We start from the raw sequence: 72,089 nt of genomic DNA on the forward strand, positions 1-72,089 counted from the left end.
TTGGATGTACCGTGCACTATTCAGTGTCCCCTCGACGATCACCAGTGGTGTACGGCCAGTGTAGGAGATCGCTCCCCACACCATGATGCCGGGTGTTGGCCCTGTGTGCCTCGGTCGTATGCAGTCCTGATTGTGGCGCTCACCTGCACGGCGCCAAACACGCATACGACCATCATTGGCACCAAGGCGGAAGCGACTCTCATCGCTGAAGACGACATGTCTCCATTCGTCCCTCCATTCACGCCTGTCGCGACACCACTGGATGCGGGCTGCACGATGTTGGGGCGTGAGCGGAAGACGGCCTAACGGTGTGCGGGACCGTAGCCCAGCTTCATGGAGACGGTTGCGAATGGTCCTCGCCGATACCCCAGGAGCAACAGTGTCCCTAATTTGCTGGGAAGTGGCGGTGCGGTCCCCTACGGCACTGCGTAGGATCCTACGGTCTTGGCGTGCATCCGTGCGTCGCTGCGGTCCGGTCCCAGGTCGACGGGCACGTGCACCTTCCGCCGACCACTGGCGACAACATCGATGTACTGTGGAGACCTTACGCCCCACGTGTTGAGCAATTCGGCGGTACGTCCAGCCGGCCTCCCGCATGCCCACTATACGCCCTCGCTCAAAGTCCGTCAACTGCACATACGGTTCACGTCCACGCTGTCGCGGCATGCTACCAGTGTTAAAGACTGCGATGGAGCTCCGTATGCCACGGCAAACTGGCTGACACTGACGGCGGCGGTGCACAAATGCTGCGCAGCTAGCGCCATTCGACGGCCAACACCGCGGTTCCTGGTGTGTCCGCTGTGCCGTGCGTGTGATCATTGCTTGTACAGCCCTCTCGCAGTGTCCGGAGCAAGTATGGTGGGTCTGACACACCGGTGTCAATGTGTTCTTTTTTCCATTTCCAGGAGTGTACATATATATGGTTCAACCATCCTGACAATCAAGAATCTCAACAATTTTTGCCAGGTATCAGTATTGATACTGGCAAGATACTGGTACTGGGAATTCGAAGATATATTAAAATCTCTACAGTAGACCTTCAGACTAGTCAGGATATATAAAGAAAGCGAGCACGGGACTTCAGTTTACGCACGTAGAGAGAGAAGATTTAATAAAACATTTTCATTTACTTACTGAAACATGACTACAGCTCACATTTTTTTGTTTGCATGTAGTAATATTCGTCTATTATGGTTTTGACGGATGATAAATGCAATGTATGTCAAAATGGTAAGACGATATTTTCGTGTTATATAATTACAGCATGATAAGTTTCAGATTTTTTTACTTGCACTGTGAAATCTTGCTTCTTGCCAAATTTAATGATAGTGGGTCAACGGGAAGTACCCGATAGACTTTGATGAGTGGGTTTGTGAGTAGCAAAATATGTGATATAAATGACTGAATCTTTGGATTGCATTGACTTAGGAACTTAAATTTTTTACACCGCCAAGGAACCATAGACGTTGGTGTGTAACATGTATTTGAATTTAATACATCAACTTGACAGACAGAATGACAAACAGGCGGATTAGAAAACGACAAAACATATTCGTCGTGTTATACTATCACAAATTAATAATATTTGGATTTTTTCCTTTGATTATACTGCGAAACCTTACCTTTTACCAAATTTCCCGATTCTAGGTCAGCAGAAGTACCCGATAGGTTATGATGAGTGAGTTTTCAAGTATCAAAATATTTAACATATATGGCCGTATTTTTGGCTGCATTGTCTTAGTAGCTTAATATTTTTACACCACCAGGGGACTATAGACCTTATTATGTGACATAATGTGAACTTGATACGTCCATCCGCTCCTAAGAAAACTGGTTTCTTAACAGTCTGACAGACAGACAGTCAGACAGATAGAGATTAAAGCGATTCTGTAAAGGTTCCGTTTTCACAGATTCAGGCACGAAACCGTAAAAACAATAAAACAACAAGAATAAGATTGTTAGTCATGTTTTACTTTCCTAACATGATAGACAGGAGTACAATTTTCACATTTTCAAGCGTTGGTGACTCTAAATCACTACTTAAGTTACTTTTATCACACTTATCGCCCACTGAAATGATATAGAAATGTAACTTCTACACAATGAGTTCGTTGCTAGAAAAGAACGTAGTCTAAGATCTTGCTTATTAAAAGTTTAGCCAGCAGCCGTAACTGACAAGTGTTTTTAATGTATAAACTGTAATAATAGTAATATTTATAATTTGGACCTAAAAAGTCGTTTCGTTCTGAAGACGAACTTTTAATGACAAGACAGCGGTGTATTCATCAAGGAAATTCTTCCCATCGGTCTAAATTTGTGGGCGGGAGTGAACAAAAAATGACACCGCTTAAATACTCTTTTTAAACCGAATCATGTTTTCTCATTTTTCTGCCCATATGTATAAATGTGTTGCCTTCTGCTCCGTGTTTTTGTGTCATTAAAAAACACCCAGTATTCATAAAAAATAGTAATTCATCCTATCTAAACAGTTTCTTACTTTTCACAGCCATCAGTGGAATGAACTTCAATATTTTCACAGTTCCGTATTGTTGCGCGAAATATTCTCCGTATTTTCATAAATACACCGCTGACTTTAAAGAACGAAAATTACTTTATTGCGCTAGGTACAAGGTAAAAAAAATGCTACATGAGGGGAAGCATTTCCTGTGGGTTTTCACTGGAGTTATCACTGCTCTAAATCTTCTCCGATCAGCTGTTTAACGGCACTGTCCCAACCTACAGTGAAAACCTCTAGCCCCAAAAGTTGAAAAAGAAACGTCGCGTGGTTCATTTCCAACACTTATACAAGAATTTTATGCATTTTCGCTACAATTTCCGACGCCTTTGTGTGGCAGTACTGGAACATGTTCTGTCAGTAGCCACGTGTCCAGCGATAAATCTGGACATCTACCAACCTACAACATTTATTTTTAAAATATCGTTCTAAAAAAATGGCTCTGAGCACTATGGGACTTAACATCTATGGTCATCAGTCCCCTAGAACTTAGAACTAATTAAACCTAACTAACCTAAGGACAGCACACAACACCCAGCCATCACGAGGCAGAGAAAATCCCTGACCCCGCCGGGAATCGAACCCGGGAACCCGGGCGTGGGAAGCGAGAACGCTACCGCACGACCACGAGATGCGGGCAATATCGTTCTATATGTTTAACTTTGTAGCTTATGGAAACATGTTACTAGCCACACATTGCAGTCCTAAATCAGCATTGTATATATTTATGAATATGTTGTAACACAAGATGCAAATAAAACGTCAAACAGCCAGTGTTTGTTTGGTGTCTCGCTAGCAGTCAGTTCCAAGTCATCGTCATTGTGTTTTGACTAGACTCCGTTCGTCATGTGTCTAACACTGAAGTCAACATTCCGTAACGTGTTCCTTCCCGTTTGTCGTTACACCATCGGATTCTTCTTTCGAAGAATGTAGACCACGCCCTGTCGACTGCAGTTAATCACACTAAAGACTAATATACTTGGATAAACAGCTGTACAGCTAAAGGCCAAATAAGTTTAACGAAAAGGAAAAGAGTACAGTTACGTACAGTTACAACTGGGTACGTTTGTGCTATAGGTTCGCGCAATATTGGCTGATTTAAGCTACAACTGCGCTGCCTTCCCCCCAGTAGCAGGAGAGAATTAGGCCATACACCTCAATCAGTGAGCCACTTCTTGCAGCCGGTCTTACGGGAACCGATTTTCAGGAAAAGTTCTAGACATATGATGTGTCTCTCTCACGACCGTTGCCAGAGGTCTCAAAAACAGGTATGATATATATGTTTATTGCACACGAAGCATTAGTTTTGTTCACACACGTGATGCGTCCTTTTGCTGAAAGAACTCAAGAGCGAGACATATTGAATGTACATTTGGAATAATGAATAATAAGGACTGATTTTTCAGTGATCTCTCAGTGTCTCCCTCGAACTTTCGGAAGACATAAGATGTTGTCGTTGTGCTTCATACACTACTGGCCATTAAAATTGCTACACCGAGAAGATTACGTGCTAGAGACGCGAAATTTAACCGACAGGATTAACTTTTCAGAGCATTCACACAAGGTTGGCGCAGCACCCACAACGTGCTGACATGAGGAAAGTTTCCAACCGATTTCTCATACACAAACAGCAGTTGACCGGCGTTGCCTGGTGAAACTCTGTTGTGATGCCTCATTTAAGGAGGAGAAATGCGTACCATCACGTTTCCGACATTGATAAAGGTCGGATATTAGCCTATCGTGACTGCGATTTATCGTATCGCGACATTGCTGCTCGCGTTGGTCGAGATCCAATGACTGTTAGCAGAATATGGAATCGGTGGGTTCAGTAGGGTAATACGGAACGCCGTGCTGGATCCCAACGGCCTCGTATCACTAGCAGTCGAGATGACAGGCATCTTATTCGCATGGCTGTAACGGATCCTGCAGCGACGTCTCGATCCCTGAGTCAACAGATGGGGACGTTTGCAAGACAACAACCATCTGTACGAACAGCTCGGCAACGCATGTACTATCAGCTCGGAGACCATGGCTGCGGTTACCCTTGATGCTGCGCCACAGACAGGAGCGCCTGCGATGGTGTACTCAACTACTAACCTGGGCGCACGAATGGCAAAACGTCATTTTTTCCGATGAATCCAGATTCCGTTTACAACATCATGATGGTCGCATCCGTGTTTGGCGAAATCACGGTGAACGCACATTGGAAGCGTGTATTCGTCATCGTCATACTGGCGTCATCACCCGGTGTGATGGTATGGGGTGCCATTGGTTACACGTCTCTGTCACCTCTTGTTCGCATTGACGGTACTTTGAACAGTGAACGTTACATTTCAGATGTATTACGACCCGTGGCTCTACCCTTCATTCAATCCCTGCGAAACCATGCATTTGAGCAGGATAATGCACGACCGCATATTGCAGGTCCTGTACGGGCCTTTCTGGATATAGAAAATGTTCGACTGTTGCCCTGGCCAGCACATTCTCCAGATCTCTCACCAATTGAAAACGTCTTGTCAATGGTGGCCGAGCAACTGGCTCGTCACAATACGCCAGTCACTACTCTTGATGAACTGTGGTATCGTGTTGAAGCTGCATGGGCAGCTGTACCTGTACACGCCATCCAAGCTCTGTATGACTCAATGCCCGCCGGCCGAAGTGGCCGAGCGGTTATAGGCGCTACAGTCTGGAACCGCGCGACCGCTACGGTCGCAGGTTCGAATCCTGCCTCGGGCATGGATGTGTGTGATGTCCTTAGATTAGTTATGTTTAAGTAGTTCTAAGATCTAGGGGACTTAGGACCTCAGCAGTTGAGTCCCACAGTGCTCAGAGCCATTTGAACCATTTTTGAACTCAATGCCCAGGCGTATCAAGGCCGTTATTACGGCCAGAGGTGATTGTTCTGGGTATTGATTTCTCAGGATCTATGCACCCAAATTGCGTGAAAATGTAATCACGTGTCAGTTCTAGCATAATATAATTGTTTAATGAATACCCGTTTATCATCTGCATTTCTTCTTGGTGTAGCAATTTTAATGGCCAGTAGTGTAATTGTGTCCGCACTTGAGCAGAAATAAAATTTTACGATACTTGGCAGTGCAATGGTCTTCTGACTCGGTTACAAACTGCAAAGCGACTGTAGCATAAACTATTCGCGGTAATTTAGCAGACTACTTCACCGGCATTACAGGACAACGCACTTGGCGGTATCGTGGAAATGAAACCTGAAAAATTGCACATATCGAGGGAGAAAATGTTTAATTTGTTTTCTCTTACGTTGGAAAGAAACGCAACTTAATTTATGAGTCATATGCGATTGTTCGGCAAATATCTCCCTAAAGATTATCTAGAATTTTTAGAAGTACTAACAGACATATGTCTGCAGTACCGGTGCACGCTTCAGTCCGCGGACCACAGTACTGCAACATCCCGCTAGAGGACCCGAAACAAAATGGTGCAGCCAACTGATATAAGTGTGGAGTTTTTAGACTACCTTATGCTACCCTAGACTATCTTAATGAAGCATAGACTACTGTAGTTTTCATAGTAGGTTTGGTCAGTTAAGATCGTATCTACATGACCTCTCAGTTAGCCGTGTTGCAGACGTATCAGGCGTTATCTTATTTCTATCGATTTGTTTGTGTATGCACTCAGTAAGTTACTAACTTCCCCTAAAACCTGGAAGGGAAGAACCCTCTAGAAGCCGAATTAGGATACGTAAAGAGCCCAATGCCAGAGGAACATTTTCGTTCTACATAGTTATCCTCCTGCCCGTTACTTAAAAATAAACACTATATGTAATAAAAGTCAAGTTTTCAATTTTTAAATCAGGTTTTATTAGAAACTTGTCGATTTTTAACGCGAAAAAGAGGGATGGTATGATGCCAATTGTTTAAAAAATACTGGTTTATCACATGGCGCCAGGAAACACAATTTCCGCAATGAAAATATAAAGTTAAAAAAAGAAAATCAGAAGGCAAAAATGCATTAGACATCGCTTCAACAAGCTTATACAAAACACTTTTCTGTTATTATAAACAGCGTTTTCATTTATCAACAATGACAGGAAACTGTTACGATTGATCATGATGAAGAACGTGCTACTGAGTACAAAATAACAAAAATTATATAGACCTTTTTATGTTTGTGCGTGTAAACGGTACTTGCATCAAACGTGATTGCTTTTGTTACATAAAAACACAGAAGTTAGGCGACCAACCAATTCATACAATGAAGGCTTTCATGGCCGGATGTTTCAGCTTCCAAGAATTCTTCCGGGTTTTATGGCCGTGGTCCATGGAACTCTTCTATCCCTGACGTTTCGTTCAAAGCTACGTTGGACAGCTTCGGAGGTGCTCCTGGTTGTGCTGAGTCTTGCCGACAGTCGGCAAGACTCAGCGCAACCAGGAGCACCTCCGAAGATGTCCAACGTAGCTTTGAACGAAACGCCAGGGATAGAAGAGTTCCATGGACCACGGCCATACAACCCGGAAGAATTTTCGGCAGCTGATCAACCAATTTTCCTTACTTATAAAGTGCATTTTATATTTTGTAAGGTTATAAAATACTATTTGTACTAACAATGAACGATTTGCGGTTCTAATTATGTCCAAAACAAAGAAACCAAAAAAAACGAGAGAAGTCGTCGGTTTCGAGTTTCTGTCAGACTACCAAATCGTAGTTTCGGTACAGTGTAACTCTAACCACGTGCCGTTCTACATCAATGTGGCGCGGGCATTTCAATGTATACCAGGGCTACCAACATTTACCAGCAAACAAGAAAAATAATTACCTAACTTTATTTTTTCTGGAAGTGGCCGTGCGGCTAAAGGCGGTGCAGTCTGGAACCGCAAGACCGCTACGGTCGCAGGTTCGAATCCTGCCTCGGGCATGGATGTTTGTGATGTCCTTAGGTTAGTTAGGTTTAACTAGTTCTAAGTTCTAGGGGACTAATGACCTCAGCAGTTGAGTCCCATAGTGCTCAGAGCAATTTGAACCATTTATTTTTTCTGTATGGCAATTAAAACTTCATGACCGCCTGTCATAGCCATATATTTTGAAGGCGCACTATTAATTCTTCACGTCTACGTCTCCCCTTCATCTTCCGCATCTTTCATGCCGCCCCAGATACAAGAAATCTACAGCCGCAGCGCAGCTATTTACATGAGAGAGCCGTTCCTCATCCGTTACAGCTCCCCTGTATCGCCGCCGTAAAACACATCGCTCGCTGTTCCGGGTCGGCCACTTCATTTATTCGGCGCTCCTCGCCCCCTGGAGACACAAGTCCGGAAGCTACGCCGGACTGTTATCGCGTGGGCGTCGCCCTGATTCCGTAGAACGGCTTCTGCTCTGCTGATAGCGTCCGAAGAAGAGTTTCCGCCGTCGCATTCCTCGCTCCCAGTTCGCCATATCTGCCGGCTGTTTTTGTTAGCCAGCCGCGATCGTTCTTTTCTTATCGCGACGAGCACGGCAGAGTTCTAAACTCGAGGGGAGACAATCGTGGCCTGCAATAAACTCACGGGCGGAGACGCAACAGGAAGACAAAAAACAGGAGCGGAAGCCATTCCGTGGACTGATTTTGAGAAAAGAGGCGGTACCACAAGTAAGTTAGTTGTTAGTATCCTCTTCATATGTGGGGTTCTTCTCTACTGTAAATACGAGGAACAGTCATAGAACTGAAACCGTTGTAACGTGCTACTTGCGTTTGGTTGACTTGGGCGGAGGGATCGGGCCTTAAGGGACTGAACATCATTGGCAACGGTTATGCATATAAACATTTATTAATACCATCATAATTTTCTTATTACCTCACAGCTGAAGAAATTAAGAAAGCTGGAGGAAGTGGCCACGGTCGAACGTATTACAATATCGATACATAACACTCTAATAAGATCCTGCATATGTTCCTGAATGGAAATGATCAACAAAAGGTGTTACTAATCATGTACATGTGCACATTTCGTTAAGCCAGTAACAATGTTATGTCACGTCACTTACAATAGTTTATGTGTATTTACATGACAGTGCGATGTCAGGTGTGTTACGTGTCTTCCTTATCGTTGTTGACATGCTCTTGTAAGGCGCTTGCATCGGTTACTTATGAAGCATTATCTATCAATGTACCCACACCTTAAAAACTATATGAAGAAAAGTTAATTGTGTATTTATTTGCTTACGCACGCCATTAATGCTTTTATACATCCTACAAGGCCTCTGTTGAATATATACCACCCCCATAAACCATGGACCTTGCCATCGGTGGGGAGGCTTGCGTGCCTCAGAGATACAGATAGACATACCGTAGGTGCAACCACAACGGAGGGGTATCTGTTGAGCGGCCAGACAAACGTGTGGTTCCTGAAGAGGCGCAGCAGCCTTTTCAGTAGTTGCAGGGGCAACAATCTGGATGATTGACTGATCTGGCATTGTAACACTAACCAAAACGGCCTTGCTGTTGTGGTACTGCAGAACGGCTGAAAGTAAGGGGAAACTATGGCCGTAATTTTTCCCGAGGGCATGCACCTTTACTGTATGGTTTAATGATGATGGCCTCCTCTTGGGTAAAATATTCCGGAGGTAAAATAGTCCCCCATTCGGATCTCCGGGCGGGGACTACTCAGGAGGACGTCGTTATCATGAGAAAGAAAACGGGCGTTCTGCGGATCGGAGCGTGGAATGTCAGATCCCTTAATCGAGCAGGTAGGTTAGAAAATTTAAAAAGGGAAATGGATAGGTTAAAGTTAGATATAGTACGAATTAGTGAAGTTCGCTGGCAGGAGGAACAAGACTTTTGGTTAGGCGAATACAGGGTTCTAAATACAAAATCAAAAAGGGGTAATGCAGGAGTCGGTTTAATAATGAATAAAAAAATAGGAGTGCGGGTAAGCTACTACAAACAGCATAGTGAACGCATAATTGTGGCCACGATAGACACGAAGCCCACGCCTACTACAGTAGTACAAGTTCATATGCCAACTAGCTCTGCAGATGACGAACAAATTGAAAAAATGTATGATGAAATAAAAGAAATTATTCAGATAGTGAAGGGAGATGAAAATTTAATAGTCATGGGTTACTGGAATTCGGTAGTAGAAAAAGGGAGGGAAGCAAACATAGTAGGTCAATATGGATTGGGGCTAAGAAATGAAAGAGGAAGCCGCCTGGTAGAATTTTGCACAGAGCACAACTTAATCATAGCTAACACTTGGTTCAAGAATCATAAAAGAAGGATGTATACATGGAAGAATCCTGAGGATATTGACAGGTTTCAGATAGATTATATAATGGTAAAACAGAGATTTAGCAACCAGGTTTTAAATTGTAAGACATTTCCAGGGGCAGATGTGGACTCTGACCACAATCTATTGGTTATGAACTGTAGATTAAAATTGAAGAAACTGCAAAAAGGTGGGAATCTAAGGAGATGAGACCTGGATAAACTGACTAAACCAGAGGTTGTACAGAGTTTCAGGGAGAGCATAAGGGAACAATTGAGAGGAATGGGGGAAAGAAATACAGTAGAAAAAGAATGGGTAGCTTTAAGAGATGAACTAGTGAAGGCAGCAGAGGATCAAATAGGTAAAAACACAAGGGCTAGTAGAAATCCTTGGGTAACAGAAGAAATATTGAATTTAATTGCTGAAAGGAGAAAATATAAAAATGCAGTAAATGAAGCAGGCAAAAAGGAATACAAACGTCTCAAAAATGAGATCGACAGGAAGTGCAAAATGGCTAAGCAGGGATGGCTAGAGGACAAATGTAAGGATGTAGAGGCTTATCTCACTAGGGGTAAGATAGATACTGCCTACACGAAAATTAAAGAGACCTTTGGAGAAAAGAGAACCACTTGTATGAATATCAAGAGCTCAGATGGAAACCCAGTTCTAAGCAAAGAAGGGAAAGCAGAAAGGTGGAAGGAGTATATAGAGGGCCTATACGAGGGTGATGTACTTGAGAACAATATTATGGAAATGGAAGAGGATGTAGATGAAGAAATGGGAGATACGATACTGCGTGAAGAGTTTGACAGAGCACTGAAAGACCTGAGTCGAAACAAGGCCCTGGGAGTAGACAACATTCCATTAGAACTACTGACAGCCTTGGGAGAGCCAGTCCTGATAAAACTCTACCATCTGGCGAGCAAGTAGTATGAGACAGGCGAAATACTCCCAGACTTCAAGAAGAATATAATAATTCCAATCCCAAAGAAATCAGGTGCTGACAGATGTGAAAATTACCGAACAATCAGTTTAATAAGTCACGGATGCAAAAAACTTTACAGACGAATGGAAAAACTGGTAGAAGCCGACCTCGGGGAAGATCAGTTTGGATTCCGTAGAAATGTTGGAACACGTGAGGCAATACTGACCCTACGACTTATCTTAGAAGCTAGTGTAAGGAAAGGCAAACCTACGTTTCTAGCATTTGGAGACTTAGAAAAAGCTTTTGACAATGTTGACTGGAATACTCTCTTTCAAATTCTGAAGGTGGCAGGGGTAAAATACAGGGAGCGAAAGGCTATTTACAATTTGTACAGAAACCAGATGGCAGTTATAAGAGTCGATGGACACGAAAGGGAAGCAGTGGTTGGGAAGGGAGTGAGACAGAGTTGTAGCCTCTCCCCGATGTTATTCGATCTGTATATTGAGCAAGCATTGAAGGAAAGAAAAGTACAATTAGGAGTAGGTATTAAAATCTATGGAGAAGAAATAAAAACTTTGAGGTTCGCCGATAACATTGTAATTCTGTCAGAGACAGCAAAGGACTTCAAGAGCGGTTGAACAGAATGGATAGTGTCTTGAAAGGAGGATATAAGATGAACATCAACAGAAGCAAAACGAGGATAATGGAATGTAGTCGAATTATGTCGGGTGATGCTGAGGGAATCAGATTAGGAAATGAGACACTTAAAAGTAGTAAAGGAGTTTTGCTGTTTGGGGAGCAAAATAACTGATGATGGTCGAAGTAGAGAGGATATAAAATGTAGACTACCAATGGCAAGGAAAGCGTTTCTGAAGAAGAGAAATTTGTTAACATCGAGTATAGATTTAAGTGTCAGGAAGTCGTTTCTGAAAGTATTTATATTGAGTATAGCCATGTATGAAAGTGAAATATGGACGATAACTAGTTTGGACAAGAAGAGAATAGAAGCTTTCGAAATGAGGTGCTACAGAAGAATGCTGAAGATTAGATGGGTAGATCATATAACGAATGAGGAGGTATTGTATAGGACTGGGGAAAAGAGAAGTTCGTGGCACAACTTGACTAGAAGAAGGGATCGGTTGGTAGGACATGTTCTGAGGCATCAAGGGATCACCAATTTAGTATTGTAGGGTAGCGTGGAGGGTAAAAATCGTAGACGGAGACCAAGAGATGAATACACTAAGCAGATTCAGAAGGATGTAGGTTGCAGTAGGTACTGGGAGATGAAGAAGTTTGCACAGGATAGAGTAGCATGGAGAGCTGCATCAAACCAGTCTCTGGATTGAAGACCACAACAACAACAACAACAACAACAAACAACCAGTTCAGGTGACAAATTCCTCAGTACGCATTGCTTGTCTTCACTTACACACACAGAACGTTTTTAGCCCATTCACATGGAGGATCCATATATTTTCATACAACGTTCCCACCTCCTTGCACCTGTATGCTCTATACTCCTTTCTTTCCTTTCTCTCTTCCGCTATTGGTTCCTGGTTAACTCCATGTTGCCTCAGGCTCTTTTCATTGCTCCCTGTGGACAAACACCGGTAGACACCCATAGGAGAATGAAGAATGAGTATGGGGCAGTATGTCTATCGAAACTACCATTGAGGAATGGCGCGTCAAGTTCTGTGCCAGTCATGATAATGCATCTCCTCATATCAAAAATATCGTAACGGAGAAATTACGCCTACTCAGGGAGGACGCACTCAAGCACCCCTTTCCTCCCCCCGTAGTCCTGATCTCACCCTATCCGACTATCATGCCTTCAGTCCCTTAAAAAATGCCTAGAAAGATCGACGATTCTGTCGAACGACGATGGGCAGGCAGTTGCAGACTTCATCCAGCAGGACGTTGTTTTTTACCGGACGATTATATTGAACCTGGTACGTCGGTGTCATGATTGCCTCAAATATCACCGCGATTTTGCATTATTGGCATAACGATTCTGGGCTGTACAGCTTTCGAACAGAAACTCTTTGATCGCTCCCCTTACATGGTGATTAAGGTGGCCCTACCAATAGACTTTATGCAACCTGCAGCACCTTCAAATGCTATGAATAAGATTTTCATATTCTCTTCCTCACCATATACGAACTGTTAGTGCTACAGAAAAATCGAACAGGACCTTTTTGAAGGAAATTTAATGTAGTTACATTTTATACAAGAATACATTTTCGACAGCGGCCATAGTTTTCTTATTATTCAAGAAAATCGTTTAAAAGTGACCTTCAAATTTCAAATGATTTTAACATTCAGAATTTGTATTAGACTGTATTACACCCTGAAAATATTTTTTACCTACAACCGGAGCGTTTGTATATCTGAGGCTCCTTGAGACAACTGTTTGTGACCACTGCAGTTCCAAATGACCCACAGCTAACACCCGACACTGTGGGAAAGAGGCGTCATCAGTACTTTACTGACTTGTAGTTTCTACAGCAGGGTTTCTTCATTATTAATACATCTCGTGCTTTGATGTTACAACGATGAATAAACGAATTCCATACGCTAAAATAAGATTCCATCTAACATTTCAGGGTTCGATCCCCGCCACTGCCTAAATTTTGATAAATAATCAGCATTGGAGGCCGAAGACTTCCGGCATATGAAGTCAGCCTCATTCTGCCAACGGCCTTGTCAAAGAGGACGGAGGAGCGGATAGAGGTTCAGGGCACTCTGTTGTCCTAGGGGTGGGAAATTGCCCCTAAAGGCGGAAGAATCAGCAATGATCAACGACATGAGGATGCAGAAGGCAATGGAAACCACTGCATTAAAGACACGTAACGTGTATCCACAGGACATGTGGCCTGTATTTGAAGAACTGTCATGATGATCTCTCCATTGGCAAAAGATTCCTGAATAGTCCCCCATTCGGATCTCCGGGAGGGGACTGCCAAGGGGGAGGTTACCATGAGAAAAAGATTGAATAATCAACGAAAGGATAACGTTCTACGAGTCGGGGCATGGAATGTCAGAAGCTTGAACGTGGTAGGGAAACTAGAAAATCTGAAAAGGGAAATACAAAGGCTCAATCTAGATATAGTAGGGGTCAGTGAAGTGAAGTGGAAGGAAGACAAGGATTTCTGGTCAGATGAGTATCGGGTAATATCAACAGCAGCAGAAAATGGTATAACAGGTGTAGGATTCGTTATGAATAGGAAGGTAGGGCTGAGGGTGTGTTACTGTGAACAGTTCAGTGACCGGGTTGTTCTAATCAGAATCGACAGCAGACCAACACCGACACAGATAGTTCAGGTATACATGCCGACGTCGCAAGCTGAAGATGAACAGATAGAGAAAGTGTATGAGGATATTGAAAGGGTAATGCAGTATGCAAAGGGGGACGAGAATCTAATAGTCATGGGCGACTGGAATGCAGTTGTAGGGGAAGGAGTAGAAGAAAAGGTTACAGGAAAATATGGGCTTGGGACAAGGAATGAAAGAGGAGAAAGACTAATTGAGTTCTGTAACAAGTTTCAGCTAGTAATAGCGAATACCCTGTTCAAGAATCACAAGAGGAGGAGGTATACTTGGAAAAGGCCGGGAGATACGGGAAGATTTCAATTAGATTACATCATGGTAAGACAGAGATTCCGAAATCAGATACTGGATTGCAAGGCGTACCCAGGAGCAGATATAGACTCAGATCACAATATAGTAGTGATGAAGAGTAGGCTGAAGTTGAAGACATTAGTCAGGAAGAATCAATACGCAAAGAAGTGGGATACGGAAGTACTATGGAATGACGAGATACGTTTGAAGTTCTCTAACGCTATAGATACAGCAATAAGGAATAGCGCAGTAGGCAGTACAGTTGAAGAGGAATGGACATCTCTAAAAAGGGCCATCACAGAAGTTGGGAAGGAAAGCATAGGCACAAAGAAGGTAGCTGTGAAGAAACCATGGGTAACAGAAGAAATACTTCAGTTGATTGATGAATGGAGGAAATACAAACATGTTCCGGGAAAATCAGGAATACAGAAATACAAGTCGCTGAGGAATGAAATAAATAGGAAGTGCAGGGAAGCTAAGACGAAATGGCTGCAGGAAAAATGTGAAGACATCGAAAAGGATATGATTGTCGGAAGGACAGACTCAGCATACAGGAAAGTCAAAACAAGCTTTGGTGACATTAAAAGCAACGGTGGTAACATTAAGAGTGCAACGGGAATTCCACTGTTAAATGCAGAGGAGAGAGCAGATAGGTGGAAAGAATACAAAGAATACATTGAAAGCCTCTATGAGGCTGAAGATTTGTCTGATGTGAAAGAAGAAGAAACAGGAGTCGATTTAGAAGAGATAGGGGATCCAGTATTAGAATCGGAATTTAAAAGAGCTTTGGAGGACTTACGGTCAAATAAGGCAGAAGGGATAGATAACATTCCATCAGAATTTCTAAAATCATTGGGGGAAGTGGCAACAAAACGACTATTCACGTTGGTGTGTAGAATATATGAGTCTGGCGATATACCATCTGACTTTCGGAAAAGCATCATCCACACAATTCCGAAGACGGCAAGAGCTGTCAAGTGCGAGAATTATCGCACAATCAGCTTAACAGCTCATGCATCGAAGCTGCTTACAAGAATAATATACAGAAGAATGGAAAAGAAAATTGAGAATGCGCTAGGTGACGATCAGTTTGGCTTTGGGAAAAGTAAAGGGACGAGAGAGGCAATTCTGACGTTACGGCTAATAATGGAAGCAAGGCTAAAGAAAAATCAAGACACTTTCATAGGATTTGTCGACCTGGAAAAAGCGTTCGACAATATAAAATGGTGCAAGCTGTTCGAGATTCGGAAAAATGTAGGGGTAAGTTATAGGGAGAGACGGGTCATGTACAATATGTACAACAACCAAGAGGGAATAATAAGAGTGGACGATCAAGAACGAAGTGTTCGTATTAAGAAGGGTGTAAGACAAGGCTGTAGCCTTTCGCCCCTACTCTTCAATCTGTACATCGACGAAGCAATGATGGAAATAAAAGAAAGGTTCAAGAGCGGAATTAAAATACAAGGTGAAAGGATATCAATGATACGATTCGCTGATGACATTGCTATCCTGAGTGAAAGTGAAGAAGAATTAAATGATCTGCTGAGCGGAATGAACAGTCTAATGAGTACACAGTATGGTTGGAGAGTAAATCGGAGAAAGACGAAGGTAATGAGAAGTAGTAGAAATGAGAACAGCGAGAAACTTAACATCAGGATTGATGGTCACGAAGTCAATGAAGTTAAGGAATTCTGCTACCTAGGCAGTAAAATAACCAATGACGGACGGAGCAAGGAGGACATCAAAAGCAGACTCGCTATGGCAAAAAAGGCATTTCTGGCCAAGGGAAGTCTACTAATATCAAATACCGGCCTTAATTTGAGGAAGACATTTCTGAGGATGTACGTCTGGAGTACAGCATTGTATGGTAGTGAAACATGGACTGTGGGAAAACCGGAACAGAAGAGAATCGAAGCATTTGAGATGTGGTGCTATAGACGAATGTTGAAAATTAGGTGGACTGATAAGGTAAGGAATGAGGACGTTCTACGCAGAATCGGAGAGGAAAGGAATATGTGGAAAACACTGATAAGGAGAAGGGACAGGATGGTAGGACATCTGCTAAGACATGAGAGAATGACTTCCATGGTACTAGAGGGAGCTGTAGAGGTCAAAAACTGTAGAGGAAGACAGAGATTGGAATACGTCAAGCAAATAATTGAGGGCGTAGGTTGCAAGTGCTACTCTGAGATGAAGAGGTTAGCACAGGAAAGGAATTCATGGCGTGCCGCATCAAACCAGTCAGTAGACTGATGACCAAAAAAAAAGGATCAACAACATTAAGGCCTTTTGTGGTCTCCTTATAATTACTGGATGGTTCTGCCACAGATCTTCAGTCGATGACCTGCCCTGTTTCCGTCTACCTCAGCCAGTCGTCCATTTCTTACATCCGCATTGTTGACGGGACAATTATTATTAACTAACCTCAAGAAACTAAATATATCCACAGAAGAAATAACAAACAGAGAAAAATACAGAGAAAAAAATCAGGAAACAGAAATTCGAGGAAACACCAAAAGAAAAGAAACCAGGAAGGAAGTGGACAGAAGACAGGAAGAAGAAACACAGTGAATATATGAGAGGTTTTTGGGAAGAGAAAAGAAAGAGACAAAAAAAGTGCCATGAAAATTGATTCAGTTTTAACGCTTTCCTAAATGGGGAATTAACTGTAATAATTATAATAACAATAATAATAATAATAATAATAAACATTCCTTCTTGCCTTTTTATCTAGAGATTTTGGGCATCAAAGTAATATCTTCTGACTATGATGAATAAATATAATCACGTATAAAGAAAGTAATTTTTGTGTGACATCAAAAGCTGCTACCTAAGCAAATCTTCATTTGCTACCATTTTCGATGGAACTGATCATGATCAAGAGATATAAAATAGTTAACGATAACAGAGCATTTATACATCCACTTCAGCCTTGACAACAGAAAGTTAGAATGGCTATTTGTAATTTTAGTTTTATTATTGACGCCACAGTATGGGCGATGTCACTAGGTTTCTGTACCAATTTTACGTTGGCTGATGATCAACTTGGTCGAAACTCGTAGCAAATAAAGAACTGTTTAAGTACCAGCTACTGATACTAAATAAAGATTACTTTTTTTAAAAACACTATCTGAACAAAAGTATGTGGACATCATTTAGTGGGCAATAATATGGGATTTGTCCACTCTTCGCCTTTATGAGGGCTTGAACTCTGCAGGAGAAAATTTCAATTAGGTGCTAACCCATTCTTTCCCAAAAGCCGAAAACAGAGAAGGTAGGGACGTGGTACCCTGGAACCTGGAGCGAAGCCTACGTTCTAACTCGTATCAAATGTTTCAGTGAGTTCGTGTCGGGACTCTGGGCAGACCAGTCCATTTCAGCAATGATATTGTCCAGAACCTATTCCGCATGGATGCTGCTTTATGCCAGGGTGCATTATCTTGCCGATACAAAGAAATCATCGTATACGGCATGTTTCTCTACTGTACGCAGTACACAATACTGAAAAATGTGTTCTTACCTAAAGACCACTTGCTCCGACCTTCACTGTTGACACTATACACGATGGTGGGTAACGCTCTCCCAGCAGTCGCCAAATCCAAAGCCTCCCATGGGATTCCCACATGGTATAGTACGATTCATCACTCCAAATTACTCGCTTCCAGCCATCCACTGGCCAGTACCGTCGCTCTTTACATCACTGCAAGCCTCACTTTGTAGTGTCTAAAGAACCACACTGAAGTGTCAAAGAAACTGGTATAAGCATGGGTACTCAAATACAAAGATACACTCCTGGAAATGGAAAAAAGAACACATTGACACCGGTGTGTCAGACCGACCATACTTGCTCCGGACACTGCGAGAGGGCTGTACAAGCAATGATCACATGCACGGCACAGCGGACACACCAGGAACCGCGGTGTTGGCCGTCGAATGGCGCTAGCTGCGCAGCATTTGTGCACCGCCGCCGTCAGTGTCAGCCAGTTTGCCGTGGCATACGGAGCTCCATCGCAGTCTTTAACACTGGTAGCATGCCGCGACAGCGTGGACGTGAACCGTATGTGCAGTTGACGGACTTTGAGCGAGGGCGTATAGTGGGCATGCGGGAGGCCGGGTGGACGTACCGCCGAATTGCTCAACACGTGGGGCGTGAGGTCTCCACAGTACATCGATGTTGTCGCCAGTGGTCGGCGGAAGGTGCACGTGCCCGTCGACCTGGGACCGGACCGCAGTGACGCACGGATGCACGCCAAGACCGTAGGATCCTACGCAGTGCCGTAGGGGACCGCACCGCCACTTCCCAGCAAATTAGGGACACTGTTGCTCCTGGAGTATCGGCGAGGACCATTCGCAACCGTCTCCATGAAGCTGGGCTACGGTCCCGCACACCGTTAGGCCGTCTTCCGCTCACGCCCCAACATCGTGCAGCCCGCCTGCAGTGGTGTCGCGACAGGCGTGAATGGAGGGACGAATGGAGACGTGTCGTCTTCAGCGATGAGAGTCGCTTCTGCCTTGGTGCCAATGATGGTCGTATGCGTGTTTGGCGCCGTGCAGGTGAGCGCCACAATCAGGACTGCATACGACCGAGGCACACAGGGCCAACACCCGGCATCATGGTGTGGGGAGCGATCTCCTACACTGGCCGTACACCACTGGTGATCGTCGAGGGGACACTGAATAGTGCACGGTACATCCAAACCGTCATCGAACCCATCGTTCTACCATTCCTAGACCGGCAAGGGAACTTGCTGTTCCAACAGGACAATGCACGTCCGCATGTATCCCGTGCCACCCAACGTGCTCTAGAAGGTGTAAGTCAACTACCCTGGCCAGCAAGATCTCCGGATCTGTCCCCCATTGAGCATGTTTGGGACTGGATGAAGCGTCGTCTCACGCGGTCTGCACGTCCAGCACGAACGCTGGTCCAACTGAGGCGCCAGGTGGAAATGGCATGGCAAGCCGTTCCACAGGACTACATTCAGCATCTCTACGATCGTCTCCATGGGAGAATAGCAGCCTGCATTGCTGCGAAAGGTGGATATACACTGTACTAGTGCCGACATTGTGCTTGCTCTGTTGCCTGTGTCTATGTGCCTGTGGTTCTGTCAGTGTGATCATGTGATGTATCTGACCCCAGGAATGTGTCAATAAAGTTTCCCCTTCCTGGGACAATGAATTCACGGTGTTCTTATTTCAATTTCCAGGAGTGTATATAAACAGGCAGAATACGGCGCTGCTGCTGACAATTCCTATACAAGAGAAAAAGGGCCTGGTGCAGTTGTTAGATCGGTTTCTGCTGCTAAAATGGCGGGTTATCAAGATTTAAGTGAGTTTGAACGTTGTGTTATAGCCGGCGCACGAGCGATGGGACACACCATCTCCTAGGTAGCGATGAAGTGGAGATTTTCCCGTACGACCATTTCATGTGTGTATCGTGAATATCAGGAATCCGGTAAAACATCAAATCTCCGACATCGCTGCGGCCGGAAATAGATTCGACAAGAACGGGACCGACAACGACTGAAGAGAATCATTCAACGTGACAGAAGTGCAACTGTTCCGCAAATTGCTGTAGATTTCAGTATCGGGCCATCAACAAGTGTCAGCGAGAAAACCATTCAACGAAACATCGCGTACCCTTGATGACTGCACGACACAAAGCTTTACGCCTTGCCTGGGCCTGTCAATGTAGACATTGGACTGTTGATGACTGGAAACATGTTGCCTGGAAGGACGAGTCTCGTTTTAAATCGTATAGAGCGAATGGGCGTGTACAGGTATGGAGACAAACGCACGAATCTATGGAACCTGCATGTCACCAAGGGACTGTTCAAGCTTGTGGGGGCTCTGTAATGGTATGGAGCGTGTGCAGCTGATGTGGGACCCCTGAAACGTCTAGATACGACTGTAAAAGGTGACACGTACATACGTATCCCGTGTGATCACCTGCATCCATTCATGTCCATTGTGCATTCCAGCAGGACAATGTGACACCCCACATGTCCAGAATTGCTACAATGTGGCTCCAGGGGCCCCCTTTGTCCCGCAGTTTACTAGTGCTCTGCAAGTATTCTTTGCAGGCATTAAGATCGTGGTGGCAGACCGGTCACACTACCCAGTGGGCAGCGACACCGCCGGTGGGACTGCAGATCTCAACTGTCCTCAGGGATCTCTCTCTCCTTGACCATCATCGTAATCTGTGGTCTTCGTTTAGAGAAAATTGTGGGAATGATCTGGTTCCATGCATTATCCAACTGGTACCCGCTATCACGGATCATTACATTATCCGTTTTGAGTATTTCTCCGCATTTGAATCTGATGAAACGTGATAGCTGGTACCAGTCGGATAATACATGAAAGCCCATCACTTCCACCATTTGATCCAGACGAGAGCCACAGGTTACACCAATGGTCAGTGCGAGTGGCATCCCTGAAAACAGCTGAGTTCTGCAATTCCACCGGCGATGGCACTGCCCACTGAGTAGCGTGGTCAGTTTACCACAGTTCTAACGCTTGGTTGGCCGCTGTGGCCAAGCGGTTCTAGGCGCTTCAGTCCAGAACCGCGCTGCTGCTACGGCCGCAGGTTCGAATCCTGCCTCGGGCATGGATGTATGTGATGTCCTTAGGTTGGTTAGGTTTAAGTAGTTCTAAGTCTAGGGGACTCATGACCTCAGATGCTAAGTCCCATAGTGCTTAGAGCCATTTGAACCAATTTAACGCTTGCATGGAATACACACAGTTCACTAATAAACTTCGAAACAGAGGGGGCATTCTTCATCAGTTTAATGGCCCACCTGAAGATGACTGGCAGGTGTCTGATAGAAATGACGTGTAGTAAAGGACAATCAGCTATGTGTTCAGACTTCTTTTCATATATCATGTGTCTCTACTGCTACCTAGGAAACATACCCCAGGAGAATTTTGCTCTCTGAACAGCTGATCGCAAATGTTTCTTCACAGTCACTCACTCACTGTAACGTGATGTTATCGCGGTGTTTGTGTTTCAGTGGTTAATACTTCTACTCGCCAACGTTAATGTTTCATTCCATTAATGTTTCATTCCATTCCATTCCATGATACCCCATATTTTCATATAAATTTCCTACCATTCTGCCTTTCAGGACTGTACGCATGCTGTAGGACGTTTTAATTGTTGTAACAAGTTAGGCGCCCAAACCAAAGAAGTAATTAAACTTCTTAAGCATGAACAACTGAACGGAAAAAACAGTGCCTTGAAAGGAGGAGAATATAAGACGAACATCAATAAAAGCAAAACGAGAATAATGAAATATAGTCGAAATAAATCAGGTGATGCTTAGGGAATCATGTTAGAGAACGCGACAAATGATTTAGTAGGTGAGTCTTGCAATTTGGGAAACAAAATAACTGATGATGGCCGAAGTGAGAGGATTAGAAGAGTGCTGAATATTAGATGGGTCTTTCACACAAATAGGTGCCAAATAGTCCTAAGGAGAAAAGATATTTGTGGCACAACTTGACTACAAGAAGGGTTCGGTTGACAGGACACATTCTGAGACGTCGAGGAATCAGCGGTTTAGCACTCGAGGGAAATATGGCTTGTAAAAATCGTATAGGGAAACTAACGGATGAATACAGTAAGCAGATTCAGAAAGATGTTGCTTGCAGTAGTTATTCGGAGATGAAGAGGCTCTCACTGGATAGAGTAGCATGGAGAACTGCATCAGACCATTCTTCAGACTGAAGGCCACAACAATAACAAACATGAACGAACGCAGCAGGAACGAATTCTTCTATAAACTGAAATCCCAGTGTGCAGTTCCACAAATTAGAACATTCTCGTATGTTACGAAAGTGCTCCAACCACCATGTGATACCTCTATGAGAAATTTCAGACATAATAATATCGAAGTGATAAGAAATGGGCCTCTAACTAAAGTGGAATAGGACTGGTGAAGAAATTGACCAAGGGCTTGTCAAAGACAGCAGTCCCGTTCCACAAAAATGTGAACCTAGTCTCCTAGGGACTGCACCACATGATCTGGTATGAGATTATCACTGACAGAGTGGTTCGCCCAGTTCCTGTGAAGAAGTCTGGCACTTCGTACTGGTCATTGGTTCACAGTTCTCACTTGTTTGCCGGCCATACGCTGATGAGGTTAGAAACTTTCACTACTAGCATTAGAACCAGAAACCTCATCCCACAGTCACTGTGTTGAATGCAATAGTGACTATGATTTTGTTACTTCAGTCCCCCGAGGCAAATGTCCCATAGTGCATTCCTTGCTCATGATATCTGAAACATGATCTCACGCGTGTCAACAGAAGAGAAGGTACAATCTGTTTTTCTTAACTGAAGTATTTATTTAATTATCCAGCCCCAAACCACTTGCGAGATACAGTAAGTATTTGAAGATACATTTACTGCAAACATTTTTGTCGTTTTCCCTTTTATCTTTATTACATGCAATAACATCTACATATAATAAAATACAAAATACTATACTACAGAAAATGTGTAAAAAACTGACACATAATCAATGCACTTGCTGCAGGGGCTGCTAAAACTCAGTGTAATAAAATATGCCAGTGTAGACCATAACGTGCTGCTTCGTTCCCATTTCTCCCCTCGTTTACCATAAAATCTTTTCGGGTCTTTCAGACGCAGCTGATGTGAAGCGTTCAGTTAGAAGCATTATTTTTGTGTACACACAATAAATAATAGGAATAGGAATGAATCTTACAAATCCGGTGAAAGGTGTGGAATCATGCAAGTTTCTCCATCTGAAAAAACACTTGGTACCCAATTATCCCTCGCGCCAGCACGGTAATGGCAGCAGGCCGCTGGATCTAGATGGCTATGGCGATGACGACGGTGATCGTGGCGGCTGCGGCAAATGTCGGCAGGTCGCGAACCTCGGCGCGGTTGCAGGCATCGTTGACACACTCGCAGGTGAGCTGGTAGCCTGTGTGTGGGAACCGGGACAGGAAGCACGCCTCCTTCTCGGGGTGCCGCAGGTAGCCGCACTCCCGCACGTACGCCTCGTCAGTATTCTTCGTGAAATACACTGCACAGTGTTACACCGCACTCTTTACCAACTGCTGCAGTACGATTGTCTAGGATAGTCTGTTCCAGAGCTGGCCCACCCAGTGCGAACGTCACCTAGCGTCACTCACTAGGAACGGTTCCCAGACGTACTTATACATAAACGGCCTTAGTGAAACTACGCAGGTATGTATAGGGAGCAAAATAATGCAATACCTACTTTTTCGGCCCGCGGGAATGGCCGAGGGATTCTAGGCGCTACAGTCTGGAACCGCGCGACCGCTACGGTCGAAGGTTCGAATCCTGCCTCGGGCATGGATGTGTGTGATGTCCTTAGGTTAGTTAGGTTTAAGTAGTTCTAAGTTCTAGGGGATTGATGACCTCCCATAGTGGTCAGAGCCATTTGAAACATTTGAACCTACTTTTTCAGTTTTGCCCAATTTCATTTTTAAGGGGTAAAATAGACCCCATAAGGTAATTTGGCATTTTAGGTATAGAACGAATATCTTCTAAATCATAATATTTAAAAATTATGTTTCACGTAAAGATTGGAACGTAGTTAACGTTCTTGAAAACTGTGCAATAAACTTTTCTAATAATACAAAATTTTGCAAAATATCCCATAACAGTTAATTAACTCTGAAAAATGAAAACTTTTGTTACAATGTAAACTGAAGGAGCTTTCACGCCACATACATCCATGTGTAATAAAGCTGGTTGTTGAAATACCATGTTTGGAAAATAAAGTGTACATGGTGTGCTGTCGAACAATTTTCGACATTTCCAATCAAAATATCTAAACGTTCAATATTATTCTGTTTATATTACTTAGTTTTGTTTTATGTCTAAACTGGTATTTTACGTTTTACATTAACTTTCTTCTGTTTACTGCTTCACATATGCTTATTTTGTTTATAAGGAGGTAGATGAAGTTGAAATGGGAGATATGATACTGCGTGAAGAGTTTGACAGAGCACTGAAAGACCTAAGTCCAAACAAAGCCCCGGGAGTAGACAACATTCCATTAGAACTACTGACAGCCTTGGGAGAGCCAGTCCTGACAAAACTCTACCATCTGGTGAGCAAGATGTATGAGATAGGCGAAATACCCTCAGACTTCAAGAAGAATATAATAATTCCACTCCCAAAGAAATCGGGTGTTGAAAGATGTGAAAATTACCGAACTGTCAGTTTAATAAGTCACAGATGTAAAATACTAACGCGAATTCTTTACAGACGAATGGAAGAACTGGTAGAAGCCGATCTCGAGGAAGATCAGTTTGGATTCCGTAGAAATGTTGGAACACGTGAGGCAATACTGACCCTACGACTTATCTTAGAAGAAAGATTATGGAAAGGCAAACCTACGTTTCTAGCATTTGTAGACTTAGAGAAAGCTTTTGACAATGTTGACTGGAATACTCTCTTTCAAATTCTGAAGGTGGCAGGGGTAAAATACAGGGAGCGAAAGGCTATTTATAATTTGTACAGAAACCAGACGGCAGTTATAAGAGTCGAGGGACATGAAAGGGAAGCAGTGGTTGGGAAGGGACTGAGACAGGGTTGTAGTGTCTCCCCGATGCTATTCAATCTGTATATTGAGCAAGCAGTAAAGGAAACAAAAGAAAAATTCGGAGTAGGTATTAAAATCCATGGAGAAGAAATAAAAGCTTTGAGGTTTGCCGATGACATTGTAATTCTGTCAGAGACAGCAAAGGACTTGGAAGAGCAGTTGAACGGAATGGAAAGTGTCTTAAAAGGAGGGTATAAGGTGGACATCAACAAAAGTAAAACGAGGATAATGGAATGTAGTCGAATTAAGTCAGGTGATGCTGAGGGAATCAGATTAGGAAATGAGACACTTAAAGTATTTGGGGAGCAAAATAACATGATGGAAGAAGTAGACAAGGAAAACGTTACTGGAGAAGAGAAATTTGTCAACATCTAGTATAGATTTAAGTGTCAGGAAGTCGTTTCTGAAAGTATTTGTATGGAGTGTAGCCATGTATGGAAGTGAAACATGGACGATAAATACTTTGGACAAGAAGAGAATAGAAGCTTTCGAAATGTGGTGCTACAAAAGAATACTGAAGATTAGATGGTTCAAAATGGTTCAAATGGCTCTGAGCACTATGGGACTCAACTGCTGAGGTCATTAGTCCCCTAGAACTTAGAACTAGTTAAACCTAACTAACCTAAGGACATCACAAACATCCATGCCTGAGGCAGGATTCGAACCTGCGACCGTAGCTGTCTTGCGGTTCCAGACTGCAGCGCCTTTAACCACACGGCCACTTCGGCCGGCTGAAGATTAGATCGGTAGATCGCATAACTAATGTGGAGGTATTGAATAGAATTGGCGAGACGAGAAGTTTGTGGCACAACTTGACTAGAAGAAGGGATCGGTTGGTAGGACATGTTCTGAGGCATCGAGGTATCACCAATTTAGTACTGGAGGGCAGCGTGGAGGGTAAAAACCGTAGAGGGAGACCAAGAGATGAATACACTAAGCAGATTCAGAAGGATGTGTAGGCTGCAGTAGGTACTGGAAGATAAAGAAGCTTGCACTGGATAGAGTAGCATGGAGACCTGCATCAAAGCAGTATCAGGACTGAAGACCACAACAACAACAACTACTACTACTACTTTTTCGGTTTTGTCCAATTTCATTTTTAAGGGATAAAATAGACCCCATAAGGTAATTTGGCATATTAGAAAATATCTGTTACATCTGCCACAAACGGCCCCGGACAGGCAGACTACACTCAAGACACTCCTGTGTACCATATAACATACACAAGCACTTGCAGGCGCAACCAAGAGGAAAACAATTCTTCAAAACAAACAGAACTTGCTAGAGACTAATGTGAACCTTTTCCTGCAGAGGTAGCCTCACAGATACAGGGAAAGTTGGAGTACTCTGCCGGCTTTATAAGACCACCGCAGCAGCAGTATACTCAGTATAATGTCGTTTATTGAAACTGAACTACACTTCTCGAACAGTCACTATATACACACACAAAAAAAACTTGTAGACGACCATTCAACAAGAGCATCGGTGAGGTCCGTCGGAGCTGGACCTAGCTCGACAATGAACTGGCTGTACTGCTGCTGTGCTGGCCTTATAAAGCCAGTGGAGGTTGGCGGAGTACTCCAACTTTCCCTGTATCTGTGAGGCGACCTCTGCAGAAAAAGGTTTGCATTAGTCTCTAGCAAGTTATGTTTGTTATGAAGAATTGTTTTCCTCTTGGTTGCGCCTGCGAGTACTTGTGTATTTTATATGGTACACAGGTGTGTCTTGAGTGTAGTCTGCCTGGCAGGGGCCATCTGTGGCAGACGTGACAATATCTAAACGTTCAACATTATTCTGTTGGTATTACTTATTTTTGTTTTATGTTTAAAACTGATATTTTACTTTTTACATTAACTTTCTTCTGTTAACTGCTTCACATATGCTTATTTTGTCAATAAAGAATAACTCATTATTACAATACAGAATCATTACAATAATGATAATCAATAAATATATGATTAAAGCATAACGTTTTTTACTCTACCCAGATAAAATGAACAAGATTTATACACAAAATACACATGACAGGCGACACAAGACAACACGAAATTCAGCAGGATTCTCAAATTGTAGCAGGTGACCTTCTAAATATCCTGATTTGTACAAGTCATTTTCAGAGCAATGGAAAATATTGGTCAAGAGAATTGATTATCTACTACTGACTGCAGTTTGATTACATTGTTTGTCAAGGGAAGACTGAGATGATAATCATTCAGTAGAACTGACAAATGTCTTCCCACATCGAATTCCATATATGGCCAATGAATACATGTGTCTCATCGAGCCTTTTGGGATCTTCAGATGAACTAGTTCCCTGTCCTAGCATAAAATGGTACAAACTGTTCTTACTGACCGCAACAAGGATCTAACAATAATACAGATTTTTCCCCCAGACTGGGAAAGAAAACGTTTTTCAAATACCTTTTGACAGCGTCAGATGCTACTTCACCAGACTTCGGCGCTGCCACTAGAACATTTGGGGCTTCGAACACAGATTCTCAAATTCTTGTTCCTGACTCTCCATTATTTTCTTTTACAACTATGAAAAGGCGGAGGTTTAGTGAGCGTCATAACTGACAACAAGGAACTCGTACATTTGGTGATCCCAAAAGGCACAGGGATAGGCACAGCCGTGGGACATACATTTTCTTCGATATTGAAATAACTTTGTGAGAAGATTTTCAGATCTAGTTCTGCTGAATGATTGTGTCAATCTTCTCTTGAGAGACATTATATTCCAGCTGCAGCCACTAGCACATAATTAGTTCTCCTCGCCAAGGTTTTCCATGTACTCAAATGTGCATTACACCAATTAGTATATTTGAAGGATCAGTAGCTGCAGTTTCAGAATCCTGCTGAAATTTGTTATATATTGTGTTGTCCATCGTGTGTATTATGTGAAGAAATTGCGTTCATTTTATGTGCATGGTGTAAGATAAGTTATGTTTTAAACGTTTCCTTACAGATTATCATTATTATCATGATTTTGTATCATAATAATGAGCTATTCATATGTGAATGGTAAACTAAAAAACAAAAATAAAAATGTCAACATAAAATAATTTGCAACATAAAAGTAAATAAAATACATAATTAGAGTAATAAAGAGCGTTTATATATTTTAACTGGCTATAATGAAAACACTCAGGCAGTAAAATGCGTACATCTCGTTTTCTAAAAATGATATTTCAGAAACCAGCTTTATTATCCATGGATGTATGTGGCGTGAAAGCTTCTTCAATTTATGTTGTAAGAAAAGTTTTCATTTTTCATAATTAATGATGTTGCGATATTTTGCAAAATTTCAGGTTATTACAAAAGTTGATTATATATTTTTCAAGAACATTAATTACATTTCAATTTTTATATGAAACACATTTTTTATATTTCATGGCTTCAAAGATATTCCTTCTAAACCTAATATACAAAATATTACTTTTTAATGCATTTTCCTCCTAAAAGTAAAATTGAGCAAAAGCGAAAAAATAAATATTGCCTTATTTTGACCTCCCTACATACCATTCTGGTTTCATCAAGATCGTTTATTTATTCTTGGGAATGTTCCCTCGTTAGCTCCTTCTCAAACAGGTACAGCTGGTACATGCTACCCACCAGTCATCCTACACATACGCGAGCTACTCGGCAGCAACCACACACATGTGGCTGACCTGTCCAGTCCGTAGGCTAAAGCCAGGCTGCCTGTACATCAGCTTGTTTTAAACCTCTGCCTATATTAATGTCGGCATAAGAAGTTCTCTGACAGCTGCAGAGGGCTGAGAGAACCAGCTTCCCACCTGCCTCAACCAGTCGCTTAATACGATTTTGTAAATGTGCCTATGGCAATGCTGCCAGTTTTCAGGAATCACCTTACACAAATTCGACTATACTTGCACGCATGGGTGCCCGGCTGCCTGCTGGTGGCCAGTCGCACTGGAACAGACTGCTCTAGAGAATTTTTCTAAGTGCGACATTTCTACTCAACGAACTCGGTGCGCACCAACAGCCATAGGTCAATTCCACACTTGTCCAATAACCGTCTAAATGGTGCCATGTGCGTGGCACTGGTACGGAAAACCATATAGTGACTAGGACATCTGCTCAGCTAAGGCTGGTGCCGAAAAAATGGGACATGGCAGCGGTGGCCTGCTAGATGTTCCCTCTGTAGTGGACATCTGTCGACCATTCTGCACGGTGCAGCATAGGTTAGCGGGGACCTATACTTCAAATAAAGTAACTTTGTGATTGATTTCTCAACGATAGGAGTGTTAGAGAGACCAGCCAACAATCAATCATGGTTCCTTCTCGATTGTCACATGGTCTCTGTGTTGCCTGTTTTACATGTAATTTTCAGGTCTAGCTGTTTGCACTGCTCCCCACCGCAGCAGTGAGCCAACCACAAAGTTATTTCGTTTCAGCTATTGTACACGCCGGGACCTTCACACCTTCCCACTCAACACTGCATGCCCATTTGTATCATTTTGCTTTTCCTTACTTTTCCTTTTCATAACTGCCTGTGTAACAAGCCAGGACAGTATTCATAAAAAAAAGTGCCGAGTAATATATTCTTGGAATCGAATGGATTATTTCCACACATGAACAGCAAGAACCGAACTGAATAAGTGAATATCTAATTTTTTATAGCTCCATTTTCAAAAAATGGTGTTTGCCTGAAACTGACTAATAAAGATCTTTCTAAAAGCTATATTTTAGAGGTCTTGTCACTTCAGAGACGCATCTAACACCAACAAGCAATCTGTCATCACTATCCTGGCATTTCCTGAAATTCCTCCACATATTTGCCCAACTGCTTATACCTGATCAAGTCTATATCAATAACGTTTCTCTGAGTGTCCCTCTTTTCTAACCGACAGTAAACTGAAATTCATGCTAGTATTTCTCCAAGTTATCTTTTCCTGGAACTGTGTTGAGATACAGGAAGCAATGAAATGAAGGGAGACACTGACAATCGTCATGTACTGTACACCACAGCATTCGGATAGAAGTGAAATCAATGCAACAGCATGCCATGAACGTAGTGCCATTTAGATGGTGCCCTGACAAGTGTGAAATAGGCTTTATGATTTCTGTCTGCAGAACGAACCTTTGATTTTGGCAGCAGAAAGTTGTATTACATACTTCATTAACCGTAGACAGAAGATATTTTTCTGACTGCAATAGGGTTGGGGGGCAGGGAGAAATAATTAATGGAGTTCCACAAGGTTCAATGTTAGCTCCACTACTGTTTCTGATATGTGTAAATTATTTTTCTTTTAATAGACAAAAAGAATTAATTCTTTTTACAGACTACATAAGTAATAATCAGTTCCAGTAGACATATAGCAGAATTTGTAAACTTTGATAGTCAAGTTAAAATACTTAACTCCAAAGAGAAATTTCTAAATAATGTGATTTAACTAATTATTGGCTTTATCTCTCATAGACTTTGAAACAACGCCACATATTCAACTCAGCACACAAAAGCGCACAATTCCAGAAAAATGAATTTAAAAGCATGAACAAGTGTTTTTAGGTATCTTCAAAACTTTTGGGTGCACATACTGGTGACAACTTAAATATGAAACGTAAACACATTTTAGTGCATTTTAATCAACTCTGATCAGTCACTTCTGCACTTTGTGTCGTTGCAAGTACTGAGGGGAAAAATTCTGTATAATAAAATACCTTGCTCACATGTATGCAGTAATTCCATATGGAATTACACTCTAGGGTAACTCATTCTCACGAAACAAACTCGTCGTTACACAAAAGTGCGCCACATGAATAATATCTTATCCTCACCAAAGCCTGCCACATAACCAAATGTGGTGATAGGTATTGTAACTAGACCATCAAAGTACAATACATACTGCCTCTCAAGAAATTTAGTGCAGATACTACATAGATTTCAGAATGAATAATGATAAAAATAATTAAAACTCTAGAAGAAAAATGACTTGATTATTCTTAATTAAAACTCAGTTTTGCTCCGAAAGGAGTGAATGATACTACTAACAAAACTTTTGATTAATTATCCATTATCACTGAAGCCCAAACATTAGCAATGTTAAATTGTAAAGCAGATTTCAGTTCCAGAGATGAGCTTTTATTCACATTCTTGTAGTTGATTTAGTGCAAAACCTTACGTACTCAGTAATGTTATTAAATATTATTGTTTATTATTTGTAATCCGCTATAAATTGTCAGCATACAGCTATAGTTAAATACAATTTTAATTACTAGATTGTGCATTGACTCGTCCCACCTTATTTCGAGATATTGTGCATGTTATCTGCGAAACACATAGCATACAAACTAACTGCTAGAGTGATGTGCAACTATGAAGACAAGTTGTGAGAAAATGCACAGAAGCACATAGCAGTGCGCTACACAGTATGTGTTGGGGTAGTCGTTATGTCAATTTTGTCTCGTGAGTCTAAGCTGGACTGACGACCTTTACCAGGATTACATCACAAAAATTACACTGTCCAGAATGGATCCCAGTCGGGTGATGTTTTCTTTAACTAAAGAGTAGTACAGCACGTCCACAATTCGTGCACATGCACCACATCACAAGGAGTGTGTCGATTATGACCGCTAAGTCGTCATACCTATCAGCTGTAAATGGGTGTGGCTAGGAAACCATTGAGAACAGTGCATATGTTACCCTTCTAAATTTTCATATTACCACCAGCCAACACATATCCATTTTCTCCTAAAGATTATTGTACATGAAAATTTAGTGCTCTGAACGATTTTGATTAAGAATATCGACGTAAACATGTTGTCAGTTTTACACTGCAATAGAGCAGGGCAGCTTGAAATGTTATCAGTTTTGATGTGTGCAGAACCCTTAATGCAGCCCATCCCTATTATCTACACACGTTTCAAACATGGATTATGAGAAAATGAGTGGAATTGTGCGATTTGGTATTAAGTAATTGGTTCCTTAATGTTACCAAACCACAGTTACACAAAGATTACTAGGATCACTTTCCTCTGACTTGAAGCCTAGGGATGTTCTTTCAGTAAACAGAAGCTCCTACATGAAACCACCAGGCAGATTGAAAGTGTGTGTTGGACCAGGATTCGTATCCGGAAACCCTGCCTTTCGAGGATAATGCTCTGACCGACTGACTTTACAGGCTTAATTCACGACCAGATCTCACAATTTTTACAATGGAGAAATGGTTTAGCCGCAACCTAATGGATTAATGGATTTTTTTGCTGAAGGGCTCTTTCACTCTGCAGCTTATTGTGTGATGTTTCATAAATTCATGACTGATACGTAAGTATCACGTTTTCCAAAGGGCAGTTTGACCGACGACATTACATTCATTAAAACGAACGCTCTGGATGGTTGTTCAGATTTTTATGCAGGTGAATGATGATATCTGGCAGGTACCTAGCACAATGAAGAAGGGAATTCCTCGTTGTTAATATACCCTCTCCCACAATTCCTCGCGCAGGAGAACGAAGAATGATTTTGAAAAACTTCGTTACATTGACATGTTTCCAATTGAAACCTATAGTTATGATCTGGTTTATTTAACATAGCCATCTAGAATTTATCCCAACACTTCTCAATAAATAGCTGCATAGGTAACTTATTCATAATCTACACTCCTGGAAATGGAAAAAAGAACACATTGACACCGGTGTGTCAGACCCAGCATACTTGCTCCGGACACTGCGAGAGGGCTGTACAAGCAATGATCACACGCACAGCACAGCGGACACACCAGGAACCGCGGTGTTGGCCGTCGAATGGCGCTAGCTGCGCAGCATTTGTGCACCGCCGCCGTCAGTGTCAGAAAGTTTGCCGTGGCATACGGAGCTCCATCGCAGTCTTTAACACTGGTAGCATGCCGCGACAGCGTGGACGTGAACCGTATGTGCAGTTGACGGACTTTGAGCGAGGGCATATAGTGGGCATGCGGGAGGCCGGGTGGACGTACCGCCGAATTGCTCAACACGTGGGGCGTGAGGTCTCCACAGTACATCGATGTTGTCGCCAGTGGTCGGCGGAAGGTGCACGTGCCCGTCGACCTGGGACCGGACCGCAGCGACGCACGGATGCACGCCAAGACCGTAGGATCCTACGCAGTGCCGTAGAGGACCGCACCGCCACTTCCCAACAAATTAGGGACACTGTTGCTCCTGGGGTATCGGCGAGGACCATTCGCAACCGTCTCCATGAAGCTGGGCTACGATCCCGCACACCGTTAGGCCGTCTTCCGTTCACGCCCCAACATCGTGCAGCCCGCCTCCAGTGGTGTCGCGACAGGCGTGAATGGAGGGACGAATGGAGACGTGTCGTCTTCAGCGATGAGAGTCGCTTCTGCCTTGGTGCCAATGATGGTCGTATGCGTGTTTGGCGCCGTGCAGGTGAGCGCCACAATCAGGACTGCATACGACCGAGGCACACAGGGCCAACACCCGGCATCATGGTGTGGGGAGCGATCTCCTACACTGGCCGTACACCACTGGTGATCGTCGAGGGGACACTGAATAGTGCATGGTACATCCAAACCGTCATCGAACCCATCGTTCTACCATTTCTAGACCGGCAAGGGAACTTGCTGTTCCAACAGGACAATGCACGTCCGCATGTATCCCGTGCCACCCAACGTGCTCTAGAAGGTGTAAGTCAACTACCCTGGCCAGCAAGATCTCCGGATCTGTCCCCCATTGAGCATGTTTGGGACTGGATGAAGCGTCGTCTCACGCGGTCTGCACGTCCAGCACGAACGCTGGTCCAACTGAGGCGCCAGGTGGAAATGGCATGGCAAGCCGTTCCACAGGACTACATCCAGCATCTCTACGATCGTCTCCATGGGAGAATAGCAGCCTGCATTGCTGCGAAAGGTGGATATACAACGTACTAGTGCCGACATTGTGCATGCTCTGTTGCCTGTGTCTATGTGCCTGTGGTTCTGTCAGTGTGATCATGTGATGTATCTGACCCCAGGAATGTGTCAATAAAGTTTCCCCTTCCTGGGACAATGAATTCACGGTGTTCTTATTTCAATTTCCAGGAATGTAGTTAGAGTTATATGTCGTATTCACAAGTCTTAAGCACGTGTCACTTCAAGCGCAATAGAAACTGTACACAATTTAAGCGAATGATTTGACTTAACACTGTTTTACAACCATCTGCTCAAAATGTTATTATGTTTAATGAAGCATTCCGTGTTCTAGAAACGCTTCTCTAATGTCAGATTGCTACTTACCGTACCCACGTCGCTAGACAACCCAAACGGTCTCAGAGTGGAGCGGGAAGCATATTTTAGGCGCAGCACCTGTCACGTTTTCTACTGAATTCATATTTAGATCAGTGAACGTATTGCAAATCCTTAACTTTATTTCAAATAATTTTTATTTTAATGCATTCACGTCACTTTTTGTCTTACTATTTATGTCTGCGTGGTAAAATACACTACGCACGGTAAGGGTATATGAGAAGTTCACTTCTTGACAATTGATAAGGTACAAAAACACTGTTGGAGAGTAATAATCACAGGCAACGATGGACGACGTTAATCACAGTACGTACGTAATAGATTTGTATATATAACGGAAAATGGTACAGATTTCACTCCACGCGAAAGCAGGATAACTGGACACAAACAACGTTCATGTTTGACACAGATCAGACTCCCAACGTAAAGGTCGACACCGGACTCTTTGCAAGGAATATGCCCTCCTCGGACACTTATGCACATTCTGCATCTGTTATTCATGCTGACTACCAAACTGTTGAAGAGTCTTTGGGGGATATTGTGCCAATCCTCTCTCAATATGATTTTCAGTTCTAGCAAGATTCCGTAAGGGAGTGTTCGTTGAGAATCACATCTGCCAAGAGCATCCCACGCACGCTCTATAGGCTTTAGGTGCGGGGAGTATGCAGGCCATCCCACATGTTCAATATCTTGAGTTCCCAGTGCGTCCGACGACTCAGCAGTCCTGTGTGTGCGGGCATTGTCGTCCATAAACAAAGTCGGGGACCACCGCACCCCTAAACAGTCTGACATGATACAGAGTAATCTACCTGCAATACCGCTGTGCTGTCACGGTATCCATTACCAAGGTATGCAGCGGTGTTTGGCCATTCTGCATGAGACCTAGGCCATACCCAGGATCATCTGTGGCGTATGACGTGTCCCCCCCCCCCCCTCTCTCTCTCTCTCTCTCTCTCTCTCTCTCCACGTTACCTCGTGGCCGGAATCACTTGCCACAATGTAACGCGATTCGCGGAGAACTTCATTCTGTATCACTGTTGCTGACCACAACCAACATGCCCCTACACCAACGTACTGTTTCTCGACGATGGCGTCGCTGAAGTGGATTTAACAGACTTCCGAGCATACAAACTAGCCTGATTTAATCGTTAGGAAATGCTTTTGGCAGAGACACCTGTATCGGTAGCGGTCGCAAGGTCTGCAGCGATCTGCCTAGGAGTGGGATGTCTGCCCCTTTTCGCCACCACGGCTACGTATCCTCCTGAGGTGTGAAGGTCCGTCTATGAGCACCCTCACTCTCAGTAGCCTTTTCTAACCGCGAGATGGCACTTTTGGACACACCCATTACTGCGGCCACAGTAGAGACGCTTTGGCCAACTTCGAGCAGTCCAGCTGCTCGTCGACGATCGCAGACACTCTGATGATGTCTTGTAAACATGTTGCTATACCACACATGATGTCGCACTAACGGGTTCCACACAACCATCGTCGAACACCGTATTGCACTAACTGGAGGATACATAAGTATCGTCTGGGCACAGGCTTCAAGGCATCCCGCCCTAAACATTTCTTTTTACTATCATTGGTCGAGTGTTCCGTAGCAAATGTTGGTTGTTCCGCTGCAATTGCCAGTTGCTCCTTAGCAACTGTCAGCAGCTGTCAAGCACTATAGATAAACAACGCAGCAAATGTTTAATGTAGATGTCTCTCACGCACTTTCGTTGTTTGACTTGTCCCGTATTAACTAACATTCGAGTCTTCCACGAAAGTGGAACGTCCTTAAGACCATTGAACCTCTTACCTTATTTGACAACTAGAATACATATCTCAGTAATTCTTCTCTGCCACAGAGGAAATATTTCTTGAAAAGATTACATGCATCAGTACTTTTAGTGGTTTCATATTGTCCTTTCTCTTTCCCTCTCTTGTGCTAAACTTTCCTTCTCTATACTACCGCTACACCTTACACACTTCCTTATCTGTTTTGCAGAATTTAATCATCTGCCTCTAATGTTTTCCCTTCTAATACTCTTAACAGTGCCAAGTACGGTAAATGATTCACGGCTTCTGTAGATGGTCTTCCAAGTACACTGTCTGACGAAAAAAGTGAAGCACCCAGAACGGTAGGAGGAAACGAAAAGTTGAGCTGTTGAGTGGGTTGTTGTTGTTGTGGTCTTCAGTCCAGAGACTGGTTTGATGCAGCTCTGCACGCTATTCTATCTTGTGCAAGCTTCTTCATCCCCAAATAACTACTGCAGCCTACATCCTTCTGAAACTGCTTAGTGTATTCATCTCTTTGTCTCCCTCTACAATTTTTACCCTCCACCCTGACCTTCAATATTAAATTGGTGATCCCTTGATGCCTCAGAACATGTCCTACCAACCGATGCCTTCTTCTAGTCAAGTTCTGCAACAAATTCCTCTTCTCCCCAATTCTGTTCAGTAGCTCATTAGTTACGTGATCTACGCATCTAATCTTCAGCATTCTTCTGTAGCACCACATTTCGAAAGCTTCTATTCTCTTCTTGTCTAAACTACACTACTGGGCATTAAAATTGTTACACCACGAACATGACGTGCTACAGACGCGAAATTTAACCGACAGGAAGATGCTGTGAGATGCAAATGATTAGCTTTTCAGAGCATTCACACAAGGCTGGCGCCGGTGGCTACACCTACAACGTGCTGACATGAGGAAAGTTTTCAAAAGATTTCTCATACACAAACAGCAGTTGACCGGCGTTGCCTGGTGAAACGTTGTTGTGGTGCCTCGTGTAAAGAAGAGAAATGCGTACCATCACGTTTCCGACTTCGATAAAGATCGGATTGTAGCTTATCATGATTACGGTTTATCGTATCGCGACATTGCTGCTCGCGTTGATCGAGATACAATGACTGGTAGCAGAATATGGAGTCGGTGGGTTCAGGAGGGTAATACGGAACGCCATGCTGGATCCCAAAGGCCACGTATCACTAGCAGTCGAGATGACAGGCATCTTATCCCCATGGCTGTAACGGATCGTGCAGCCACGTCTCGATCCCTGAGTCAACAGATGGGAACGTTTGCAAGACAACAACCATATGCACGAACAGTTCGACGACGTTTGCAGCAGCATAGACTGTCAGCTCGGAGACCATGGCCGCGGTTACCCTTGACGCTGTATCACAGACAGGAGCGCCTGCGATGGCGTACTCAACGACGAACCTGGGTGCACGAATGGTAAAACGTCATTTTTTCAGATGAATCCAGTTTCTGTTTACAGCATCATGATGGTCTCATCCTTGTTTGGCGACATCGCGGTGAACGCACATTGGAAGCGCGTATTCGTCATCGCCATACTGGCGTATCACCCGGCATGATGGTATGGGGTGCCATTAGTTACACGTCTCGGTCACATCTTGTTCGCACTGGCGGCAATTTAAACAGTGGTCGTTACATTTCAGATGTGTTACGGCCCGTGGCTCTACCCTTCATGCGATCCCTGCGAAACTCTACATTTCAGCCGGATAATGCACGACTGCATATTGCAGGTCCCGTACGGGCCTTTCTGGATACAGAAAATGTTCGACTGCTGCCCTGGTCAGCCTATTCACCAGACCTTCACCAATTGAAAATGTCTGGTTAATGGTGGCCGAGCAACTGGCTCGTCACATTACGTCTGTCACTACTCTTGATGAACTATGGTATCGTGTTTAAGCTGCATTGGCAGCTGTACCTGTACACGCCATCCAAGCTCTGTTTGACTCAATACCCAGGCGGATCAAGGCCGTTATTACGGCCAGAGGTGGTTATTCTGGGTACTGATTTCTCGGGATCTATGCACCCAAATTGCGTGAAAATGTAATCACATGTCAGATCTAGTGTACTATATTTGTCCAATGAATACCCGTTTACCATCTGCATTTCTTCTTGTTGTAGCAATTTTAATGGCCAGTAGCGTAATAAATGGGAGGATACCTCAAAATTCTTAGTGTCTATATCGATGATTAAAAAGTGGAAAAAGCACTATTTGAAAGTTTTAAAAACTTACTTCAGCCACTTTTGCACTTGGAATCATTCCATATCTTGACGAGAGACTAATGAGTAAGTCGACATAGTTCATGTGTTTTTGTTCAGCAGTGTGATATGGAATAATGTTCTGGAGCAACGCATCTTTAAGAAAGAAAGTCTTCATTGTTCGAAACTGTCCTGTAAGAATAATATGTGATGCTCATTCACGATCATCTTGGAGACATCTGTTTAAGGGCTAGGCATTATGACTATTGCTACACAATATGTAGCTGTAAATAATCCGTAACTCACGGAGGTCCAGTGTAGACTGTAATTATCGTACGGCAGCGAAGCTTGGTAGATAATGCGTTAATGCGGAACCGATTTACGCTGGACAAAAAAATCAGCTCCAATTTTGACCACCATGTGCAAATCTGGCACTGTACAGCGTCTCGTCGACGCCTCCGCTGCTCATACAGAACAAATTGTGTAAGTCGCAGTTAACAACAAAATCCACAGTATGCCTTTCTCACTTGCTCGATCTTTTCGGCCCACGTGCCATTCCTAATCCATTACGTATGGGAACATTTCTATACGTCTTTCTTGCACTCACAGCGCCCGATTTGCACCTGGTGGCCAAAAATGAAATTTTGTTTCAGAGTCAATCAGTTCCGCATCAGAATATCCACCAAGTTTTGCTGCCGTACGATAATTGCAGGCCATACTGAACCCTTGTGAGTTGCTGCAGTTTCGTTATAACCCCCTGGTAGCTTCGCTTGTTTCGGCCCCTTAGGAAGACATTCACATACCTCATTAAAAGCGTCCCCAACAGAGTTCAAGCCGTCATAAAGGTGAAGGGTTGCCGCACTCAATATTAACGTACAATAATAGGTGTCCAGATAATTTTTATCAGATAATGTACATAATCAAGGAAACGCCTAATCTGAGGTATATGAACTTCTGTAAATGTTAGTAGGTAACTTTGCAAATAGTGTTAGACATCTGTTTGATCAATATTTAACTAGACGTAACGTCTATGGTCCTATTTACATGCGTATCTGCTCGAAGAACGTTCTTTTGGGAAAGATCATTCTGTGTTCCGATATTTTACTTTCGCAAAGTGTACAGTCGTCAGAAATATTCGCTCTGAGGAACAAACAACACCGCTCTAGTTGTATCAGTTACGCGACTTTGCGGCCGCGGAAGAGGAACCGACGAACACCGCTCCGGAAGCCCGGTAGATGTATCGATCTCGGCGTTGCAAGCTCACGATTTTTCACTTTTCCAAGAAAATCGCCGACATACTGTTGAAAAACGTCGAGTAAGTGTTGGCACAGCTCATTCTAGCGTTCAAAACAAACTGAACTATCGTAAGACTGCCGAAGGTGGTTTCCTCGAGAACTTGGAGATCGTCATAGAGATCACAGATTTCGCATTTGAACCATAACTACAATCGTTTCAGTAGCGGAGGTGAAGCAGTTGTGGACTGAATTTTAATCTACGATAACACTTGGCTACATCATTTTGATCCGAAGTGTCAAAGCATGCAATGGAAACACACTGAATCGCCAGTGCGGAAGAAATTCAAAACGCAAACATTGGTTGGTAAGGCCGATATAACTATCTTTTTAAATTCCCATGATCCCATTTTCTGTGATTCTTTGGAAGAGTAACGCAAAACTGATCCTGTAAATTATCTTAGAAGATAGGTTAACAAATGGCAAACCTACGTTTATAGCACTCGGCGACTTAGAGAAAGCTTTTGATATTGGAATACTCTCTTTGAAATTTTGAAGGCAACAGGGGTAAAACACGGGCATCGAAATGCTGTTTACAAGTTGTAGAGAAACCAAACGGTAGTTGTAAGAGTCGGGAGGCATGAAAGGGAAGCAGTGGTTGAGAAGGTAGTGAGACACGGTTGTACCCTATCGCCGATGTTATTCAGTCTGTACATTATGCAAGGACGAAAAAAGAAAAGAAAAATTTGGGATTTAAAGTTCAGGGAGAAGAAACAAAAACTTTGAGGTTTTCCGATGATACTGTAATTCTGTCCGAGATAGCAAGGAACTTGGAAGAGCAATTGATCCAAATGGACAATGTCTTGAAAGTAGGATGTAAGGTTAACGTCAACAAAAGCAAAACAAAGATAATGAAATGTAGTCGAATTAAGTCAGCAAATGAGAGAACTTAAGATCAGGAAACGAAACACTTACAGTAGGAGTTTAGTTCTCTTATTTGGGCAACAAAATAACTGATCATGGCCGAAATAGAGAGGATATAAAATGCAGACTGGCAATGACAAGAAAAGCGTTTCTGATAAACGGAAATTTGTTATCATCGAATATAGATTTAACTGTTAGGAAGTATTTTCTGAAAGTATTTGTACGGAGTGTAGCCATGTATGGAAGTGAAACATTAACTATAAACAGTTTACAGAAGAAATAAATAGAAGCTTTTGAAATGTGGTGTTACAGAAGAATGCTGAGGATTACATGGGAGGATCTCCTACCTAATGAAGAGATACTGAATAAAACAGGGAAAGAATAAAATTTATGTCACAACCTTACAAGAAGAAGGAATGGGTTGATAGGTGGCATCAAGGGAAATGCGAGCATGTTGTTCAACGCAACGCTCGATCTCATGCAGTAAAAATGACTCTCTGAACTATTGGCCAAGTGGACTGGTTGCTGCTACATCGCCGTCCTTATAGCTTCGACGTGGCCCCTTCGGACTTTTATCTGCTTGGTCCGACGAAAGAAGTTTCACGTGGAATCAAGTTCAACGGCAACGAAGAGGTATAGACCAAAGTACGTAACCTGCTTCGAGATCAAGAGTAAGAAATCTTCTCTGAGAGGATAATAAAACTCGTTATCAGGTATTACACGTGCTTAGAATTGGTGAGGATTACCTGGAAAAATTGACAACAAATTGTATTGATTTAAGAAATTTTTTGTGCATCTATTTATTTATTTAATTCTGAATGACCATCGTATACAGGATTTTTATAAATTAGTTATACAAACGTAACCTCTAATTGCGAAAAGGGTAAATAACTTACAGAAATATTTGATACAGCTCTCAATGCAATATATCCTTACGTTTTATTCCCTCCTATCACTGTTAGTTCCCGACATTCCCGCTAGGTGGCATGCGCGAATGAGATATTCCAACAGCCATCATCGCCTATAACGATGCAGTGTGACCAGAGTTATTTATGGTTTCATGAACTCAAATCTGCTACTGCAGTTCAGCGACAATGAAGGACTAAATACCGCAAGCCACAACCTCACAGATAAACTGTTACTAATTGAAATGATAATTAAATCAAGACCCTAAGCTGTCGACAGGCGATGATATACATCAACGGGGTCAGTTGAAAATGTGTGTCCCGACCGGGACTCGAACCCGGGATCTCCTACTTACATGGCAGACGCTCTATCCATTTGAGCCACCGAGGGCACAGAGGATAATGTGACTGCAGGGATTTATCCCTTGCACGCTCCCTGCGAGACCCACATTCCCAACTTAATGTCCACACACTACATTCGTAGTGCCTCTGCCCATTACACTCATTACTCGTGGCAGACAATCTTACCGAGTCCCGTAAGAGTTCGAGCAATGCGTGTGCTTCCAGCACAGAAGAATAAGGTCAATGGCTGGTTAGCCTTAACTATATGAAGATGGTATCTGTTCTTTGGACATGTCCGAAAGAACAGATACCATCTACATATGTTACTAATTGATATTATCGTTTCACCGCAACTGGCTGTGGATCACATAGGACACCAGGTCATGGTCAGACAGAAGTCTCTGACACAGCATTTTAATAAGTTCGGCGATCTTACATTCATAGTCTGGGTAATCAACGACACTCGCCAGCTTAGAATTGAATATGCCTAGTGTTACAGTGTGGAAGATATTACGGAAAAGCCATTCAAATTTTATGAATTGGATCTGCTGTAAGATGACAAAGAAGAACGTGCTGAGTTTTGTGTAGAAATGTTTAAAAATGCAGATTGAAGATACTTTTTCTTAAAAAAATTGTGTTCAATGACGAAGTCACCTTCCATACCTGAGGTAAATTGAATCGGCATAATGATCGGTGAGGAGAAACCATGTCATGTAATCGAACAGATTGACGGTCCTTTCTTTTTGCCGAGTCAAATTTAACTGGCCTGTTGTAGCTAGTCACACTTGAGCTTTATCCATTGCCTTAGTTATGGCGTGATATGGGCACAGAATTTATTTTCTAGCAGGATGGCGCGGCACCACATCTCCATCGTGAAGTTGACGTGTATCTCTCAAGGGATGTGCTGAGTTGGATCTGAAGTGGTGGTACAATATCCTTGCCACCCTGATAAACTGATTTGGCAGGGAACTGTTTACGGACGGGACATTTGTCATGTTACAAAAGCTACCCACATTGCACATTTATAAATAAAACTCAATGATGTACACTGATGTGAAAAAAGTCACGTGATAGCAATATGCAGATACACAGATGGCAGTAGTATCGCGTGCACAATGTACAAAAAAGATGTGCATTGGCCGAGCTGTCATTTGTACTCAGGTGATTCATGTGGAAAGGTTTGCGACGTGGTTATGACCGCTCGACAGGACTTAACAGACTTTGAGCACGGAATGGTTGGTATTTACAGCTAGACACATGGGACATTTCATTTGTGAAATCGAGAGTCAAGCGTGTGCCAAGAATATAAAATTTCAGGCATTGCCCCTCACCAGGGACAACACAGTGATCGACGGCCTTCACTTAACGACCGACAGCAATGACTTTGTCAGTGCTAACAGACAAGCAACACTGCGTGAAATAGCTGCAGAAATTAATGTTGGACGTTCCATGAACGTATCCCTTAGGACACTGCGCCGATATTTGGAGCTAATGGGCTATGGCAACAGACGAACGACCCTGGTGCCTGTGCTAACAGCACGTCATTGCTTCCGGCGTCTCTCCTGGTCTCATGACAATATCGGTTGGACCCTAGACGACTGGAAGACAGTGCCGTGGTGGATTTTGGTTGGTAAGAGCTTCTGGTATGGTTCGAAAGTGGTGCAGCCCCCCGGAGCCATGGACTTAAGTTGTCAACAAGGCACTGTGCAAGTTGGTGGTGGCTCTGTAATGGTGTGGGCTGTGTTTACAAGGAATGGATTGGGTGCTCTGAACCGATTTGTGACTAGAAATGGTTACGTTCGGCTACCTGGAGACCATCAGCAGCAATTCATTGACTCAGTGTTCCCGAACAACGATGAAATTTTTATGGATGACAGTGCGCCAAGTCACTGGGCTACAGTTGCTCACGATTGATTTGAAGAGCATTCCGGACAATTAGAGCGAGTGATCTGCTTACCCAGATCGCCCGACATGGATCACATCGAACATATATGGGACGTAAATGAGAATTCAGTTCCTGCACAAAATCCTGCACCGGTGACGTTTCTGCAGTTATGGATGGCTGTAGATGCATCGTGGCTCAATAGTTCTGCAGGGGGACTTCCCAACGGCTTGTTGAGTCGATGCCACGTCGATCCGCTACCTAAACTCCTAGCGCAGGAAGATCCGACACGATGTTTAGAGGTATCCTATGACTTTCGTCATGTCAGTTTACTGCATTTAGTGCTGTATCAAACATTTCTGTACGTTATTTACCTTTTTCATAAGTAAAGTTTACTTTTGTATAACTAATTTATAAACATACTGTATGTCGAAGAAACTGTGTGCTGTGATGAGTCATCAAAGGAAAGGGAAGAGAGAGAGAAAGAAGAAGGCATGGAATACTGGACGCCATTAAAAACAGACAGTCGATACCTCCCATAAGAGAGATAAAACAAACCGGATGGAAGGTGCGGAGGTGCAGTACGTACGTATCTGGTGTATCTTGCGGCAGAAGGGCGAGCCGCCCGTGTCGTTGTCTGGACAGCTCAGCAGGTAATTGTCGTCGACGGGCGCTTCGTGGCAGCCCTCGTCGCGGTCCGAGCGACACTGGTAGCACTGCATGCAGCGCGCTGCACAGAAACACACACACCTCATATACCTTGCTATAATATAAGCACAAAGACTTGAATTACTATTGCTAAAATTACTTCCTGATATATTTTCCAAAATATTCGAAAAAGCAATGAACTCAAAAACAGTCTCACATTTAAGTAGAAACAGTCTACTTACAATGGAATCGAACGAACTTCCCCTCGCCGATGTGATTCACGTTGACATGGAGTGTAGGACACGACTAGGACTTATCATACGTACACAGGAAGACGCAAATCTCAACCGCTTCTGGGAAAATCGAGTTTGAAAATTACAAGTGTGCTTACGCTGCACGCTTTGTAGTAGGACTGTTGATATTTTTAAAACTACAGGAAACCCAATACATCGATATTTAAAAGTGTCATTACTGATGCTCGATATATTGAACAATGCTATCGAAATATCGAACTATATTATTGATATATCGATGGGTGTGGTATCAACGTACCAGCCAAATAAATATCTGCTGCACACTGTAAATATACTGCCAGTTATAGAGCTATATATTTAAGTATTGATTTTTATTAGATATCGTCTACATCAACAAGCTAGCAGCCTGCTTATCAAATGGTTCAAATGGCTCTGAGCACTATGGGACTCAACTGCTGTGGTCATCAGTCCCCTAGAACTTAGAACTACTTAAACCTAACTAACCTAAGGACATCACATACACCCATGCCCGAGGCAGGATTCGAACCTGCGACCGTAGCAACAGCGCGGCTCCGGACTGGAGCGCCTAGAACCGCACGGCCACCGCGGCCGGCGCCTGCTTATCCACTTGGAGCAAGAATTGAAAGGAAAACTATGCACGTTCACGCTTGGCGCTAACCGCTTTGCTAACAATGGTAACCGCAGACAAATGGCACAATAAAATTTGTCCGATGTCATATAGATTTTTGTTCATCAGTTTCAAGAATGCCGATGTGAAGAAATAGCGCACTAGTTGCGTTTAAAATTATTGCTTAACGCAACTGGTATGCTATTTCCTCACATCGGAAATATTGTTATTCCCTTCAGCCCCCTCCCCCCCCCCCCCCAAGTAAAATCAGACTTCTTCTTTGCGCCATCTATAGTTGCTTTACACCGTCAAAGAGAAGGAGTGTACGTGATGAAAGCTCAAAAAGTACTTAGACTCATTCACACAGTGAAAGTGAAATTATGTTCTACTACAATTTCAAAAGAATAACTACAAATATTTGCAGAAAATTGCGAAAAAATATAAAGTAAAGACATCGGCCCTCTGTATTGCCATTTCCACATCAATATATCGATATGTCGGCGAGAAACCACCGCCTATCTACATCGATATTTTTGGAGGAAATTTCGATGTATGAATGTCTTATCAGCAGTCCTGCTTTGTAGGGCAGCTAATGCTCACAGAATCCGCAACCAAGCGATAAGAGCTTAGTCTGATTTGCTCGAGGTCTCTGGAACGAATCACGCTGCCGGTAGTTAACATATTTTACTGCGTAATTCAAAAAACAGTTTTATTATGACCGTGCAAAGTATCAATACTTAATCTTTCAGTTACTATCTTCCTAAACTTTAAAACGGAAAACAGAAATTTTTTTCTTAAGGGCATTTAAAATTAAAAATGATGAACGAGAACTGTCAATCAACTCGGTTTAGTCATTTAATTTACGCTATCGTATCTACACTTGTGACAAGTGTAGTCTTTATCCGTAGCAGCACTGTGCAAATCAGAATACTATCGGTCGTAGAAACATGGAAAATCATAATCATCGCGACAGACAGCATATGTAATGAACGCCGAATTTTTCCATGTAAATAGTTCTTTTTTTCCAATAGACCTGGTTTGCATTCATAAACGGTTCTCTCGGTCATCACACAATTTCGCGGCGTACCACGAGTATCGAAGCATAGCGCCGAATATTGGCGCAAATAACGCAGAAAAAAAACTAGTACTGGCAGCGAGATTCGATCCAGAGACATCGTGCCGGCCTTAGTGACCGAGCGGTTCTAGGCGCTTCAGTCCGGAAACACGAGACTGCTACGGTCGCAGGTTCGAATACTGCCTCGGGCATGGGTGTGTGCGATGTCCTTAGGTTAGTTGGGTTTAAGTAGTTCTACGATCTAGGGGGCTGGTGACCTCAGATGTTAAGTCCCATAGTGCTCAGAGCCATTTGAAGAAACTCGCGCTTTGAAACTAAACTGATCGATTACTCGTTCGGCTGCAAGGTCCGTAAACAGTAGGGCTGATGTAAATAATTTTAAGCTAAAGATTTATTTCATATCAGCTCCTGGTGGTTCTTAAACTCTAGAATAATATGGTGGAGTACTTTATTTCCCACCGATTTTGCTTTAAAATATTTCTAATAGATGACAGCGCTTTGTTACTTGAGATTTCAGCTAATCTTTTGCCTGCCCAGTAGCAGGTGCAAACTTGTTTGAAGCATGCAGTATAAGCACGCCTATAATTTTCAAACTAAATTTTCTCGAAACTGGTTGACAGTTGCGTCTCCCTTTTACACACATTGAAGTCCTGGCCGTGCCCTACAAAACCTGCCAACAAGAATTTATTCTGTCAGGGGAAGTTCGTACGGACCCCTTGCCAGCACATCACTGTTTGCAGTCCAGATGGGTTGCTCGACTGACAGTGCTATTCATAAACTGCTCGTCAAATATTACGAGCCTTAAATAATAACACGCCGCCATTCAGTATTTTTGTGATCTTTCCAAGACCTTTGACTACGTAGATCATGTTAGTTTCTTAGAAAAACATAAGTTTTATGGAATTATTGGTTTTACAAAAGCTAGTTTCAGTCATACTTAACACATACTTAACACACAGAATGCAAAATGTTGCGCTGAATAATTCAAAAAAGTTTGAAAGATAGAATATTTCAGTGACTTAGGAGAAATCACAAAGGGAGATCCATAGGGATCAATTTTGGGTCCACACCTCTTCCTTACATACGTGAACAACATTCCACTTAACATGCATCAAGTAGAAATGGCAATTTTTACAGACAATACTAACATTATCAAAACCCCCTTAGACACAAGTCAACAGAATAAATTTTTAATCATGTTTTTCAAATAGTTACTAAATGAGTCTCTGAAAATGAACATACCCACAATTATGAGAAAACACACTGTAACTAGTTCTTTAGAACAGTCATACCGACTGATGTAGCACTTGAACAGGAGTCAGTAAACACGACAGAATGTTCCAGAGTTTTGGTTTTACATACTGAAAAAAACCTGAATTTCAAGAAGTACGTTATTGAGCTACTCAAACAATTAAGTTCAGCTACTTTTGCTCATCTTATAATTGGTGATCCCCCTAAAATATTTTGCATATTTCCACTCAGTAATGTCTTATGGTATAATGTTCTGGGATAACTCATTACTTAGAAAGAAAGTATTAATTATATAAAAACGAGCAATAAGAATAATAAGCTGTCGCCTTGTAGGGACCTCTTCAAGCATTTGGCATTTCAACTGTCGCCCCCCCCCCCCCCCCTCCCCATCCCCCCACTATAAGAACAAAAATTTTTGATCATTTTCCCAATAACGTAAAATTTTTGGCATACAGCAAACCAAGACTTAAATGTGACCTAAAATCATTCCTTCTGGACACTACTCCTGTTCCACTGACGAATATTTACTCAAAAACTGGTAGTCTTAAAAAAGGTCGTACGTTTAGCTGACTGAGCAGGGTGAAAAGTAATATGTTCATTAATCTTGAAAAATGGTTCAAATGGCTCTAAGCACTATGGGACTTAACATCTGAGGTCATCAGTTCCCTAGACTTACAACTACTTAAACCTAACTAACCTAAGGACATCACACGCACCCATGTCCGAGGCAGGATTCGAACCTGCGACCATAGCAGCAGCTCGGTTCCAGACTGAAGCGCCTTGAACCGCTCGGCCACAACGGCCGGCTAATCTTGAAAATAATCATGTATACATATCCTGTAAACTTACCCGTTCAACGATATTTCGACAAAAAAAAAACGCTCAAATGATTTCTGGAACAGGTAACTAATAAACATTATTACGACTGGTTTTCGTCCATTAGGTGGCTGCAACGGGGCAGAGCGCGAAAAAAACAACCGGAGCTCGCAAAAAATTAAAAACTTTACTTTCTCCGGGTCATGACCGCATTTTATCATAATTATAATCCAAATTTTTTGAGGGGATCGAATGTTGGAGCTGATATCTTGCATGTGTGCTTTTCTCTACTTAAAATATTCGTGATGTTTCTTTGTTAACACGTTCAATGGCAGGTGTCAATTCGCTTCATACCTTTTCGCACATATACCGTGCGTAAGCATAAAGTTCAAGTGACGTTACCATTTAGTTACTGGTCAGTTCACCAAAGTTTCAAAAGCACTCAGTAAGTTTACCTAAACAGAAGCAGTAATAGATTACGTCGCAAATATTTCGTCAGAAAAATTACCTCTCCGTAACGTTAACATATAACTGCGAAACAATTGCGCTTCCCTGGATTATTCTATTATGATTCTGGGGAAGGTATACTATTATGCTCGTGGAGAAAGTCATTGTTTGACACCCTACAGGCACGTGTACTCTAGACGTTCTCACTGTGAAAATTAAAAATATCTCCATTATTGTAGTTCAGATTGAGACTGTTGGGATGTTTTATACAGTTGTAAGGCAAACGCCAGAAGTGGAAATTCCCTGCCAAACATTGCCAATTGGATATCCCTTTGCACCCTGACTAAAATTTATACGTGTTCTGCTCAAGCAGTAATAAGTGATGCAGAAAACTAAGTACTTCATGAAGACCATAAATGATTGTCAATAGCACAAACCACAAAAGATTTATCCCGAAAAATCCACATGGGCCTAGCCAAATAGGTTCCGTCACGTACACAGGTTCAGTCACCAGTCGCAATATAATGCTCCTCAAAATGTAGCATATATCCGAGCATTCACTGAGTAAAACATAATGGTTCAGGGAATAAATCACCCACAGCTACAATTAACTTTTTTAGTCGTACACTTTGACCCTTTGCATGGTATGGCCAGACCAGGTGGATAGAGAGGTTAATTGTAGCTATGAAAGATTTATATCCTAAAATATTATCTTCAGCTTGGAACCTATAACAATTATCTCTAGAAACAGGGCGAAGATTACGGAAATTATTACGGTATATTTCAGTAAACTAGAAAATAGATTAGTCTTCTGTTACAAAGTCAAGAAGTTGTAAGCGGTACTGACGCATGCCAGCTTTCTTGTGGAAACAGATTGGAGTATAAAACAGATTAATATACACTAGATCAACTGGCAGGCACCGTAATTGTCAGCTTCACTCTCATGGGAGAACACTGAGGACGTGCCAAACAATCTTCAATGGCAGGGCTTCTGGCAGCCTCCAATTGTCTTACGAAAACGTGCTCACAAAATTTCAAAATAACTTTTCTCTTAATACTATTCATTTATTATCATGTGGCCACGTGTTTATGCAAATTGTGAATATAGGATCCGATAACAGCATTGAGGAAGCAAGCATGTTATTATTCCTTCCACATTTCGTTTGCACGAGGAATAACATGTATCTTATTTTGTCACCATGCGGGATGCGATAAAAAACAAGTGTCATTGGGAATCTTGAATAAATTGCAAGGTTTCCCCAATGGGCACGACAAGCTTTCACTGGAACCTCTGGCAATATATCTGAAGAGTAACAACTATTGGCATACCATCTGTAGTGGCGAACGGAAAACAGATCTCTGTTCCTAAAAGAACCTCCAGATGTCAGTGCTGGCATCGTGCCTTATTAGTTGCTTCACACTCTCATAGATGGAGCGGTCGGCGCTACACAAGGGAAAGAAGCGCGCTACACAGTCTCGAAAACTGCTTTGTGAATTTTGTGAACATGACTTCCATTCAGACTAGCACTAAAACTTACAGCGCCAGTATCATCGACTTTCTTGCTGTGGAAATAGTTATTCCATTTACGTTTTCTTGTTTTGTAAAAACAACGAATACAAATCCAAGTTGCAATTCTGAAACAGTGCACAAAGCTCCGTAAAGAAAGGAACTTTAGCGTTCCACTTCTATTTTAACGCAGTATAATACAATGTAGAATAATTATACGCTCAAGGTAGTGATACGTGGAGATAAGAAAATTAAGATATAATAACTAAGAAATAATTCTTGCACTTCTAAAAAATTAAAGGTCTTCATTTGTTTCATTGGCCATATTATTTATCTTCAAGTTCACTAAACATATGCTGTAATCTATGTATAAATAGAAACGTTAACAGGTCTAACTAGAAGCATGATAATTGTATTCTACTGAAAAAGAAAGCAGACTTAATTTTCGTACCAAAGGTGGACAAAGCACGAAAAAATAAGATGTTAATTTTCAAGTAAAATCTAACATTAACACACATACAAAATGTTAATTTTCAAATAACTTCTAACATCAATAAAGACGTACGTAACCAAGTTTTCTAAATAACGCAAAACAGGTGTTCATGGTTAAGTTGCCAAGCAGTTAGCAGGCGGCAGAAAATATCCCACATTATCAGCCAAGTCTCTTCAAAAACAAAACAATTAATTTCTGTGTAGTGACACATTCCTGTCATGCAGTAGGAGCAGAGTTGTTACCAATTACATTCTGTTTTTAACATCACTGTTGATTCGTCTTTCCTGTTCATGTACTGCAGCTATTTTTGGAATGTGACAATTATTTTAAATTATTCCTGAAAGTGTCAGTGATTTCTAACTGTATTTACAATGAAACTAGCGAACTATACATATTTCTTACCATTTTTGATTGAATACTGAAGGATAAATATTAGGTGAGCAGCAGACATCAAGTTCATACTTCTTCCATCGCAACTCGGTTAAAGAGCATGATGTTGGAACCTAGAACGGACAAAAATGAACAACTGTAACACGTTTTACAAGACAACGGAACAGCACACATTCCTTAACAGATCTTTTATGTTCAAAATAACAATATGTTGAATGTTAGTGTCTGCATGGAACATCGATAATGAGCAAGATAATCGTTTCTGAGCAATAATGATAGACTATTGTGACCAACTTCTTTAAAAAAAATCACCGTGCAACAGAAATGAATAATACGTCAAATACAACAGATTTCACATTTTCTTCATCTCGCGAAACTGCAGAATTTTCACTTATTGTGATGTCACATCATCTGAACCCTTACATACATCAACTGTCAAGTATTGAGGAACAATCTAATACTAACATTCGAGTCCAAACATCCATTGTCCATGGTTTTCAGTGCATGTGTTTCCGAGAAATGCAAAAATCTTAATATGATCTCCCTTACCTTCATCTGGGTAAATATTGTCCATGGATCTACGTAAACTTCAGCCAGCCCAGAAAAAAATCGGAATAAATGGACATACAGTATAAGCTTACTTCCAAAGAAAAGAAAATTGAATTTAAACATGGTGTAAAGAGACCTTTCGGCTCTCTTCTCTTCGTAACCGATTAAACATATTTGCTGCTGTATTAATAAGCTATAAACAACGCTGCACTGAAAACAGAATATCTTTGGGGCGCCACAGAGAAAGTAGATGCCAATTTGTCAAGTCCAGCGTAACGTCTAGAGAGCCGTTGTCAGTAATCTGTGGAAGTTTCCAGAGGAATGCAATGTTTGTATCCATAAAGAGCATTTCAAAAATGTGAGACTGCAAATCCCACAGTCTCTTATGTGAACCAGTTAATTTCTCCTATTTAAGTAGAACTACTTTTACATACGCATATTATGCGTATGGTTAAATGAGACTGTAATGTTCCATTAACAAAATATATCTGTGTCTCCAGAGGGGGTCTAGTTTAGCAGGGGATACAACCATAGAGTAAATATCTCTGGAGTGAGCACTCACATGCGCAGAACAGATTTTGTGTTGTCAACATACATTGCCGGCCTGGTCACGTGATCTCGGGACGACGTGCGTGTGTTCGTATAGCGTCCTGTATATTTAGAATGTCACTACATCCCTAGTACAGACGGATTCTTTTCATACGTATCGTGGATTATTTATATATGTTGCGCAGACATTTTAACAGTATCCATTTGATACCAGGAATAAACCAGCTACGTAACTTTTAAGGGCAAGTGATATTACATTCAGCTTCTTTGCGATAGGTGTCATAGTTCAGATGCACTCGATTTTTGGTAGTTTTTGGTATGATACCACACTTCATAGTATTACAGAGCCTGAAGTACATTTTTGCAATGATAGTCCTGCAAAACGACTTGACAGTACGTTAGTACTTTCCCACGAATTTACCGCACATTAGCGATAATATCCCTGCTAATTCGTCCTTTTTTCTTGTATTTCTGCGTATTTATTTTCTCGCTTTTGTGAGCTAAAGCACAATTTTTCTTACTGGTGGCCCTTCGAGGTATTTATTTAACGCATTTTAAGTACTTGCTCCCAGTTCATTAAATAAATAGTAGACTGAGTAATCTATATACATAATTGACAAGTCACTGATAAATGCATGGAGGATAGTATTTACTGAGACAACTAACCTTTCCCTTTCCTGTTCCACTAGCAAATTTACGAGAGGAAGCGATTGTTTGTAAGCTTTTGAACGATCCGTAATATCTATTATATAGTCATAAAATCGTAGAAAAATAGGTCTACAGAATCAAGTCTTAATTATAATGCGTCTCGAAAGTTTGAAACGTATACAGTGTCTCTTACTAAAATGAAAACTATAATTAGAGCTACATGGAATGTACCCATCAAAAGTTACTATCCCTCCTTTCACATATTTTTCTTTGCATCCGTAGCAACAACAGTAATTCACCATCGCTATTACACTATCAACAAACGGTGAAACACAACAAAAACTCTTGGTATTATAAACTTCAAACGCTGCAGAAAGCACACACGCACAGCGAAGTCCCGAGATCACGTGACAATCCTGGATTAATGTTGACAACATTCGCAGAACGCAATGCTCACTCCAGAGATATTTACTCTATGGATACAACCCGTCAGATTTGACCAATGGCGTCAGAATTGGCCAGAGATCATATATTACAAAGATGAAAGAGCTGAGAAGAATGTGCAGAAACAAAAAAAAAAACTGTACTTCACATATATAAGGGCCAGTAGTATTTTCACGTTAACGATATCGCGTGTTTCTATCTTAGTATTTCTCCGCAAAATACAATGGAAAGATATGAATGAAATATATTACTAGCAAAGAGCACATCACGTTACATGTATGGCAGCTGTATCTAGAAACTCTTTCGAACTGTATTGTTTAAGTGCAGTACGGGATACAAGTTCAGCGTACATTGATTTCTTAGTTTCAAGTAGCATTGCTGTCCTGTTGTTCACTTTAACTATGTATCCCCTGCTTCACTAAACCGTAAATGAAACACCCGATGCAAATTAAAAGCTCATTCGAAGTGTGTTGCTTAAGTACAGTACGGAATACGAGTTTGTCGTAAGTCGATTTCTTCGTTTTCACTAGCATTACTGTCCTGTTCTTCGCTTGAACGATGTATCCTCCGCTTCAGTAAAGCTTAAGCGGAACACTGGATACAAATTGTAGATGTGTTGTTTATTTCGTCTCCGCTATTACTAACAGTCTTTTCTTACGTACATATCAGTACTACTGATGACAGAAGGACCTACGTATGTAATATATGTATACCAGACTTCCGTTGACCTCTATATACGTACACTGGTAACGAAAAGGTGGAAATAGACGTACGTTACATTTGCAACCTGCACCTCAATTGAGCTACACGGAAACAAGAAGACGACAGATGTACAATTTGTATCCGGTACTTCACTACGGGGTACAGTTTTCTTGCTGCCTTGGACGCTAATAGTATCCCATTCGTTACTTGAGCTATATAGCTATATGCAACATTTGTATCTTGCTCGCCAATTTACATATATAGTGTCAGTGTAAAGGCAAAGTGAAGGACGGGATACAAATTTTAGTTGTGTCGTCAGTGTAAAGGCGAAGTGAAGGACGGGATAGAAATTTTAGTTTTGTCGGGGATTTCGCCTGTAATACAGCAAGTGCGCATTCGAAAATGTCGTACTGATACTAGTGCTGGGAAACGAAAGAACATCAACAGCTGAGAAATTTCTATTACGTACTTCAAAACACGAAAATACACATATTGGTGGAATAAAACAGTGAAATATGTCAAAATAGTGAAATACAGTGAAAGAAGCAAATGGAAAAGTGAACTTACCACACGGAAGTATTGAGGAATAACCGAAGCTCGCCTAGACAGACAGTAACGAAAATTACATACCCATAAACAGACAAATCCATTCCTATAAACGAAAATAAGACACTAAAAATTGTTCTACAATAAGGTACCTCAATATCATTACGAATAATTATTTTAATGTACAATGATAGCGCTCATCCGGAACACAGAACTGTTTTATTATCTATGCCTCGAAGCGAAAACATTACTATCTATGACTGATGAATGACGTCATTGGTCAAAGCTGACGGGTTGTATCCCCTGCTTCACTAGACCCGTCCAGAGTGTCTCATTACTCGGAGACCGGGAGAGATGGCGTAGTGGTTAGCAAAGGGCGCGAAACTCATCTAGGAACTTCTGGTAACACGCCCTTGGTACGCTGCCACGCCACTTGCAGCGCTGCAAGTTTATCAGTCCATCATCTCGCTTTCTTATTGGTTGATTTTTATAGTCTTCCACGTTTGTTTTCGTTTCGTATTTAAGAGAAATTGGCTTCATCGCAGTGTGCTTCTGATTACGGCTTCTCGTACGTACTGCACTCTTCAAATTGCGTTGTAAATATGTTACTCGTATTCTGACTGAGTTCTTCTCGCACACGTAATTTTGGGACGGGTAAATGATTCCAGATTTGTTTATGTATCATACAGAACGGAAGTTGCTTTCGTTTTGTCGAACTTACTTCGTGTATCTGTTAATGCTTAAGAGACTGAGTCTGAACTGTTTGATTTAAGTGTATTGAATGTCGCTCGTGTTCTACGCTATTTTCGTTTGCATACGTTTCCGTATTTTATCGTATTTAATGGAGAATTCATGCTAACAGGTTTTGATAGTATTCGTATTCAGTTTTATTATATAGGGTGTATCAAAAAGAATCATCTGATTTGGCACATCTATATTTCTGAAACTAATAAACATATGCAATGAATTTTGCTGTTTTATGAACGGGTAACTCAAAAAGTTCTTTTCATACCTTTTCATAGTTGTTCAGTATGCCGCCCTTCAGATTCACGGTATATAGCACTCCGGTATTCAAATTGTTCCCACACTGCAGCTTCCACAGCTGCTGTTATGCGAAGTCTCAGTTCATTCATTGTTGTTGGTAACGGAGGCACATAAACAGTCTTTGATAAACCACCAGAAGAAATGATCACATACAGTCAGGCCCAGTGATCTTGAAGGCAAGTAAATCTGAATCAGTTGGTCCAGTGCGACCGATCCATCGTTCAATAATCCTATGATTTAAAAATTCCCACACTTCCAGATGCCAGTCTGGCGGAGTCCCAACGTCTTGATAAATGAAGTCGTTCGAATCAGTCTCCAACTGTGGGATAAGAAAGTTCTCAAGTGTATCGAGATACGTGCTTCCCCTAACAGTGTTCTCGGCGAAGAAAAATGAACCATACACCTTTTCCCGTGAAACTGCACAAAATACATTAAATTTTGGAGAGTCCCTCTCATATTGTACAACTTCATGTGGTTGTTCCGTACCCCACATTCTCACACAATGACGGCTCACCTTCCCGTTTAAATGGAATGTTGCCACGTCACTAAACACTAAGCGTGGAAGAAAGCTGTCAGCCTCCATCTTGCCGAGAACGAAATTACATAACTCCACTCGTTGTTGTTTGTCACCTTCACTAAGAGCTTGCAGTAGCAGAATTTTGTTTAGTTCCATGTGTTAACGTCGACGCAACACTCGTCAGATGGACATCGGGGACATGTTGAGCTGTCGAGCCGCACGGCGAACAGATTTTCTGCGGATTCTTAGTGAAGTTATGGTGGATGCGTTCGACGTCTGTGTCAGACACTCGGGGACGCCCAACGATTTGCCTTTACACAAACAACCTGTCTCTCGGAATTGTTCATGCCCTCGTCTAATGTTCTGTGCTGTAGGAGGATTCATTCCGTACCTAGTACAAAAGTTACGCTGAACAGTTATTACTGCTGAACCGCACTGCTCAAAACGCAGAACACAAAACGCTTTTTGTTGTCCCGACACTATTTTTACTAAAACTGAAGTGGGCGCACATTGCTGCTACTTACCGCAAACCATGTAAAACTCGAGAGTTTGCTCTTTCCAACAGTACGTCGTTCACGCACATGTCTCAAAGAAGATAATAGTTATGATTTTTTTTTAAAATCGGATGATTCTTTTCGATACGCCCTTCACTTATTTTGCCACGGAATGAATATGTTAATTTTGCTTTGAATGATGTTTCTTGCCACTGAGTGCTATGCATTTCACAGTGCCTTGCGGAGTACGGATGTAGACGTAGATTGGTAGGCACTATGCTTTGTAGTCTTTGTTACTAGAGCATTTTTCCTTGTAAATGCTACAAAAATGCGACAGTAATTATGCAAATGTTTTCACACATTAACAGCTACTAAAAACAGTACTTTTAGGTGGCGCCAATGAAAATTTCAGTGGCCTCCATTAAATGCGAGAGTAGGAAAAGTGTATTGTAACAAAAGTAACCTAATATACGAGCAGTAAATTTACAGCGTATTTAAATCCACACGTGGATTCATAAGCAGCAATAAATAGACCTGAATCCACAGATTACCATGGGAGGAAACGAATTTCTAAGATGGTCACTCCAAAACAAATGCACACTATTTTTGTAAAAATACAGTTTTCATTCTGCATGTGTGAAAGTTTTACAGTGTGTAGATACATCCTTCCCGCTTGTTGTCAAACTTAGTTCAACCTGTACCCGTGAGTGGTGACGTCACAGCATGTCTTCAAGATGGCTGCTACACTTGACGTTCGTCAGAAGCAACGTGCTGCCATAGAATCCCTGTGCTGTGAAAACGAGACGGTGGGAAACATCCACAAGAGGTTGAGAAAGATGTATGGAGATGCTGCTGTCGATCGCAGTACAGTTAGTGGGTGGACAAGCAGGTTACGTCATGAAAGCGAGCACGGCAATATTGAGGATTGTCCTCGCAGCGGCAGGCCTCGTACTGCACACACTCCAGAGAGTTAACGAATTGGTGACTGCTGACAGACGCATCACAGTGAACGAATTGTCACGCTACGTTGGGATAGGGGAAGGAAGTGTTTGCAGAATACTGAAAGTGTTGGCGTTAATAAAGGTTTGTGCCAGGTGGGTTCCCAGGATGTTGACAGTGGCTCACAAAGAAACAAGAAAAACGGTATGCAGCGAATTTTTGGAACAGTACGAGAATGGTGGAGATGAATTTCTTGGAAGAATTGTGACAGGCGATGAAACATGGCTCCATCATTTTTCACCAGAGACGAAGAGGCAACCAGTGGAGTGGCATCATGCAAATTCACCCAAGAAAAAAAATTGAAAACCACACCTTCTGCTGGAAAAGTTATGGCTCCAGTGTTTTTCGATTCCGAATGACTCTTGCTTGTGGACATCATGCCTAGTGGAACTACCATAAATTCTGATGCATATGTGGCCACACTGAAGAAACTTCAAGCTCGACTGAATCGTGTTAGACCATATCGGCAAAAGCAAGATGTTTTGCTGTTGCACGAGAATGCACGGCCACCATGGAAGCGTTCACAAAACTCGGATGGACAACACTGAAACACCCGCCTTACAGTCCTGACCTGGCCCCATGTGACTATCATCTCTTTGGGAAACTGAAAGACTGTCTTCGTGGAACGAGGTTTGAATATGATGACTCCCTTGTGCACGCTGCCAAACAGTGGTTCAAATAGGTTGGTCCAAAATTTTACTGCGCTGGTTCTAAGATGGCATAAGGCAGTTGAGAGGGATGGAAATGATGTGGAGAAATGAAAATATTGTTCCTAGAGGATGTATCTACACACTGTAAAACTTTTAAACATACAGAATAAAAGATGTATTTTTAAAAAAAATGTGTGCATTTCTTTTGAAGTGACCCTTGTATTCCGTACGAAACAAAAACAAATGTGGAATTATTTACCCCACCCAATACTATGGACCAGAGCAAATGTTAAGCAGAATATGAGCAACATATTTACGTTGAAATTAAAAGAGCGCAATACGCTCAAGGTAGTCGAATCAGGAACATAATTTCCATATGACAACAGCCACATGGTCGAAATTGCAATAATGGGTTTTATAAATAAATACACTTTACCACCAGACCATCAGACCCACCCGTAAAGTATAAATGAAACATATTATCACCTAGTACAAGTTTTTGGAAAAGCAACTATACGGATCTTCGCACCATCTTTTCCGTATTCACAGTTCACCGCCACGTCACTTGGAGCGCAACTGTCGTTCTCTATTGAAGCGTAGTAACACGGATCTTGCATTTGTGACATTCAAAATGGTTCAAATGGCTCTGAACACTATGGGACTCAACTGCTGAGGTCATTAGTCCCCTAGAACTTAGAACTACTTAAACCTAACTAACCTAAGGACATCACAAACATCCATGCCCGAGGCAGGATTCGAACCTGCGACCGTAGCGGTCTTGCGGTTCCAGACTGCAGCGCCTTTAACCGCACGGCCACTTCGGCCGGCTTTGTGACATTCTGGTGTTCTGTAGTGGTTAGCAAACTGGACTCGCATTCACGAGGACGACGGTTCAAACAACCGTCCGGTCATTCACATTTAGGTTTTCTTTATTCCCTAAATCGCATGAGGTAAATTTTCAAAGAGCACTGCCGAATTCCTTCTCCATCCTTCCTTAATTCAGCTTACGTTCGGTCACTAATGACGAACGGTAACCTCATTAATCTTCGTTCATTTCTCGGAGGTTTTCAGAAGACTTGTTTTTCTTTCCGAATACATCCCAAAAATTCAATTTTGAACTAGGACTCCCTTCCTCACAATTCCATCTTATGGGCATTAGCTGGAAATATACATGTTACTAAAAGTACCTGCTTTCAATTGACCCGCTATTAAGTTGTATAAACACAAAAATGAAGCCGGCCGGTGTGGCCGTGCGGTTCTAGGCGCTTCAGTCTGGAACCGCGTGACCGCTACGGTAGCAGGTTCGAATCCTGTCTCGGGCATGGATGTGTCTGATGTCCTTATGTTAGTTTGGTTTAAGTAGTTCTAAGTTCTAGGGGACTGATGAACACAGATGTTAAGTCCCATAGTGCTCAGAGCCATTTGAACCATTTTGAACAAAAATGAAATAAATATGTCTCCCCTCAGGATGGGTGTGTATTATCATTGTTCATGGAGTTAGTTTTCCCGTGCTTATCCCAATCCAAACGTTGTGTATGTTTCAAAATTTCCCGAATTTTGCGTTTCTTTGAGAGAAACCTTGAGCTGTATACAAGCGTACGCCATAAACACTTATTGTGCTAACGGCAATGGTTATACACTCCTGGAAATGGAAAAAAGAACACATTGACACCGGTGTGTCAGACCCACCATACTTGCTCCGGACACTGCGAGAGGGCTGTACAAGCAATGATCACACGCACGGCACAGCGGACACACCAGGAACCGCGGTGTTTGCCGTCGAATGGCGCTAGCTGCGCAGCATTTGTGCACCGCCGCCGTCAGTGTCAGCCAGTTTGCTGTGGCATACGGAGCTCCATCGCAGTCTTTAACACTGGTAGCATGCCGCGACAGCGTGGACGTGAACCGTATGTGCAGTTGACGGACTTTGAGCGAGGGCGTATAGTGGGCATGCGGGAGGCCGGGTGGACGTACCGCCGAATTGCTCAACACGTGGGGCGTGAGGTCTCCACAGTACATCGATGTTGTCGCCAGTGGTCGGCGGAAGGTGCACGTGCCCGTCGACCTGGGACCGGACCGCAGCGACGCACGGATGCACGCCAAGACCGTAGGATCGTACGCAGTGCCGTAGGGGACCGCACCGCCACTTCCCAGCAAATTAGGGACACTGTTGCTCCTGGGGTATCGGCGAGGACCATTCGCAACCGTCTCCATGAAGCTGGGCTACGGTCCCGCACACCGTTAGGCCGTCTTCCGCTCACGCCCCAACATCGTGCAGCCCGCCTCCAGTGGTGTCGCGACAGGCGTGAATGGAGGGACGAATGGAGACGTGTCGTCTTCAGCGATGAGAGTCGCTTCTGCCTTGGTGCCAATGATGGTCTTATGCGTGTTTGGCGCCGTGCAGGTGAGCGCCACAATCAGGACTGCATACGACCGAGGCACACAGGGCCAACACTCGGCATCATAGTGTGGGGAGCGATCTCCTACACTGGCCGTACACCACTGGTGATCGTCGAGGGGACACTGAATAGTGCACGGTACATCCAAACTGTCATCGAACCCATCGTTCTACCATTCCTAGACCTGCAAGGGAACTTGCTGTTCCAACAGGACAATGCACGTCCGCATGTATCCCGTGCCACCCAACGTGCTCTAGAAGGTGTAAGTCAACTACCCTGGCCAGCAAGATCTCCGGATCTGTCCCCCATTGAGCATGTTTGGGACTGGATGAAGCGTCGTCTCACGCGGTCTGCACGTCCAGCACGAACGCTGGTCCAACTGAGGCGCCAGGTGGAAATGGCGTGGCAAGCCGTTCCACAGGACTACATCCAGCATCTCTACGATCGTCTCCATGGGAGAATAGCAGCCTGCATTGCTGCGAAAGGTGGATATACACTGTACTAGTGCCGACATTGTGCATGCTCTGTTGCCTGTGTCTATGTGCCTGTGGTTCTGTCAGCGTGATCATGTGATGTATCTGACCCCAGGAATGTGTCAATAAAGTTTCCCCTTCCTGGGACAATGAATTCACGGTGTTCTTATTTCAATTTCCAGGAGTGTATTTCACTTTATCGCTTACAGATAAGCGCACTGTGACCTATCTGAAAGTTTCCATCGAGACTTTTCGTCTTCTCTTAAAACAATAAATATGAGTCCTTTTCCGCGTTGTAGAATAGTAAACTACTTGCTAGCCCAGATGCGTTTCTCAGTCCTCCTCTTTCTAAACACATTTTTGCGGGAGAGCTATAATGTTACTATAGTGTTCGTTTCATGAAAATACGCTCTAAAACGAAAATCGACGCACCACGAACGAATTATCCGAATGGAACGGAAATCGGTGGAGAGAGCTTCACAAACTGAGCAAGTCAATAAGGCGTTGGTTCACCTCTGGCCCTTATGAAGGCAGCTATTCAGCTTGGTTTCGATTGATATGTTGTAACCGTAATTGTAATTCTATCAGGGACAGCGTAGGACCTGGAAGGGCAGCTGAATGGAAACAGTGTCTTGAAAGGAGAATATAAGGAACATTAACAAAAGTAAAACGTGGATAATGGAATGTAGTCAAATTAAATCAGGTGATGCCGAGGCAATTAGATTAGGAAATGAGACAGATGGGGTTTGCTATTTGGGGAGCAAAATAACTGATAATGGTCGAAGTAGAGAGAACATAATATGTATACTGCCAATGGCAAGAAAAGGGTTTCTGAAATACAGAAATTTGTCAACATCGAGTATAGATTTAAGTGTAAGGAAGCCTTTTATGAAAGTATTTGCATGGAGTGTAGTCATGTATGGAAGTGAAATATCGACGATAAATAGTTTAGACAAGAAGAGAACAGAAGCTTTCGAAATGTGGAGCTACAGAAGAATGCTGAAGATCAGATGGGTAAATCACGCAACTAATGAGGAGGTACTGAATAGAATTCGGGAGAAGAGGAATGTGGGGCACAACTCGATTAGAAGAAGGGATCGGTTGGTAGGACACGTTCTGAAGCATCAAGGGATCACCCATTTAGTATTGGAGGGAAGCGTGGAGTGTAAAAATCGTAGAGGGAGAACAAGAGACGAATACACAAAGCAGATTCAGAAGGATGTAGCTTGCAGTAGTTATTCGGAGATGAAGAGGTTGCACAGGATAGAATGGCATGGAGAGCTGCATCAGATGAGTCTCTAGACTGAAGACCACGACAGCAACAACAACAACAACATTGATTGATAAAGTTGTTAGATATCCTCCTGGGGGATATCGTGGCAAATTCTGTGCAACTGGCTCGTTAGATCGTCAGAATCTTGAGATGGTTGGAGGGCAATGCCCATAATGCTCCAAACGTTCTCAATTGGAGAGGGATCCGGTGACCTTGGTGGCAAGACAGGGCATGGCAAGCACGAAGACAAGCAGGAGAAACTCTCGCCGTGTACGGCCGAGCATTATCTTGCTGAAATGTAAGCCCAGGATGTTTAGTCACGAAGGCAGAATTCTGTTGACATATCGCTATGCTGTAAGCGTGCAGCAGGGACCATCAAAGGGATCTTGCTACGAAAAGAATTGACAACTCAGGCAATCACTCTTTGTTGTCGGGTCGTATGGCTGGCAACAGTCACGTTGATATCCTACCGCTGTCCAGGGAGTCTACAGACACGTCTTCACTGGTCATCGGGGCTCAATGAGTTTCCAGGGCGAAGATGACTCTGGAGATACCCCAGACAGTGGTGAGATACCAACCTGTGTCGCCCGTCTTATGGCCCGACAACCGGGACTGACAGTCTGGGGTGCCATTTCAGTTTGACGATATAATACGCCAATTGGATCGAATTTCAACGATTCCCCTTAGTGGACATTCTAAATTTGTCAATCAGTGCCTAGCCGAATAATTACTTGCATAAGGAGCAAAGGTGGACCGACACATTGTTGATTTGCAAAATTTGTGAAGCTCTTTCTCTTGAATAAATTTTCAGTTTTTCTGAAATTATGATCATTTGTTTCCCTGTATATTGTGACGGTATGTCAAGTAAATATTGACATTTTTATCGGTTGTAAACCGTAGTTAGCGTATTTTATGAACATAATTAGTGTAAAAAATACAGTTAATGTTCTTGAAACAACTGATATGCAACGATAATTTAAAATTAGCATCTTTATTTAAAATATGTCTACGAAAATAAAAACGGATCGTAAAGAGACGCGATTTTACGGCCGAGGAGGAAGGACGTACTTTATGGGATACACACTGTTTTGTTTCGCGATACGGAAGGCAGCCATTGACCGGCTACACATATTTTATGTCAGTTATTCACTATTCTACTAAAATAAACTAATTATTGTTATCACAAAATTAATTTCTTTGTAACTGTTGTCACCTCAAATGGGCGCAGCGGTTAATTATTTTTAATAAGCATTTTTTTCAGTAATTTGCGCTGCGAGAAGCTCATCTTCCGATGCAGCCTCTGGTCGGCAATTACGCGCCGAAGTATTAATTTATTTTTCAAAGTGCTAACAGTAACTGTAAATGCGAGAGATTTCGTTGTAAGAAGCTTTCTAAATTGCAAATTGCAAATTGTTTTACGTTAAAGTTCATTTTTAAATTATACAGATTCCATGAGTTCAGTAAGTTTTATCTTGGCTTCTCCACGCAACAGTCGAAATTCTCTCGAGCCTTGCTTTGCCATCAATAAATAGAAACTAACAAAACTACATTCAATTCAGTTAACGGCAACTATATTTTAGTCATCACGTTCAAAATCTAAAGCTGGTACATGAATAACAGCGGCCCTTCAAGAACCCGTTTCATATTTACTTATGCACGTAAGTAAAAGTGATAAGAAAAGATAATATCCCTGAGAGAAAGAATCATGCTCTAACAAAAGAAAAATTCATGCTGATAAATTAAAAATAAATATATATAAAATTTTATATATATATAACGTAACAAATGGCACCAACGTAACAATATGTACATCAAATATATCGATTTCTGTCTCACTCGTGGTGAGTCTTTTTTTTTTTTTTTTTTGGATCGTGTTATTGACGTACCTGAGCAGGAAAAAATGCAATTTGTTCGCCAGAAAGGCAAGTAGAAATTCCGTAGATGCTGTGTAAACTGTACGGTGTAACAAACTTGGTTCATTGAGCACGGTTCTAGTTTCAAATGGATTGGCAGCGAATTAGCAAATCGAAGTACACTGAATCCGGTTTGCTCATTCCGATTAATTGGTAGCGTCAGGCACGACTGAACCACTGAACCTGGGTGCAGGATTAAACTGCCGTTCTGGCCGACGTAGGGCTTTTGGAGGATTTCGTTGTTAATGTCACCGGCACATCTACGAGTCTGATGAAGCTGTCTACGGTTATCTGTCTTGTGCCACTATTTTCGTATTTGCAGAACTACTGCATCGAATATTATCTGAACTGGATAACTGTGTTGAATGGTCGCCTCCGTCTACGATGTGTACCACCGCTCTTCTCCCCACTACCACATACACTGTTTTTAATGCCTCAGTATGTCATATTAATCTACCTCTCTTTTAGTCAAATTGCATCAGAAAACTCTGTCTTCCCAAGTTTGATTCCGTACCTCCTCGTTGTTATTTTGTCCAACATTTTTTCTTGAACGTAGGGCATCCGTAACTGTCAGTACTAGTTTTATTGAGTGGCATCTCCATATGCACCTATAACTACCATTCAGTAGAGCCTCTTCATTAGTTACCCATCCACCCATATAATTTTCAGTATGCTTCTGTAGCACTTTTTTTATCTTCTTGCCCTGTGCTATTTATACTTCGCCTTTCATTTCCACATAAGCCTACATAGATTTCCTCTCACTTAAATTTATAGCTATTTTATTTTCATTTTTCAGAAAATAGCTTCTTGCTACCGCCAGGCTAAATATTATGTCTTCCTTACTAATACCGTTGTCAAATATTTTGTTGCCCAAATAACAAAACTCTTCTACTACTTTTAGTGTCTCATTTCTAAATGCAATTCCCTTAGTAACACCAGACTTAATCCAACTACAATCCATTATTCTTGTTTTATTGTTACTAATGTTCCACCAAATTACGTTGGCAATCCTAGATAAGAACTGCGAAGCGCAGAGCAACAACAGAATTATGCGTTGTGCTTCATATGGAAATGAATATCCGAGAAATCTGTAAGGAAGCTTTATGTGAATGTTTGTATAAACAAAGTAAGTCCACAAACACAAATAAAACTTTCAAATAACTTCCGGGAATTTAGCCAGGTAACACTTTTCAGCGACCGCCGATATTTCGGCGGGAGAATACCCCGCCATTTTCAAGTCAAACTGCAGCGGACAGGCGGCGTACATGCAAATTTAAAGCCTCTGTTCTCGGCCTGATACAGGAAAGATAACACACACACTGAACAGTAGTGCCACCAAAGATGACCAAAGTCAGAGATATCGATAGACTACGAACTCGCAGGTGAGGTAGCATTGACTCTGTCCCTCTGTTTTTTGATAAGGGAGATAGCCCGATTCCAAACAGAGTTTAAACAAAAACCTCTATCCCTGTTTACGAGGTTGCTCGCTAATTTAATCTCAACTGCGTCCTTAATAACACTGTCCCAATAGCTGGACGTTCATGCCAATATCTCTGTGTTATTATGTAACATGGGGTCACCAGTATCCAAGCAATGTTCGGCAATAGCAGATCTACTTGGCTGCTGTAATCGTGTGTGCCGTTTATGCTCAGTACATCTGTCCTCCACGGTCCTGATGGTTTGACCAATATATGCCCTGCCGCAGCTACAAGGAATGCCTTACGCAGACTGAGTTTTTAAATTTGCATAAACGTCGCCTGTCCGTTGCAGTTTGCCTTGAAAATGGCGGGGTGTTCTCCCGCCGAAATATCGGCGGCCGCTGAAAGTGTTACCTGGCTGAGTTCCCGGAAGTTATTTGAAAGTTGTATACACCAGGAGAAACTCAGGTCTCACAAATAAAAATGGTTCACTGCAAGATTAACAGATGTCAGGAGCATGCATCCATGCTACACTCTCAAAAAATGGTTCAAATGGCTCTGGGCACTATGGGACTTAACTTCTGAGGTCATCAGTCCCATAGAACTTAGAACTACTTAAACCTAACTAACCTAAGGACATCACACACATCCATGCCCGAGGCAGGATTCGAACCTGCGACCGTAGCGGTCGCGCGGTTGCTACACACTCAAAATTTAGGCCCTTTGTGATTCTCACACCCAAAGCTTCAGATGTCACTCAGATCAATATCAAACGTTGAATCGACAGAGTGTCAATCAAAACTCCGATAAAGTTTGTGCTATGTGCTGCCGTCCACGAGAACGTGCGTAAACTGTAAGTAGTAAGTACCACCTGACACACAGATCGCAGGAAATGTATAACTGTGAGCTACATCGTGTAGAGCTCCCGTGGGAAAGTCGGTAAAGCGTTAGTTTGTCGAATCATCGGTTCTCAGTTCCAGCTCTGGTCATGCGAGTTTTTGTACTGTAGTACGTGTGAAACTGTTGTATGGAATATCATGTTCCTGACATCTACTAAGACCGTTCGGAGTTTATGGCAGTGTTCTATTGCTAGTCCGCTTTCGCTCCGTTTGTTTGAAAGTAGCAAACCTACAGGGTAGATCAGTAGTTTCACAAAATAAACATAAATAATCAAAACAGGAATAAGGTAACAATTGCGTCACACATGCGGAGGTATTAATAGTAATAAAAGTAACATTAATAATGATAATAAGAAAAAGAACAATAATGATATTACAGTTAATATTTCCACATGTGTGATACAATCGTTTCCTTATTCCTGATGTTCCGATTGTTTATGGTTATTCTGTGAAACTACTCTACAGGTCCGCTACTTTCAAATAAACGAAACGTAAGAGGACTTCCAATAGAACATTGCTATGAACAGTCACTTTACATGTCAGGAACATGTTGTGCACGCAGCTGTTTTCGAGGTATATTCAGAAACAGTTAAAATAAATTTTATGTTAAAGAATGTCATAACTTTGTAAATACATGTGTAACTGTTTCATAATTAAGATAGTCAACTTCTTAAAGTTGACATGTGTTTATCTTTGCTTGATTACAACCTTTGGAATCAGTTCTGTACTGGAAAATGCACTTACAACACGAAACCTAGGTCGTACGAAAATGAAGTTTTATGAAAGAAGACAAAAAGTGTTTCATTTAGTTTATGCAATAAAACGTATGCTTTTAATTTTTTAAACGGTGCATATACCCCTGTCAGTCCCAAGAATTTCGAGACCGGCTTAAGAAACAGAGAGAAAAGTTAAGATGGAGGTTTTAAAGCTTCAGGTGTTCTGCATAGCCTCCCCCAATTGAGTAAAACGTACAGAACATTCATACAATCACGTGAAACAGTCTGAGAAGTCCTTCTTTGGAGTGATGTTGAACTACCGCGTCACATTCGGACCTTCTTCGCTCTTGACGAGCCATCAGAGACCTATTCTCCACTTTGTAATTTTGTGGTAGGTTCGTTTGATAACTCAAAGTCTCATCACAAGCGAGAATTTTTTTTCCAGAAAAGAATTGTCTTCCTTTTTCACTTCTGTCAAGTCGCGTAAGGCATCCAATTGTCACTGTTCTTTTTTCAGGATTCAACGTGTGTGAGACAAACTTTGCATGTACTTTTACTTCTTCAAAACGTTTTGGAGAATCAGCGATCACTTGGTGTGACAGGAAACCACAGCTGCGATAATACAGTGCAGAGCGATTCGAAAAGAAGGAACAAAAATGGTTCAAATGGCTCTGAGCACTATGGGACTTAACATCTGAGGTCATCAGTCCCCTAGAACTTAGAACTACTTAAACCTAACTAACCTAAGGACATCACACACATCCATTCCCCGAGGCAGGATTCGAACCTGCGACCGTAGCGGTCTCGCGGTTCCAGATTGAAGCGCCTAGAACCGCTCGGCCACACTGGCCGGCGAAAAAGGAACAGATTGCACTTGTTTATGTTGTGTATGACTTCATACACAACGATAAGAAGAAGTGGGTTACAGAGTGGCTGGACAGGAGGAGAAACGATTAGCGAACAAGTTAACACAACAGACGTAAGATATACTTATACTGTATTTTCTCCAAGTGTACAAAGAATTTAAGTCCAACTCATACTACGGCAATTAGTATGAGGCATGCTGTACTAAGCAAGAGTGATGGGTCGTAGCGAAGATGCTCCAAGTGCATGTGGGTTGAGTTGCTGCCGCTGGCAACAGAGTGCGTTCGCAGTCCAGACCCACTGCAGGCATAGCTCAGCGGGCACACACCATTGGGTCCACCAGATCCTGAACGACCGCAGTCTGCGTCTAACGGAAGCTTGCAATTCCGTTAACAATTTCGCGACCCCCATGGGGTGGTATTGGTATGTGTTAAAACAGTTTATTATAGACAGTGTAAGAAATACGAAAATACATTGCCCATGTCTCTGGGTAGAGGAAGGTTCAAAGGTTTATGTTTACACAGACATTATACCGTACACGCAGCATGAGCACCATGCATTGCTGAGAAGCATCTAGACAGTAGTCCATTTCATTCCACACACGTGTCAACAGGTCCCTGTTTATTGAATCGACATCTTCAACAATTCAATTTCTCAACTCTTGAAGAGTATCTGCCATAGGTGGGACAAAGACTATGTCTCTTATGTACGCCGACAGAGAAAAATCGCAAAGTGTGAGGTATGATCACCTGGGGGGGGGGGGGGGGGGGGGGCAAGAGCAATGACCAAGATATTGTTGCCCACCTCTTCCTATCCAACGTTGTGGGAAGGTGTTGTTAAGACAACGCCGCACCTCAGTGTGAAACAGAGCCTCATGCGTAAAAGTGAAACCTTGGAAATCTCCGTGAAGTTGAGGAAACAACCAGTTTTGCACCATCTCCAGGTATGACATTCCTATCACAATTCCCTCTGCAAAAAAAGCAATATCCATAAACTTTGTGAAAAGAAACGGCACAAAACACATTCAGTTTCAGTGAGTCTCTTGTCTGACGACGACAGGATTTTGTGGTCCCTAATTCTTACGTCATGACGGTTTACTTCACCAGACAGACGAAACGTCGATTCGTTCGGAAAGATGAGTCGTACGGAACAAGTGACCTTTGCCATATCCCGGAGAACTGAAATGCAAAATTTGTACTTCTACTATGATCGGCAGGACGCGACTGCTGTAGTAATTGCAACTTGTAAAGTTTCACATGCAGGCGTCGTTTCAGAACAGGCCACACCGCTGTTTGAGGAAGTTCTGGGCTGCCCATCTTGTTGACTTCCGAGGGCTCCTTGTGAACGCAACTCAAATACGCTCGACGTTTCCATCAGATGTGCGTGGCCGACCACTGCTCTTCCCTTTGCATATACAAGCAACTTCCAAGAATTTTATGTGTCAGTGATACATCTGCTGGTGCAGGGGCGGCTTCTTGCTGAAACGTCGGCGAAATGCACGTTGCACTTGAACAATGGATTGACGTAGCGCATATTCCAACATACAAAATGATTTCTCTTATGGTGTAGTCACCAAGTTGCTACAAACAAACAACAGGGCAGCTGTGTCAAAACTTCGGAACTTTTTCAATCCAGTGACATGGCCAATGTGTTCCCACCTTTTACAGTTTGTCTGCAATAAACAACTGAAATCTGTTCTTTCTTTTCGAATCACCCAACACTTTTCAGCTGATGAAAATCACAACAGCTGCTTCAAAATGATTTATTAATCACGGCTAGTGATTAATAAATCATTTTGTCGTAACTGCAGCGGTTTTCATGAGTTGTAACGAATTCTGGGGACTGTCTTGAACACCTGATTTAGATATTTTCATGAGTTGTAATGAATTCTGGGGAATGACTTTAACACTTGAGTTAGAGATGTTCAGTTCGCTGCTCCGTTGCGTTTAGTGATGTTCACAAGTCCACTATTCATCTCTGCCTGCTCATAATTGATTGGTCGGATGTCTGTTGTTTACAGTTGTTACTTCATCTCAACCCGTAGTTACTGCGCTGACGTCGTTTACAGGCCAGAAATAAAATCAATCTTGGAACATTTTGTACGGTAGGGGTACAGGATGTTTATAAATAAGTTATATTAAAGTAACCTTTAATTGTGGAAAAGGCAAATAAGTTACAGAAATGTTTGATACACCACAGAATGCAGCTTATCTTCAAATCTGTTTACAAACGTGCGATGTGGCTACCTTTTGCAACACGACAATTGTCCCGTCTGTGATCAGTTTCCTGCCAAATCCTACGAAGCAAGTCTTGATGTAGAGTGGCAACTGCTTGTGTTATCCGTTGTCGCAGCTCATCGACGTTTCCCAGAAGTGGAGGAACAAACATTCTGTCTTTAATATGACCCTATACACAAAAGTCCATTGGGGTTAATTCAGCTGATCGTGGTGGCTGAGATATTGTTCTATCACATCCAGAATGAGATTTTCACTCTGCAGCGGAGTGTGCGCTGATATGAAACTTCCTGGTAGATTAAAACTGTGTGCCGGACCGAGACTCGAACTCGGAACCTTTGTCTTTCGCGGGCAAGTGCTCTACCATCCGAGCTACCCAGCATGACTCGCGACCCGTCCTCACAGCTTTACTTCTGCCAGTACCTTCTCTCCTACTTTCCAGACTTCACAGAAGCTCTCCTGCAAACCTTGCAGAACTAGCACTCCTGGAAGAAAGGATATTGCGGTGATATGGCTTAGCCAAGAAAGTAGGCGACGAGGTACTGGCGGAAGTAAAGCTGTGAGGAGCTTTGGTAACTTAGATGGTAGAGCACTTGCCCGCGAAAGGCAAAGGTCCCGAGTTCGAGTCTCAGTCCAGCATACAGTTTAATCTGCCAGGAAGTTTCATATCAATGCACACTCCGCTGCAGAGTGAAAATCTCATTCTGGAAACATCCCCCAGGCTGTGGCTATGCCATGTCTCCGCAATATCCTTTCTTCCAGGAGTGCTAGTTCTGCAAGGTTTGCAGGAGAGCTTCTGTGAAGCTTGGAAAGTAGGAGACGAGGTACTGGCGGAAGTAAAGCTTTGAGGACGGGTCGTGAGTCGTGTTTGGGTAGCTCAGATAGTAGAGCACTTGCCCGCGAAGGGCAAAGGTCCCGAGTTCGAGTCTCGGTCCGGCACACAGTTTTAATCTGCCAGGAAGTTTCACACCCAATCTAAGTCGGCACATTTCTATGGAGATACGCAACAACTTCACTATGATCATGTGGCGACGCCGCATTTTGCTGAAAAATGAATTCTGCCCCCATATCCTGTTGTAACTGAGGCGTTAGGTTATGTTCGAGCATAGTGCGATTTTCCAGTTACAGTTAACTCGGCAAAAAAAGAAAGGACCGAAAATCTTACAGCTTACAACGCCAGAAAAGTTTCCCTTATGGGAGTCCCGCCATGTTAGATTACGTCACGTGGTTTCTGCTCACTCGTATCTGAAAATTATGTCCATTCACTTTATTGCAGGTATGGAAAGTGACTTGGTCACTGAACACAATTTTATTAAGAAAATCATCTTCGGTCTGCATTTCGTTCATTTCTACATAAATCTCTTTTTTTTTGTCACTTTCTCTTAAAGCTTGCAACAGTTGAAATTTGTAGGGTCTGAATGACAGGCGTTTCCAATAATACTTTCCACACTGCAACGCTAGGCATATTCATTTCTAAGTTGGCACGTTTCCTTCATTTCTCCGGACTCCAAATGTAGTAAGACTTTTGATCTTGTTCAGTTGCTGCGTCAGAGACTTCTGGCTGACCATGACCCGGCATCGTATGTCACACAGCCAGTTTCGGCGAAACGACTGTAGCAATTAATAACAGATTGTCTTCGAAGTGGTGCCTTGCGAAATGTAGTCCTAAACTGTCTCTGAACTTTAGTAGTGTATCTGGCTTCATCTAACCATAAACAACCCAGCGCGGATTCTGCACAGTTATACGACTCCATGATGCCTGTTGGAATACCTCATTCGCGCATACCATCTAGCGGAAACGTCGGGAAGTAGGCGGGAATAAAACTTGAAGAGATGCTGCATTCACTGCTGTATC

At 42.5% G+C, this 72,089-nt stretch overlaps 1 protein-coding gene across 1 annotated transcript; it reads right to left on the reverse strand.

Annotated features, from left to right (window-relative positions):
• Nucleotides 1-22,730: 22,730 nt before the first annotated feature.
• Nucleotides 22,731-51,652, reverse strand: LOC124596509. Its single transcript, XM_047135672.1, has 4 exons — nt 51,453-51,652; nt 50,916-51,016; nt 43,984-44,124; nt 22,731-23,322 (listed from the first exon to the last, which is right to left on the reverse strand). The coding sequence occupies exons 2-4, from the start codon at nt 50,971-50,973 to the stop codon at nt 23,105-23,107; spliced, it is 417 nt and encodes a 138-aa protein (XP_046991628.1). The 5' UTR covers nt 50,974-51,016; nt 51,453-51,652; the 3' UTR covers nt 22,731-23,104.
• Between the last annotated feature and the right edge of the window lie 20,437 nt (nt 51,653-72,089).

The sequence above is a fragment of the Schistocerca americana genome, chromosome 2 (genome assembly GCF_021461395.2).
Source record: "Schistocerca americana isolate TAMUIC-IGC-003095 chromosome 2, iqSchAmer2.1, whole genome shotgun sequence".
Taxonomy (NCBI): Eukaryota; Metazoa; Arthropoda; class Insecta; order Orthoptera; family Acrididae; genus Schistocerca; species Schistocerca americana.

Excerpts from the sequence above, each read along its gene's own strand:
- LOC124596509 (XM_047135672.1), bottom strand. The coding sequence starts at position 50,973 with ATGAACTTGATGTCTGCTGCTCACCTAATATTTATCCTTCAGTATTCA. Across the intron at positions 44,125-50,915 it reads TCAGTATTCAATCAAAAATG|CGCGCTGCATGCAGTGCTAC; the intron begins GTAAGAAATATG and ends GTTTCTGTGCAG. Across the intron at positions 23,323-43,983 it reads CCGCAAGATACACCAGATAC|TGTATTTCACGAAGAATACT; the intron begins GTACGTACTGCA and ends AACACTGTGCAG.